Source organism: Lactuca virosa, chromosome 5, assembly GCF_052849685.1.
Source record: "Lactuca virosa cultivar CGN04683 chromosome 5, Lactuca_virosa_CGN04683_v6, whole genome shotgun sequence".
Taxonomy (NCBI): Eukaryota; Viridiplantae; Streptophyta; class Magnoliopsida; order Asterales; family Asteraceae; genus Lactuca; species Lactuca virosa.
The window spans coordinates 374864456-374936544 of NC_136430.1; the positions used below are offsets into that span (position 1 = coordinate 374864456).

Consider the following 72089-nt stretch of genomic DNA (forward strand, 5'->3'; position numbering starts at 1 on the left):
ATAACCCATGTCTTTTCCTCTTCCAAGGATCCATGGGTTAAAAGCTCCATGGATCATCCATGGACTTCCATATAAGCTTAGCCCATTAACAAATGAGCATTAGCCCACACCATATAAATACAATAGCCCATGATTTAATTAGTCTTCTTTTTAATCACTAAATCAATTCATAATTAATTCAAGATTAAAACTAATTAAATAACATGACTTTATATTAATATATTATAACTTATAATATATTAATAAATCGTAAGTATACAATTCTCATACAATTATCCATAAACAGTTTGGGTGAAGTGCAACCCAAATGGACCATGTCGGGTCGGGTCAAGTATATACCAAATAAGTTATGGACTTAGACACCTTATCCAAGAACCCTAAACACATAAAATTTCCTCTTCCAAACCAAGGTCGGTAACATACCTTAAATTTCCTCAAGTAATAGCAATATAGGTAAGCAACCTAAAGCATGCTATATTATTTATCATTTACCACCTATTATCATATAAGGCATCTCTCCTAAAGTATGCTAGTGCACACTGTAGCAAGTAAGGTATTCAATCTAAGGCATGCTATAAAACGATTCTATTAGCACATAATATTAATTAAGGCATATACCCTAAAATATTCTAGTGCTTGTGTCTATTTAATATTAATTTAGGTATTCAACCTATGAAGAGGGATGCCGTAATCATAATCGAATTTTGATAACGCAATATATATAGAATTTCTTTAAGTTGAACCATTCCAACATAAAATACATATATATATATATATATATATATATATATATATATATATATATATATCCTTGACTAAAGATGATTAAAAACTCAATCTAAGCTTTTAGTATTGAAATGAAGTATAATTTCCTCTCCCTTAATTATAGCAAAACAACTTTTCAACCCCTACAACTTTACGAATTGAAACTTTTGGTTTTCTATAATTAACATTGCTAACTTGCAACACTAAACATAATAATCATGCTCCCACTAACATGATGATTATCAGCATAACACTTATGCTCCCACTAGCTCTGACATATTTCCAGAAATCAGCTGGACTCCTGAAATTTAGATTCGTACACCCTTTCTTAGATAGCTCACATGTGTGTCTAAACAATTTCCAGAACTATGAAAAGGGATGCCGTAATCATAATCTTAATTGTTTAGACCTTTGCCATTTCTCACAAGTCCATGTTAGTGTGTCGGTTAACCACACACGCTCCACTAACGACTTTGAGAATGCAAACATCACAATTGTTATCTACTTAAAATCTTCTTAGTGAAAGCATTTCCTCACCATCATTTTCATGAATCGGAGAGAAACCTTATGACACTTAGATTTTATAGTGTATGAGTTTCTATCCATGTGAATTTGTCAAAACCATAATCACAAGACAAGGTTAGTAACAAATTCAACCTTACATGGATTGAACTTGTTCAATCTTAATTTCTTGTCATCTGGTAGCACAAGGCCCACCAATGCTTCCAAGCTGTTATGCACACAGTTTAGAACTAACAGAACTCATATGCATAGACAACTTAATAGGAACAGACACAGAAACAAGAATTATGTCAACTTAATAGGTTTCAAACCTTAAGTCGTGTGCTAGTGATAAAACTCAGGTTTTACTCTTGATTAAATCTTGAAATCCTTTCAGGATCTTTAAGACTCCCACTATCCTCTTGACATATAAGTTTCCCTAGTCAAGAACCATTCCTTGACAAAACAAATATTCAAGGGATAGTGCAGATTCTTATCAAGATAAACACTTCACACAATTGGTCTTAGTTGGTCTTTGTCTTATCCAAGACATCACAACTTACCAATTTCAAATGTACAGGAGTAGAAAACATTTTACACTACATTTGATAAGTGTTTTAAACCTTACTTTATGTCACTCAATGTTACAATCTTGGATTATGACTCTAAGAGTTGTTTTGGAACGAAGTATGATCCATCTTCTTGATTTTAACCATTCCAACAATTCATGACCCCTCATCTTAGTCATAACAATGTACTAAGATGTCCTTAGAGTATGAATTTGTGATATGGTTTCATAATCATTGATCATAAAAACATGTATGATCCATCTTCTTGATTTTAACCATTCCAACAATTCATGACCCCTCATCTTAGTCATAACAATGCACTAAGATGTCCTTAGAGTATGAATTTGTGATATGGTTTCATAATCATTAAGATGATCATAAAAACATGATACTAAAGTACTCTCCCATCTTTTCAGATTTGAGAAAATTTTATCTTTCTGCCAAATTTGATTCTTCTCATCCGTTCTGCCATACATTGAAACTTTTCCAATGTTACAGAATTATACTTAACCTTATAAGTATAACCATATTTACTAATCTTTAGTAAATCATGACGAATTGATCTTTGTGGTGGACCTTGACCAGCACACACCCAGTGTACCTAATTCCTTAGTCCTTCAATTGACTCACATATGCATGTGATCAATGAATTAGTCTCAATTTTACAAAGATGAAAATTCTCATTCATCATACAATACAACTTGTATGATTCCAAGTTTCTGTCTAACTGAAGCTTGGGTGATGAGAACCTTTCCTCATTTGGTAAATTCAGACACTACCACAAATGAGAGAATCAAACTCATATTTCCAATATTGCTAGAAACATACAAACATCAATTTTCCATAAGTGTCATTGTAAGGGGATATAATATAAAATAAACTAAACAAAACTTTTATTTCTTTATTAAAATGCGGAAAAATATTCCTTACAATGCAACTTTAAATGAAAACTATGCTATTACATATTTCTTAGCAATCTATCATAACTTTTAAGTAGTGGCTCAAAAATCCGATCCTCGAACCATGCGATAGAAATCCATCTTCGTGATCAGATTCAACACACTCTTCTTTTAACCTTCCTTTTGCTCGATCCTGCTAAGCATCAAGATGCAACCTAGTCACATCATGTAATAAGAATCAACAATTAGGAACTTTAACAAAGTTAGATAGTGGACTTACCTGAAGCCGAGTCAAACATTTTGTCTCTACTTGCTTTCAAATATTTCAGGTATTCAGGGCAGCTTCGCTTCCAATGTCCCTTCTCATGACAATAAAAACATATAGACTCTTTGGGAATGGTACACGAGACAATCACAGACTTAGCCTTTTCCTTTACCTTTTGGTCAACCGGGTTGACCAAGGCCGATCCCTTTCCATTGGGACGAGAAAGCTTTTCTGGACTTCCAATGTTACCATTGTCCATGTCCATGGAAGTTTGAGAATTAGACCTTCCATCAATATTTGCTTGACCATTGCGCCAAATCATTGCTGATTCAGCAGCAACAAGCAAATAAGAAAGATCTATTAGGGTTATGTCAGGATCTGTCATATGGTAGTCTTTAATAAACTCACCATACGACTCAGGAAGTGACTGAAGAACCCAGTCAACAGCGAACTTCCTTGAAATAACAGCACCCAACATTCTCAACCTGTCAATGTGTGACTTCATTCCTAAGACATGAGTGCACACAGGTCTTCCATCTTTATGTTTCGTTTCTAGTAGAGCTTTAGTGACCTTGAACCTTTCAAGTCTTCGGGCTTGTGGGTCAGGGAGAATAAATGGAGGAGGTGGAGGGAGTGAAGCATGATGTTGAGGGACATCATCTTCAAGAGGAAAGCTTGTTCCAAATGATTTGGGAAGATCATAGTTGTCTGAACCAGACATCTACAATGGGAGAAAATCAAGTTAGTTGATTCAAGTCCTTAATATAACACCCAATATGAAATATTAAGGCTAGGACCCAACACAATATTTTATAACTTGGAAGAGGGATGTCGTAATCCAAGCTATAAAATATTTGAAGGTAGGCGAATGACGATTCACCAATTTCCACCATGAAAAACGAAATAATTTATTAGGTTTTAATTGGATTTGAAACTCCTAGATCTTTTGAGATTCATTGAACTTTTCAATGGCATGTTTCAATCTCGATTGTGCCCTCTCAAGTTTTGTGACTGGGATGCCGAGGATCACAAAACAAGGTGTGAATAACCATGCAAACTCACTTGGTACCCTTAATATTATCACCTAATCGATGTGCCGGTTAACCACACACGCTCCACCGATCTATGACAAACATTAAGTCACCCTTCGTGATCCTTACTAGTCCAAGTTAGTGTGTCGGTTAACCATACACGCTCCACCAACGACTTGGTAAGGTACAAAGTGTGAATTTCATGGGTTAGCACCATATTCACATTTTCCTAAAGTAACTAAGATTGGGAATTTATAAAAGGTTTAGTTACTTTATAATATTCATTATACTTTTAATGAGAATTTAAAGTCATTGTCCTACCCGTTCGGCTAACGACCCTCCACCGATCAAGGAAGCGGTGGGTGAGAATGGACACTCATTAAGTTGCCATTTTATAGGCAACAACCTTATACCCCCCTTATAGACCGGCTTCGTGAATGAGGCCTACTAACGGTAAAACGACTTGATCTTATACATATATATAATAATTAACCATTAATGTTATAGATAGTATAAGTGTTGAATTTTAACTATTAAAACTCTAAGGGTTGGAATTAAAGTTTATTAAAGTGTGTGAAACTTTACAAATTCCAAAACTTGAGGGCAAGTTTTGTAACTATCCAAAACTTTTCATTTCATAACTTATGAATTAAAGGTTCATAAAAATGAAGACTCTTCATTTTATGTAACTTATGTGTTTTAAATGTGTGTTTAAAAGAAGTGACCTTTGGAAATCCATAACTTGAGGACAAATTATGAATTCCATTAAAACACATAAATGATCAAGAATTAATCCTAAACAATTCAGCAAATAATTCCTATCATCTTCTAAATTCATAAGAACATGAACATGATCATCAAAGTTTCAAGAATTATATGAACACATACAAAGCATGAAATTTTGATATAAACTATTGTAAATGGATTAGAACAACCATTACACCAACTAAAACAAGTTTTAAAACACCAAAACAGTTTAGGGTAATGTTTCTAGTCCATTTCCAGCAGCAAAAGTCGAAAATCTGCATTCTGAGGCTCCTACTCGCCGAGTGCACGAACCTACTCGGCGAGTAGGATGAGTTTACACATGAACTCGGCGAGTCCCCCCATGGACTCGGCGAGTTCATCAGTCAGACAACAAAAAATCGACTTTTTATCACTATTTTGCATCAAGTATCAAACAAACAAGCCTAGGCTCTGATACCACTGCTGGGTTTTGAGCATTCTAACACTTCCTAAGTGTACATGCAACCCTAATAACCTTGGATCTATGTTTGTCTAAGGTACATGCAAAATATTAATTTCCAAGGTTTATAACCTATCTAGCATGGCATGGGGTACTTTTAAACATAAAAGAACTAGATGAATTACATACCTCTTGTTGATTGCTGATTCCTTGGAGTTTGAGAGCCAAGCACCAATAATGTGAATGCCTCAAATGGAAATCACAAATCACCACAAACTTGGAAAATGTATGAGAGAGTATACTAACACTTAGAAATCGGCCACCACTATTACACACACACACTCTCTAGGGTGTTTTTCATGCAACATAAGCTTGTTTATATAGTGTGCATGGTTAGGGTGAAACCCTAATAACCCATGTCTTTTCCTCTTCCAAGGATCCATGGGTTAAAAGCTCCATGGATCATCCATGGACTTCCATATAAGCTTAGCCCATTAACAAATGAGCATTAGCCCACACCATATAAATACAATAGCCCATGATTTAATTAGTCTTCCTTTTAATCACTAAATCAATTCATAATTAATTCAAGATTAAAACTAATTAAATAACATGACTTTATATTAATATATTATAACTTATAATATATTAATAAATCGTAAGTATACAATTCTCATAAAATTATCCATAAACAGTTTGGGTGAAGTGCAACCCAAATGGACCATGCCGGGTCGGGTCAAGTATATACCAAATAAGTTATGGACTTAGACACCTTATCCAAGAATCCTAAACACATAAAATTTCCTCTTCCAAACCAAGGTCGGCAACATACCTTAAATTTCCTCAAGTAATAGCAATATAGGTAAGCAACCTAAAGCATGCTATATTATTTATCATTTACCACCTATTATCATATAAGGCATCTCTCCTAAAGTATGCTAGTGCACACTATAGCAAGTAAGGTATTCAATCTAAGGCATGCTATAAAACGATTCTATTAGCACATAATATTAATTAAGGCATATACCCTAAAATATTCTAGTGCTTGTGTCTATTTAATATTAATTTAGGTATTCAACCTAAAGTATACTAGACACACCTCACCATCATCACTTAGCAATCTAAGTTTAAGTCTAGAAATACTCATAATTCCTAGTTCGCTTAAACTAATGCTCTGATACCAACTGTGACATCCCCAATTTCACGGGCAGAAAAGACCGATTTGTTTATGCTTTATTTGAAAATCAAAGTACACGTTTGAAGAAATATGTTGCGGAATTTGTTCCCAAAAGTATGATAAGTAAGTTATCAAAGCATTCCCTAAGGAATGTGTTTTCATTATATTCAAAACGCTAGGATGTCATTGTCAATACAATACATAAGCATAAACAAAAATAGTACATGCCTTACAACATATATTATTCTAATGGCCTATAATCCATTGATCTCTCATCAGATCATCACTCCTGTGCTCTATGGCCACTACCTGTAATACAAGAAACTGAGTGGGTCAGACTTGGGAGCCTGGTGAGCACATAGGGTTTTCAACCCACAATAACTAAGTTTATTAATTTCATCAATCAATCAACCCGGTTACTCGTTCCCGTTATCCTCACTTTCTGTCCCTAAAACATCTAAATTAAGGGACCTAGCCTAAGGAGTTTTCATCGGGGTGACAACACTGCGTAGGGGATTCCTCAGCAATATATATCAAAAAGGAAACCATGAGGGGGATGGAGTACACCTGGTGAACACATAGTTCAAAAACACCTACAGGTTGCGAGCCTGCCAGCGTTCCACTAGACTGTCTAGAATAGTCCGTGGTCGTCATCTATACTCCGCGAGATGACTGGATCATCTTAAACATCGATGCCTCTCATAATTTATTTATCATCTATATCATCTACCAATCTTTACCCATCGTAATTATAGGTATAAAATACATATACAGTTTAAATCAAATAAAACATGTATATTTTGTTCATCGAGCATAACTATCAAGAAAACAAATAATATGCACACATAGCACGTAATTTATATTAAATACTTCATATCTATGTGTAAGATGAAAGTAACTATGCACGCACATGATTAGTCGTGTATCAACTTGACTAATGGAATCCAAAAGATTGCGAGTTTAACATCGATGCTTAGAGTGTTTCTAATAAAAGATTCTCCAATGCTCTAATGCTTCTACGTTTCACTAACGACACTCGAGAACAAGAAACTAATTCACAATGATTGAGATCTCGAGGCACAAAGATTTGAGAGAGAAAGGTGTGACAAAATGATGAGACTTGAGCCCCTATTTTTAGTATTATGATTTCTTAGCCACTAAGTTTACTTAGTCATTAATTCGTTCTTATCCAAATCATTTAATTTGTTCTTATTCAGATTATTTAATTCGTTCTTATCCAAATCATTTAATTTGTTCTTATCCAGATTATTTAATTTGTTCTTATCCAGATTATTTAATTCGTTCTTATCCAAATCATTTAATTCGTTCTTATCCAGATTATTTAATTCGTTCTTATCCAAATCATTTAATTCGTTGTTATCCAGATTAATTCGTTTTTATCCAAATCATTTAATTTGAATAAATCTATCAAGTCCTCCTTTTTTTTATATAAACAAAGAATATCAAAATAATAAAAATCATATTGTATATATATCCATGAATTTAAAATTGTTATTATCTTTATATACGAAATATCATCAAACATAAAATGAATATTATTTTACGAACCATCTAAATTGAATAATTGATAACTAACGTCGTAAAATATACTTTATAGGTATTGAAAAACGGGTGTAAGACAAAAATTACTGTTTCACTACTTGAGTTAACCCTTGAATGTATTTAGCCCAAATACATCTTATATAGTTTGAGATTTTACGATCGTTACAATTTTCGTTAAGATTAAATAATCTTATATTTAAAAAATTTATTTTATCGCTTCTTCGATAATTTTATAAAAAGATTTATACAAATATTATATACCCATAATATTTGTCAACATAACACGTATATAATAAATATGTATTTATATAATCCATAATGCGTATGTAGAACAATTATCCTATTCGATGATTTTAATTGTTTGATAAAACAAATATTTGTTATTATTATTATTATTATTATTATTATTATTATCCCTTAAACGTCTATCTCTAACTCACGAGTGTTACACAAGGAGTCTAGAAGATGCACACCAAAGGAGGAAATGATCATTTGTTGAACCAAACACTAAATCTTCTTATTCTTCCTTCAAAACCACCATAAGATTAATAAAATGAGAACAAGAGCGCCAATGAGGATTAGGTTTAGGGTTTCTGGGTTTGAGAGTGATGGAGGTTGAAGATGGGCAACCCTAGCCTCCTCACTTTCCTTTAAATACCCAAAAATTAAGGTTATCACGACACGTGGTCGCCACGTCGTGGCTAATAGGTGCCACGTCGTGGTGATCATTAAATGATCCGTGAATCTTCCAGCATTGCTACGTCGTGGGATTCCTTCTCCACGATATGGTCACTTCCAAAGTTCAAATGCAAATTAGAATTAAATACCTCCAAGAATCTGGGTGTTACACTTTTGTCCCCATAATCAGGTCCTTGTGATTATGGGTTACTCCATACCACTTGAATGTCTTCTTCTGGTATTTTTGTGTTTATAGAGTCATAAAAACGAGTGCTTGAGCACTCTCATCCATCCATGCATGGGTTTTTAGAAAAAGTTAAATTTATAGACTTAGAGTTTGTATTTATGCTCATTATAGCCATGCAAATGGATAAAGTCTGAGACTTTATCCATTAAGACATTCATTTAGATTAGATCTGGAAGTTTGAGAGTTTAGCTTTCTGTATTAAGAGCTTAATAGATTTTTTGGGCAACAGGGGTTCTACGTTGAGCGTAGCCTTCTGTACACTAAGTGTAGCTCTACGTTGAGCGTAGATCATCGTGCTACGTTGAGCGTAAGTCAATTAAGGGTTGACCGTTTACTTTTTGACCGATTTGGCTTTTAGTCAATCATGCTGGGACTTAGTCTTGGAATGAGCAAAATGGTCTTTTGCCCAAAGGAGGTTTAATGGTGAACATAGACCCTTTGAGAGCTAGTTATTACCTTAATGGTTAATTAAGGTTTTATTATGTATATGTTTAGTATGATGAGACTCGGTATCATCAGCTCGAGTGTGAGGGTTATATTGTCTTCAGATTGAAATGATTCTTCTCACTATACTATGTTATTATGTAGGATGCTAGTTGTCTTTGTGATACTTGCATGGAAGACCATGGGGGTAGCCCATGACACTTGAATATAAGACTATGAGAGTAGCCCATGACATTTTAGGAAATACCATGGGGGTAGCCCATGACATTTCAGAAAAAGACCATGCGGGTAGCCCATGTCAAATGTATATATTGTATATGGTATTTTAGGGAACTCACTAAAATTTGTGATTACAATTTATGTTTATAATGTTTTCAGGTACTTCTGGGTGCAAAGAGAATGGCCCAACTAGATCGCACTGCATCCCCTGGAGATTTATTCCCTATTGATTGTTTTTTATTTTATTATGATGTTTTGATAATATTGTTACTTTGATTGTGTTCGGAACAAATGAATGAATGATTTTGATTGATTTAAAATGAAATTTTTACTTAGTATTTTCGGGACGTTATAACGAGAGTCATAAGAGAGATATTATTATGGTGTAGGCTCGATCACATGGTCTTTTATTAAAGTATAATATTGTGTTTGGGAGTTTGAGTGATAGGTAAGTGAGAGTAAGATAAATTAGGTGATGATATTACATGCATTGTTTCAAATAAAGAAATGGGTCCATGACTTAGGTTATGAACAATATTTGCATGAGATTGTGATACACATGGGTATAAATGGATGAGTTCCAATAATTCTATTTTGCTTCCATAACCCCATGGAATACCATCTCCCCACTGTTAAAAGCCACACCACTATCACACCGCCTCATATAATCCCATATAACCTTTTATTTTAACTTTGTTGGTATTTGTACATACACCAATTACCGTTTTGGTTTCGGTCTCTCTATCTTTCAACATATGACCATATATCCACGATCTTTACCATCTCAAAATAAAAACATTGTCACGTACCAAACATCATACAAATCATTTTTGGTGTCATATGTAGCCGTATAATGATACCATACTAGGGAAAAACGATTTTTGAACTCAATGCTCATTTGGGAAAATTATAGGTTCTATAAAAAAACCTATATATTTGACAATTATTTATTTATTTATTTTTAAAATGTCTGACTTTCCCAAAATTTATATTTTTCACGTTTACCATAACCTGCAAACCAAAACGTTTGTTGATTTTATTTAAGAAAAAAACAAAACTTTTGGTTTAAGTCGGTAAGTGTAAAAATCTTATGTTTTCTTTTATGAAATTAACTTTTATTATTTCTGTGAATAACTAAGATTTCTCTTTTATGTATTAATTACTTTTGGTTTAAACCGATAAATGTAAAAATTTTATGTATTTTTTTATGAAATTAACCTTTTATTATTTTAGCATTTGAATGAATAACTAAGATTTATCTTTTATGTAATAATTGTATTTTTTTTATGAGATTTTTTAATATGTGTCCCAATGACACTTATAAATATTATCATAATTAAATATAAAATATATTTATTATAGTAAATATTTTTTTAATTAAAAGTATAAAATACATTAATTATAAAAAAATATTTCCTATAATTAATAGGGATAATGTCATAAAAAGCCTTAAGTTTGGCAGAAAATGTCGATTTTACCCTTCGGTAGATTTTTTGTTCGTTTATACCGCAAACTTGTCATTTTTTTGCCGGTTTTGCCCTTTTTACCTGCAATAGCAGGTTTCCAGGTTACCATGAATTATTTTTTGCGAAAAAACCCTTAAGTTTACAAATATTTTGCAAAAAAACCCTTAAGATTATAAACATATAAAATATAAATATATATTCAAATTTTGATAAAACTAAATAATTTTTTTTAAAAATTAAATGTCAAAAGTTTATATCAAAACTAATATAAGTTTTATTGAACTTATATTATGAAACTAAAATTGAAACATATTTTTAGCTTTACATGCGGTAAATTTTATATTGGTTTGATATAAACCTTTTATATTTAAATTTTAAAAAAGTTACATAGTTTTATTAAAATTTGAATATATTTCTTAATTAATACTTCAACTTTTCAAAGCAAAATTAAAAAACGTCTGATAGTTAATAATTAAGTATGCTAAAATAGTTAAACATATGAATAATATGACATCAATTACATTCAATTAATTTTTTTAAAAGGAAAAAAAAATATTTTATATGTTTAAAATGTTTGTATTTCAGAAATAATAATGTATCATATTTTTTATATGTTAAAATACATAATAATATTATCATATATTTTTTATAAAAATATTATAAACATTTTAAACATAAAAAATAAACATAATCATTTTAAACATATAAAATATAAATATATTTGTCTAATTTATTATATAAATATATTTACTTTTATAAAAAAATATGATAGTTTATTATTTCTAAAATACAAACATTTTAAACATATAAAATATTTTTATTTTCCTTTTTAAAAAATTAATTGAATGTAACTAATGTCATATTATTCATATGTTTAACTGTTTTAACATAGTTAATTATTAGCTAACAGACGTTTTTTTAATGTTTCTTTGAAAAATTTAAGTATTAATTAATAAATATATTCAAATTTTGATAAAACTAGGTAACTTTTTTAAAATTTAAATATAAAACTTTATATCGAACCAATATAAAATTTACCGTACGTAAAGCTAAAAATATGTTTCAGTAGAAAACTATTTAGTTTTTTATCAAATTTTGAATATATATTTATAATTTATATGTTTATAATCTTAAGGGTTTTTTTGCAAAATATTTGTAAACTTAAGGGTTTTTTCGCAAAAAAATAATTCATGGTAACCTGGAAACCTGCAATAGCAGGTAAAAAGGGCAAAACCGACAAAAAAATGACAAGTTTGCGGTATAAACGAACAAAAAATCTGCCGAAGGGTAAAACCGACATTTTCTGCCAAACTTAAGGCTTTTTATGACATTATCCCTAATTAATATAATTTACATTTGATAACAATCTTTATAATTAATATTTTTCTTATATTTATCCAGGCAAATGTTAGATTTTTTTTTTTTTTTTTTGGTTAATCACGAATATGAATGGAGCAAATAGCAAAGCTTTTCCTTATTTCGTTTTCCCCTTTCCAGCCTCGCCTGTATCGGTTTTGAGTCCCAAAAGCATACTCTTTGTAATATAGACTGCTAGCAAAACTACTGTCGATCAAGATCGGAGACTACGGGTACAGATTGGGGAAAAGTGTGTTTCTGTTGTCTGTGAGTGAGAGTTAGCGATGGTGTCGTATATGAGTTTGGTGATGTATGGAGTGGGCGGAATAGTGGTGGCCGGAATGGCATTATTGGTGGTGTTTCAGGAAAAACTAGTCTATGTACCGGTTTTACCTGGTCTCACCAAGTCCTATCCAATCACACCAGCTCGACTACGCATGATTTACGAAGATGTATGGCTTACTTCTTCCGATGGTTTACGCCTTCACTCCTGGTTCATCAAGTTCTCGCCAGATTGCACAGGTCTCTCTCCATGAATGCTTGCTTGTTTCCATTTTCGTTTTAGTTGCGTGTTGATTCTTTCTTAGTTTTCGCAAATTTCGGCTTTCTGGTGAATTAGGGTTCGTTTTCTATTAGTCAGATTATTTCGATATTGAACAATAAAGGAGGATCTGGAATAGATTGCCCTAAGCAGATTGCTAGGTTGGGGTTACGGAAGGAAGTTGATTACCATAGCTGAGTTTTAGGGTTTAGAAGCTCATTACTGAAGAACTCTGATTTGGAATCAGAACTTATTTAGTCCCAAATTTTGACAATCTACGATTCCTTTCGTTGCAATGCGTACATGCATACATGTTTAGAAGATAAAGAAATCTTGTTTCTGCTCTTAGTTCAGTTTGTAGTTTTTGTTCAAAAGTGTTTGCAGTTTTCTGATAAGGGTGAAGTTCACATGTGATTAAGACATTAAGTCCTTCATATTCTTAACCTCGGAACTGAATGCTTACTTTTCTTTGATTTGCAGGCCCAACTATTCTATTCTTCCAAGAAAATGCTGGAAGTATCCTTTTTTTTTTTTTTCATGTACATAAACTATCATTAATACGTCTCACCAATCTCTTAGTTGTTTAACTTGATATTATCTTTTTATTATCCTAAATCTTGATGAATTCAAATGTTTAGTTATTGGAAGACTTGACCAATGAACCACAGATATTGCACATCGCCTTGAGATGGTGCGAATAATGCTACAAAAGTTGCAGTGTAACATCTTCATGCTATCCTACAGAGGGTATTTTGGTCTTTTTTGTTATTGAATTTAAAGTCTCATGTCTTGATCTTGCTCTCATAATTCTAATTTATATCTTGTTGACAACGAATAGATATGGTGCTAGTGATGGCTATCCATCTCAACAAGGAATCATTAGGGATGCTCAGGTTTCCTTCTACCCATAATTAGTTAAATTAATTTTCTTTTTCTTTTTCTTTTTCTTATTTAATTTATTTGAACTGAATCTCATAAATTTCAACTAGGCTGCTCTAGATCATCTCAGCCAGAGGACAGACATTGACACTTCTCAAATAGTTGTATTTGGAAGGTCTCTTGGTGGAGCAGTTGGTGTTGTAGTTACCAAAAATAACCCTGACAAGGTATCTTATCTCCATCATTTTCATCTTTTATTTTTGATATTGAGAAAAAACCGAATATTTTTTTATATGAACTTTCACTATATCACAGGTTGCTGCACTAATACTGGAGAACACATTTACATCAATTCTAGACATGGCTGGTGTTTTGCTACCCTTTTTAAAATGGTTTATCGGTGGAAGCATCTCAAAAGGCCCAAAAATTCTTAACTTTGTTGTCCGTTCTCCCTGGAATACCCTCGATACAGTCGGCGAGGTAAAACTATAATATATTCACATGTTTCATGCATATTTGTAACACTGTTCTCGCCTAAGCACACTTAACTGTGGAGTTCTTATGGGATCTGCTACCCTCACGGCTTTAAAATGTAACATTACATCCCAGGTGCCATGCAAGGCCGGTCTGTCTGTCTGGCATTTGGGATGGGATGTTACAGGTATTATCGAAATGATTGGTTTGACCGTTTGACTTTTGGACACAGGTGAAGCAACCGATTCTTTTTCTTTCTGGACTACGCGATGAGATGGTTCCGCCACTTCACATGCAGATGCTATATGCGAAAGCAGCTGCACGGAACAAACGGGCAACGTTTGTAGACTTCCCTAATGGCATGCACATGGACACCTGGCTGGCTGGTGGTGATCTTTATTGGAAAACTGTCCAATCATTTTTACAAAAAAATGTTATCCAAAACAATGGTATGTCTTCAACTACCTTTATATCTACTATGGAATTGAATTCCATACAATTTTCAACCAAGGAATGGAATCTTGAATTCCAACCGTAAACTAAACTTATGTGGTGGTTGTTTATTTCTTCAGATACAGAAACACGATGACCAAGTTGGATAAAGGTCTGATTGTGATTGCTAGTAAAGAGGGGTTTCATCATTTCAAATCATTTGTTGAGGAAGAATTGTTTTCGGTTTAAGGAATTTTAGATGGTGCTACATGACTTGGATTAGAAATACATCCAACTTTTTTTTTTTTTTTTTAATTAATTTTGTTCGAAATGATCTTTTATGCTTTGAAATGTATTTGAATTTGTTTACATCTACAAATACGTGTTTTGGGAGAAAATATGAACATTGTTTTGTCATGTTATATAGTTGATGCAACATGATAAGTTTATGTGTCCCTTACCTCTATGTCTTTGATTGTGTGTGTGTGGAAGAAAGATAGATATTTTACAAGAAACTACATGATATATATACGAGAAAAAGACAAACTAGAAGCTTTTGGAGGTGGTATTCTACAAAATAGCATTATTATTATTATTTTTTTGTGTCTTTTTTTAAAAACTATTAATTTTGCAATGGATTATTTGCTGCGAAATGTTTTTTATATATTGTTCCCACAAAAAAAATTATATTAATTTTTTTATATATACTGTGAAATTTTCTTCCTATACACCGGCATTGTTTTTCATATACTGTGAAATTTGTCATATTTTTGGAAAAATCGTAACTTTCTTTTTATTTTTTTTTGGATATTCAAAAATCATTTTAACACCAAAAATAAGTTTGGTAGTGTGAAATTGACGGTAGAAAATTTCAAATTTCTTTTTGGTGTAAAACCAAAGAAAAGGACAGACTTGTGTTTATGTTTGGCGTGGAATTTATGATTTTGCAAAGGACCTGAAATTAGTGGTTATTTGTGAAAAAAAATAAAAAAATATATTTACTTTATGAATAAACTCCAGTAGGGCTATACAAGGTTGTCAAGATCGGGATCCTACGTAGAATCGTTTTTGGGTTTGCAAGATCGGGATCGGGATCCTAAGATCCCACAAAATAAAATATAATTTTAAATTATAATTTTTAATCATGAAAAATAGTTCAAACATTCAATTTTTCGTTCAAAAGTTATAAAAACTTCAAAATATTAATCATAAATCGCAACACAAAATGATAAATGCTAAATTGGTAAGGGTAAAAGACATAAAGTGGTAAAAAAAACTCATTTGCAAAAAAAAAAATAAAAAAAAAATCAAGGGAGGTAGGATCTCGATCCTACGATTCTACTTACGATCCTACCTGCGATCCTACCCCAAATACGATCTTTTTACGATCTGGATCGTTTTTTATACCTAGGATCGTAGGATCGTACGATCCTACGATCAGGATCGCGATTTTGACAACCATGAGGCTATATATATATATATATATATATATATATATATATATATATATATATATATATATATATATATATATATATATCATACTATATTATAAATGAAACATTTTTCCTTTCACCACATTCATTTGAAACTCTCATGCATTTTTCCTTTCACCATATTCATTTGAAACTCCCATGACTCTTTAATTTCTTTCTAATAATAATTATAAGTTGGCTAAAAAGGTTAAATAAATATCAAACCTAAAGTGTAATCATATATAAACTAAATTTCAATATTAAAATAATATCTTTACTTCTACTTATAAAGTTATGTTTTTTAACTTTTAACATACTATACTTAATTTATTAGTTTTAATATATTGTTGGATGTAAACCATTATCATTTTAAAGATACAATTTTGGATCAATTTTCATAAAATATTTAAATTATTAATTTAAATATAACATTACATGGTCAACTTAAATATAAATTTTGGTTTAACTGAAAGAATCTAAAAAATATTTTATTAATAGTTAAAAGTGATAAATTGTAGTGTTTTTATAATAATGATTATAAGTTGGTTAATAACGTTAAATAAATATCAAACCTAAAGTGTAATAATAAATAAACTAAATTTCAATTTTAAAATAATATTTTTACTTCTACTTATAAAGTTATGTCTTTAACTTTTAACATATTATTACTTAATTTATTAGATTTAAAATTTTGTTGTATATAAACCATTATCAGTTTAAAACTACAACTTTTGAACAGTTTGGAAAAAATACTTAAACTGTTAATTTAAATATAACATTACATTTTCATCTTAAATATAAATTTCAGTTCCACTTAAAAACCAAAGAATATTATGTAAATAGTTAAAAGTGATAAATTGTAGTGATAAATGCAAAAACTAAATTGTAATCTCTACTTAACTAAAATATTTGCTAAAGATATTTTTATAATTGTTAAAAGTTTTCAAATAAGTAGCTTAAAATAACTTACAATAACAATAGTTAAAAAACGACTCTATATAAATGATTATATTGTTAACTTTAAAATCAAAAAACAATGTTTGATGTTTTAAATAATTATAATGATATAAATTAAAAAATTAAGCAAATAAATTTAAAAAAATTAATTAACAATAACAACTATAAATAACATTAAACTATATATTATATTTAATTTTATTCATGTGTAACTCGCGGGTAGAAGTCATTCAAACGATTGAGATTATGCAGTTATAATAGATGTATATATTATCATATAATTCAAAATAATCAATATACTATATCAATTTAGTATATGAATTATTATATCAAATTTAACAACAACGTTATTGTTGTATTTAAAAACAAAAACATATATTTGTAAAGACTTCAACTATATAGGTGTTTCTGCGCAACGCGCGGGCATTCGCCTACTATATATATATATATATATATATATATATATATATATATATATATATATATATATATATTTATATACAAAAAGCTTTTTGGTTGAGGTGACTTCGTGCTTTACACGCATAGGTAATTTTTGGCGCGTCTGGATTACTCAATTTTCTTCTTGTGCGCGTAGGATTGGAGATTTCAGAAAGAAAAAGGCAAGATTCTTCCAGGTGAGTCATCTGTGTTTCTTGAAGACACGTAGCACGTTTGATGAATTTAGAGAAGAGCAGATGGCGTCAACATGCCCTGGTTCTGGACACTCTCCTTTCTTTTTCTTTTCCACGTTTTATCTCCACCGCTTTCAATGTTTTCCCAACTCCCAATACACCACCGCACCCTCCCAAAGACATTAAATCATCGTCTAGGTATTATCATTTGGAAGTCCAATTTTTGGGTTTTTCTCTGCTTTTCACCACTCCATCGAAGGGTTGAAGACGAAGAGAAGAGCGACTCCTATTCAAACAGGTCTGGTTTCTATCGCAGCTGTCACCGCCACTCCATCCCCTCTTCTCTTTTTCTTTCCTGTTTCACCAAATCCCCAACTAGAGAGACGATGTTCAAGATCTTCCGCCCTTAATTGGAGGTGCGACTGTAAGCACAACCAGCGCATTCTCTCTCTCTCTCTCTCACACACACACACACACATACACACCATGAAATCATACATTCACCACCATCTGCTTCCGTCTTGAAGGTTTCGTTCTTCTATTGTGACTGGACAAGGGTTGTCATTCTTCCAATTTTAAGGTTGTCTTACCTTCTGGATATGACTTTATATATGTAAATCCCATTGGACACCCACTGAGTAAGTTTCTCAAAGTTACGTATGTTAAATTCTTAACCTTTAACCGATTAATTTGTTTTTTTGGGGATTTTGATTTCAGGATCATCTAATTCTCTACGGAATAGAGTTGGGAGTTGCTCAAATAAGGTTGTCTAAGCATATTCCTTCAAAGGTCAAGTAATCTATTCTCTTATCTTCAAATTAACTTTTGGTAATTAAAATTTGAATGTTTGTGTATATTTCAGTCGTTGATTCTGTGATACTTTTCTCTACAGAACTGTTCTTTGGGTAAAAAGTTATCATAATTTGTTAACCCTAGCTTTTGAATGTAATGTGTAGTTTACTTGTTATTTTTCTATGATACTTTCTGATGTCTGGATAACCCAATCCACCAAACGCATTCACAATAAGGAAATTCAAGAGGCACAATAGTGGTGACTTTTGATCAAAACCCCAACCAAGGCATATCTTTTACATAGGATGGAAATAAAATACTATAAGCTATTAATCGTTTGGAAGAACGTGGTATATATAAGTAATGTCAGAGTCTATAAGCAATTTTAAATGTGACCGAAATAAAACAATTGTTTTTTTTTTTAAGTAAAACGTTCTTGACCAGAAGCAAGCATTGTTTAGATTTTTTTTTTTATTATTATTTTATTTTTTTGTAAAGTTCTAGCATGCTTGATATTTGCTCATTTAGAAATGCCTTTGTTTGGTTGATATATATTTTGATTTCCTGATCCATCTATAGTTTGGAAACGAAGTTACCACTTCCTGGATGTGATCATTACAAGTAATTTTAATTAGGTTCAAGAAACAACAAGAGAAATGCCAATCAACCGTTGAGAGCATTCCAGGTTCTAAATTAACCATTAAGAAAACAATTCTTGTTCCTAGAATCGTGCATGCAAACATCTCGACCAAATTACCTGAATTGGAACTAACTTTGTTGCTTTGCGTTTCATTTTGTTAAGGGTACTGACTATGGAATTTGGTTCTATAAAGAGGTGTAAATAGATAAACAGAAGACAAGTGGTAACTCATCCCCTTTATCTATGACAAAAAAATAAAAAATATATGCCTCATCGTATTTATTATAGACTATTGGCATATTGAATGTGTGTTGACATTGTTTTAATCTAAAAACATTTTGGTTAAACTGTATATTGTATGGTGTCATATTGCTTTTGGAAGATTCAATGACTTCAGATATTGTGTTGTTGGTTCAGGACGTTATAATTTACTTCAAATAAGCTTAATTTGAGAATCTCGGTGTCATGAACCTCATTTCTTCACATTGCTTTTCCAAAATTTCGTAATCTTTAGCCAGTATTGGAATGCTGAATTTGTTTTTCATGTATAGTTGGTTCTCTTGCAGGTATCTGATATTTTGTCAGATCCATCCTTTAAAATCCTCTCAGATGTTATAAGTGATGGGGCAATTATGAAAGTTTTAGGTGTGCCTTCAGGTACCAGATCCTTTTCCTATACTGCCCTAAAGTTGGGTGATGTTTTTCGATAGCAAACATTTTCTACTTTACTAAAACCATTTATATGGTGCGGTCAATTACATAATAATAGAATATTTCTACATCGGTTTAACGGTGATTAATCAAAGAAGTAAGTATTTTAGTGATATCACAGTTTGATCAACTAAGAGTTGTATGCCTCCAAGAAGCTATTAATCGAGCTATTCATAAAAGAAAACAAAACGGGCTCTGAATTTTCTTTTTTAAATAATGCTCTCATTATGAACCAACAAGTTGAGTGATGAGGGACATTCATGCTCAAGTGGTACAAATCAATTGGTTCTTTATGCCACTTGCTCTGCTTACAATCATCAAGATTCAATAAATACGTTGCGTACAATAAATCTACAACATCACCCTGTCCTATCCAAGTGAAGGTTACTATCCTTTTCTTTCCCTTAGACACTTGCCTTTTTATATTTGGTATTTATTTCCTATCAGGATTATGCATGTGAAGCTTTGGGACACTATCAAAGTCATAGAGGGCCGCAATGGTTGAGAAAAAAAAGATTAGCTACAATACACTTTTTTATATTAAGCAATTGTACTTTGGAAAATATACACAAGTATAGCATTTTACTTTCAAATGAATGTTATTTTAATTCATAACTGGTTTGCTTACTGTAGCATCATATTTTCACAGCTATTGCATGTTCTTTAAATGTATCCGTGGGCCGTGCTATATATATAAAACTTCTATCATAAGATCTCTCCATTTGAAATGAGAGGCTTTGTGAGACTGCCATGTCACTGTAAGCCACATAAATCAAAATCCAATGACAAGTAATGAAGGAGGTCTACTTGGATCCCACTATCTGCCCCAATGGCACACCATATATATATATCAGCAGAGCTAAAGACCCGATCCTACTATCCCAGACAGATGGCATGACATATAGAAAAAGAGCCAGTCTCATCCATTTGGATTTTGCTTGACAAGTGAGCAAAACATGTCAACTTTCCACTCATTAGAAAATATCACTATCAGTTCGACTTAAGCAAAAGATGTCAGCTTTCCCTCCTCAGTATGGGACATGTTACTTACACCAGCACCGCCCTTATGGGCCACACATATTGCTCCACGTTTGAGACAATGTAATACCATCGGTGCTGTTCTTCCCTTCCCTAGATGATTTACCTGATTCTTCTCTCTTTCTTGTAGCGCCACCACCATTTCCCTCATATAATCTCCGGAACTCCAATCATTGACCCTCTTTGGACACTGGTTTTTAATCAACTGGTAGCGACAACCCACGTCTTCTTCCTCGAAGATTTTAGGTAATCCCCTCTCTCTGTCGAAACCTCATTCTTTCCGTTTCTTCTCGTTTCTACTTACTGTAATAAATATATGCTTCTTCTTCTCCCCAAAAAGGTATTTAGACTTTTGTTCAAGTGGGTGTGACTTCCACCCGATTCTAAACATTCGGTGCAACCACTTTTGGGTCAAAGAAATTTAGAGAAAGAAGGGCCAATACTACTCTGATCAGGTAATGTTTTTAACAATTTCTTTGTTCTAATTTTTACTAATATTGTCTCTGTTGGTAACACCCTCTCTTTAGCCTCAATTGAAAAACACATAACCACCAACTTATCATCCCTAATATATATTTTTCTTTCATATTTAATAGATTATTTCATACTTGAAGGAGATACAAGGTAGCTAATGTGTATCTTTGAAAAGCTTCTTGAAGTTGATTTCCTTATATTACTTATTTTCTTATTTATCTTTTTTAATAAACACTATTTTTTAGCCATACTTAAAATTTTTGAATGAAAGCCCAATGCTTAGCAATTACCCTTTTAATCTTTATCTATCACTGTATTTTTTTTCATCAGGTACCCTTTTAATCTTTATATATCATTGTATGGGTTTTTTTGTTCTTCAGTTGCGTACTGGAAAATTTGGTTTGAATTACTCAATAGTTCCAGTTGAGAATCAGGTTCATATGTAATCCATGTTAAAAATTTGATTTCTTATTATAATTCTTTCTTTTATTCAGTTGTATAATCTTCCCTTGATTTTCCACTTACAACCTTATATTCTACAGACTGAGATCTAGATAGAATATATGCATGATGAACTCATATGTGAATCATGTTTACATCACTAATCAATCACAAACACATCTTTGTACTCAATTTTTAGTTTTTTTCATGATCGTTAAATGAGAATTCTTTTTTGTTTCTTACAGATCTTCGTTTGGTATCTTCAGGATATCCTACTTCAGATCTCGACTATATCAAATTATGATTATTAAAAGGTAGAGTAATATGTGTTTCTGATTCATTTGAATGTGCTTATGTATCATCTTTTTTGTTAATGTCGATCACTTATCATGCACGTCAACTGTTTATTTTTATGCAAGAATAAACTTGAAAACAATTTATAGCTAAAGATTTGTAAAATGGAGAAGTTAGAGGATTTAGAAGAGATTTCTAATACGAGTTTTGGATTAAAAAGGAGTGTTTTTGTCTTATTTGCAATTATAAAATTGTTCCACTTCTCGATAATGAAATACTCTAGGATATTAATTTTCAGAGATTTGATGTGTTGGAATATTCAATCCAAGTCTTATATAATCTCTATCTGGATGGTTGAAGAACGACCAACAAGTGGTGATGTGCTACTAGCCTACTATGCCTTAATTAATTAAGAAAGCAATGGAATTTACGTAAGTGTTCATATTCTTATGAATTTCTCTTGATTTTTATGAAAATATATTAAACAATGGTTTTTGATGAATAATAATGAAATGAAATTTCTTCTACTGAATAGTAAGGATATTATTTTGAAACCATATTTTATTTGTTACTTTTATTTGTCTAAGAGGTATTGTCCCTTGGCATTATAAGTTTACTTGCCCCTTATTTGAATTCTCTTTTCTTTATTTGATTTATGTATACAAGCTTATGGTTTCCACATCCTTCTCCCTACTGAATCTGGTGTTCATCTCTCAAATCCTAGCTCCTTGTCACCGCTCAGTAGATCGTTGAAATACAAAAGTCTCCGTTTCTTACACCATGATCAACATGCCAAAGATGGTAAGCATCCATTAAAACAAACCATTCATATTTCATTTATTTATTTTTTATGATTCAACATTTTAATAAAAAAAAATCATTTTAGTATGCAAGAGGCTTCAAGAGGATTAGGGCTTGAATTCAAAAAAATTGCAAAGTTCCCTCGCCATTGAAGTCTATCATTAGGGCTATTCTTTTATCAATTGATGTTTTCAACTAATTTGAAGTTTATGTGGACAGAAAATAGAGGGAAGGAAATGAGTAATACTAACTCCATGTTAAGGTGGTGAAATGATTCTAATAAAAACCACAGTTTCATTCGGAGCTCGAATAATAAAGACAAACGGACACCAATATCCAGATTAATTTGAACTTCACTTTGAGGTGACTTTCTTCTATTAATTTACATATTCTATACTACTTACATACATATGTCCATTGAATATTGATCATAGACTAGAAATGGTTTCTTAAAATACAAAAGAACAGTATGATCATACCTATAAAGAACCTAAACATGAAAATAAATTCAAGAAATCCAAGCTAATAGAATGCAACGTAAGCTCATAGTCTCAAGAAAGTGTTGTGGCTTCTGGACACGAATGTCTAAAATACCCTTACATACTAGAATTCGTGTCTACCAGGAAAACGTATTCTTTTTTTTTTCTCTTTACAAGTCACTTTTTATAACATTTTTTCGCGGATAATTTGTTTTATTCTAAAAGATGAACACTTTTTAGTGATGCCCATGCCCCATTCGGTTAAAATTGCAATGTTTAAGTTTTACTTTAGTTTGTAATTTCATTTTGTTTCCGGTCAAACACATGACAAATTACAGTTCCTTCAAATTTCATATCTTTTATTATTTCCATTCCTTACAAAAACATGGTAAACCAAACACCCGCTTATTTACTGATACTCTTACATGATGTAAATGAAAATGGCATAAAGGGGATTTTATTTGCATTCCTAAAGTCAATTGAGTTTAATTTACAAACAATTATTCCAATCTGTTGGCGTTGGTCTATGGGCTAGCCTTATAATTGGATTGGTAATATCAATGCATATAGGTATGTATTCAAAACTATTATGTTCATTTTTATGGCCTTTTTGTAGAAACAGGGATGATGTACTGTCATCATGGAAGAATCATTCGTGCGTGTCATCATGGAAGAAATCATTCGCGCGTTTAACCGCCCTTCCCCAATTCATGTTTTTCCGTAAAGTATGCTTTTGAGCATTATTGGCATATGGGATTCAAGTTGACTTTTTTGTGGTGAAGAAATGATGGAAATCTTTGTTTCCTATGTAGCTTATGTGTATCCTACCAGTGATCTTTTTCCAAAAAAGAAGAACATGTTAAAATGGAGGAGGGTGTTCAGTCTTCGTATGCTCTTTAAATTACTTTAACTTGAACTTTCGTAGCCATAGTAGAGATTTACTTTCAGTGGCTTCTTCCATGATGTCCACTTAAATTTAAAGCTTACACCACGCGTGGGCCGTGCTTAGCACGGCTTGTTCGCATTACTAGTATATATATAGACACATGTTTGTTTTATAAAAGAGAAATTAAATATCCTTCTACTTTTTGTTCCTACATATCCTCCTACCCAATGAAATGGTGACATGTGTAATATTTAATGCTTATTTAATGAGATTTAATGATATTTTAGGATACTCATATGACACATGTCATCATTTAAATGGATAGGAGGATTGGTAGGGTTAAAAGGTAGGAGGATATTTAATTTCTCTTTATAAAAAGTTGAAAAAACGGCAATTTATGTTCAAGGGGAACTTGTAAGGCTTGTTTGTTGAAATATATGGAAAAGGAGGTTATGTTTAACGTGCCAGAACTAAATTAAATTAAATTGATTTATTTTTCGAGCTTTTTTTTAAATTGATATGTTTGACGATTTAAAAAATAGTTTTTAAGGTAGCATTTTAAAAAACTATTTACACTATCTTTTCAGAAGTTTATTTTATTATTATTATTATTATTATTATTTTTACAATCTTTCAAATATATCCTTAATTAATTATAGAAAACATATTCTTCTAAATGTCATTTTATATATTTTAGCAAACTTATCGGCTAGTTTACCAAACACTATTTTTTATCAATTAGTTTTTCAGCTAGCTTTTCACATAACAACTAGTTTTTCAATTAATATGCCAAACATACAAATGGTTTAGGGTTTAGGGTTAAAATAGTACTTTAACCCTAAATGCAGATTTTATGTGTATATAGAAAACAAAAGATAATTAAAATGCATTCTTATTAATCATTTTTTAGCTTTAAATTATTATCAAAGTGCTTCTAAAATATAGCAAATGCTATCAAAATACAAAATATATTTCAAAATCTATATATATATATATATATATATATATATATATATATATATATATATATATATATATATATATTGGGTGAGACTTACATGTGACATACTTGAAAAAAGTAAGTTTTAATAACATATAAAATTAAGAACTTTTAAAAAAATTAAACGAAAAATCTTATAAAAAGAAAACTATAAAAAGTTAAGGAAAATTCGTTAAAAAAAGTTGAACCAAAAATCTTAATAAAAGCTAAAAATTGGCCCAAAATGTAAAGAAAAAAATTATGGGACAAAATTCATAACAAGCATTAAAAATTTGGGGCTAAAACTTCAAAAAAAAATATAAGGTCCATAAAGAAAAATTAAGGGACCAAATTCATAAATACTATTAAAAATCTAGGTCAAAACTGTAAAAAAAATTAAAATAAAAGGCCATAAAGTAAAAATGAAGGACCAATTTTTTTATAAATATTTAAAGGATATTTCAAAATTGAAAAAAGAAAAATAAGATGTGAGGTGTATTATTCGTCAGGTTGTGTTTTAGTATAATATGTTTTATGAAATAAATATAATATGTTTTATAAAATATTTTTGTCAAAGAGGTGGTCATATAACCTTTAAACGAATTGGCTTACATGAAATTAAATCTATCTTTTATAATTTCTGTTGATTTAAGTTAATAAATATTTTGCCTAAAAATGTATAAACATTTTAAAAGACCCTCATTTGAGAAGGTAATATACATTAATGGGAGTTTGAAATTCCTTTTTGAACTCTAAAAGTATTTTTGGATAAAAGTATTTATTGATTTTATAATGGTAGCAAAAAAATGTTTTTATTAAAAAAAGGTATATGAATTAGTTTTTTACGGTGACAAAAACGAATAAGTAAATAAGTTAAAAAATATATGGCTTAATTAAAATCTCACTTTGAAACTATTGTAGTTAAAAAACTATTTTTTCTTTAAAGTCAAGTTTTATATGTTTTTAAAAATCTTATTTTTGAAACTAATGGAAAAAACATTTTGAAAAATGCTTTTGAGCTGCAAAATAGATTTTAATTTTTCAAAATTTATGAATAAATCGGTAAAAATGTCAAATATTAAAATGTATAATTTTTTGGCATAGTAGACAAGGTCGAATAAAAATAAATAGAATATATAAACTATAAGGAAACAAATTAAACTAAGTATGAATTAAAATGTTTTATAATTTTTTTTTCATACCAAATTACTACTATTATTATTCTTGATTGATAAATATATTTTTATCCATTTTTATAAAAATAGTTACTATTGTAAATATATTTTGAGATTTTTTTTTACCTCATTTAACTATTTTATCTTTAGACTTCATTTGTCAGAGTAGCTAAAAAGCTAAAATTAGATGACTAGCCAATTGAAATATATATAATTATATAAAATATTAATTATTTTATATTCAACAAAAAGTATAATTGAAATAATTTAAAACAATAGCTCAATAAATTTGTTGAAATATTAACTTGACAAATAAAAAAAATTATAGTTGATTTTTGATTTACTAAACATAACAACCTAATGTTACTAAAAAAATGTGTTAGCTATAACTTTCTAAATATATCATTATTTAAAATTTCTTTTACGTGTTTATATATATTCTAGGCAAGAAAAAGCATAGCCAAATATCTAAATCAAAATTTCCACCTATACACAAATGTAAAGAACATAACTACATAAAGGAAATTCCTTAGAAAAGTCATACTATTTTGAAAAAATTAACAATTAAGTCTCAAAATTATTTTTTAATAGAAAAGTCCAAGAAACTTGTAAATTTTTTCACTTTAGCCAATTTTGATATGTTCAGCACGTAATGAAACCAAATCGTTATTTTTTCCAAAATAATGATAATTTTCTACAGATTTCTTCAAAATTTGTATATAATATATAACTGTATTTATATATATATTTGAAGCATTTTTATATATTTTTTTAAAAGTTTTTTAAGTTTTTTTTATGTATTTTAAATGTATAAGCATATTTGTACGCATTTATATGATTTTTTTAGTATTTTTACGTACTTTAATGTATGTTGGTATATTTTTCATGTATTTATGTATTTATAAGTTTTATATATACTGTTTTTACACATTTTAAAAATATAAATGTACGCTTTACGTATTTATATATATTTTGGTAATTTTTTTTACGTATTTATATTTTATTTCAAATTTTATTATAAGCTAACTATTAGACTTTGTAAATGAAGAAAAAAACATTAGAGCACTTCAAAACAAACATTTTTCAAAGACAATCATTAACAATCAATGTTATTTTTGCAGGTAAATTCTTCCAATTTTCCCATAAATTCAGTTTGTAGATGAACAGAGTTTACGCATATCTTTATCGTTAATAACGATGTTCGTAAACTTGATTGCTATTGATCGTATTTGAAAAGTATTTATTTTGAAGTACTCTAGTGTTTTTTTAAATAGTTAGTTTACAATGAATCTTGAACTAAAAACATACATATATACGTAAAAAAAATACCAAAATATATAAAAATACTTAAAACTATACATATAAATACGTAAAAAATTTTAAAAATATATAAACACATGATAAATATACCAAAATACAAAAAAAATACTTAAAAATTTATATAAATACATAAAATATACGTTGATACATTTAAAATAGATAAAAAAAATTTAAAAACCTTTTAAAAAAATACGTAAAGATACATAAAAATACATAAATACGTAATAAAATACAAAAAATACATAAAAGTACGTAAAAATACTTAAAAATTCATATAAGTATTTAAAAAGTACGTTTATATATTAAAAATATACAAAAAATATAAAAAAAGCTATATAAAAAAAATTCAAATCTTTAAAAATACCTAAATACGTGAAAAAATATATAAAAATACTAAAAAATACATATAAATACATATACGTTTATATATTATATATAATTTTTGAGGAAATCTGTAGAAAAGTCCAATTATTTTGGAAAAATTAACGATTTAGTCTCATGACTTGCTGAACAAGTCAAAAGAAACTAAAGTCAAGAATTTTGAGGATTTTTTGGACTAGTTTATTCAAAACTATTTTTTTTGAGAATTAATTGTTAAATTTCCAAAAATAATGGGACATTTATGGAGATTTTCCTTACATAAATGATCTTTACTTTTTTCTAGATTATTGATTTTTGCCCATAACCTTTTTAGTCACATCAATGATCCTCATAGTGGTGACGTAGGTGTTGCCGGTGGCACATTTTTCCTTTTACGTAGTGACACAAATGTAGAAAAAACGAAAATTTCGAAATTTTTTACACTGTATCCGAAAAAATAAGGGGTTGTCGGTGCCACTATGGGCACCATAGTGGAACCGTCCCTAACCATCGCCCACCACCGTCACCACCTCCACACCCACCTCCACCTCCATTGCCACTGCCACCGCCGTCACCACTACCACCACAACACCACCCCTCCATGAAAACACTACCTCTACCCTCGCCCCACACCCCCACCTCTCCTACCTCCGCCACCACCACCACCACCACCACTTCCGTCACCTCCACCACCACCAACACCACTACCATGCCGCCATTACTAACACCAACACTACTGGGTTTTTTTATGAAGACTTAAAAAAAGCAAACAATTTTTTTAACGAAGACTAATGACATGAAAAAAGACTTTTGGTGCAGATTTTATTTCGTAGATATGGAAAAAGATGAAAACATTTTATATTTTAAAAACAAATATCACCTAAGTCTTATTGGGGTTTGGGTTAGGTAATACATTTATATAATAAATATTAATTTAAATATAAAATAATTAATAAATAGCAATAAAATTGAAGAGTAAAATAGTAATTTCAACTTAATTTTTGTAGCAAATTATAAACAGGATTAACAATGAAAGATTCTGAAACAATAGGGACCATTTTGTAATTTTTTCAATGTAAAATTTGAAAACCAAAAGGACCATTTTTGTAATTTTGTTGATGTAAAATTTGAAAGACAGTTTCCACGTCCTCCTATTTGAACCAATAAATAAATACCACGTTATCGATCCTCAAGGGAAAGGGGAAGCCTTGTTTATATTTTCCCCCCCTTGAAAATAAACCTCTCCAAAATCCAAATCCTCTCTCTCTCTCTCTCTCTTCTCTCTCTCGATCTCTTTTGTTTTTTGTATTAATTGCTGCTCAAAATCCCTTTTGAAAAGCTGCAATTCATTCTAGTTTTTTTTGTCAGTTGACGCAAAGTCGCATCAGGTGATAGTACCACATCAAATCTTCTCGGAGAACGACGACAATGGACGGTGGAGGCCGTGGTGGTGTGTACAATCCAAGGACTGTTGAAGAAGTTTACAGAGATTACCAAGGTCGTCGTAATGGCTTGATAAAAGCCCTAACCACGGGTACGCCGGTTTTTTTCTTATAGTTATTCGATATTTAACTCTTATTAAGCCGGCGTGTTAGAGTTTTCATAAATTTAGGGTTTCTCTTTAACTTCATTTCTTCAAGTTTCGTTGTACGATGTTTTCGAATTGTAACGATTTTCATTTATTGTGCAGATGTTGAGCGATTTTATCGGCAGTGCGATCCAGGTTTGTATTAGGGTTTCTGTTTTGCGCTGTTTCTCTCCCTTTCTATTCGTGTAGGGTATAAATATAATTTTGTAGAAAATACCTTTCTAAATTAGAGAATTCAATGCGTATTTTGGTATTTCAAATCATGATTGGTAAAGATCGGTGATTATATTTTTGTTTGTTTCTTACTTTTTGTATATCTGTGTGGACTACCGGAGTACAAAATCAAAAGCTGCATTTATGTTCAGTTTTGCATGTATTATCAAATGGTTTGGTTTGATTTTGGCCATGGATTTTGTGCTTTGGTAAAGAATCTTTCTATGTTATAAGTTAGGAGAGATTTGGGTGGGGGAATATCATCCATCAAAATGTTGGTAGTGACAATCAAATCATGATTTCTGGGATTTTGCATAGTATTTGTAAAAAAGAAATGCTGTGAATGTGATGCTATTTTGTTTTCTTGTACACAACATGCTTCTTTCCTTTGAAGTGTTTTCACTTTACTATACTGTTTTGTAAAGGTGTTTGTACAATTATGCTATGTGCCTTTGATATAATTGACCCCTGAACACCTGAATTATGATTTTATCTCTGGTTTGAATATTTAATTTTTATAAATCAACATCTTTCACAAAGGGCACTTTCTTACATCACACTTGGCAATAAACTTGTGCTTGTTGGTTTTCTTTGTGTCAGTTTAATACGACAAGTTATATACATGGATTCTTTATTTCTCTATCAGTCTTTTTAAGTTGTATTTTGATAATTTATATTCTTTTATATTTCAGAAAAGGAAAACCTTTGTCTATATGGATTCCCCAGTGAACAATGGGAGGTTAACCTACCAGCAGAAGAGGTCCCTCCTGAGCTCCCTGAACCTGCATTAGGTATCAATTTTGCACGTGATGGAATGCCAGAAAATGATTGGTTGTCTCTTGTTGCTGTCCATAGTGACGCATGGCTTCTTTCTGTCGCGTATTATTTTGGTGCTAGATTTGGTTTTGACAAGTCAGACAGGTATTCCATTTTGCTTATTCACTAGCTGATGTGGGACACTGACATATAAATCAGAAAACGAAACTGATGGGACATATGAGACTTTGTCTACACTGTCAGTGTCCCACATCAGCTAGACACATTCCCTTATGTACCATTAGTTTCTATAAAAAAATATATTCTTTTTGGTGTTAAAAAAGATTCAAATTTTAATGCAGGAAACGTCTGTTCAATATGATAAACGATCTCCCAACAGTGTTTGAGGTGGTGGCTGTATACGCCAAGAAACAGACAACTGAAAAGTCCTCAATTTCCAATCACAGTAGCAATAAATCCAAGTCAAACACAAAAGGGGTAAGTAAAACAAAATCCTAAACAATATCATTCTTAAATTTATTAATCTTTTTTGAACTATATATACAGAGAGGATCTGAATCCCAGATGAAATACGCAAAAATGCAAGGAAAAGACGATGAAGATGAAATGGAAGATGAAGATGAAGATGAACATGGAGATACTTTATGTGGAGCATGTGGAGAAAACTATGCTTCTGATGAGTTTTGGATCTGTTGTGATATATGTGAGAGGTGGTTTCATGGGAAGTGTGTTAAGATCACTCCTGCAAGAGCTGAACACATTAAGCAGTACAAATGTCCTTCCTGTAGCAGCAACAAAAGAGCTCGCCCATAACCAAGTACAAGTGTTTTCTTTATTGTTAAGTTGTTTGGGATTTCTCTAGTTTCTTGCTATGTTTAGCTTGTTATTGATATGTGAATTTCAGATTTACTTATTAGACTTGTTGATGCGTAAATGTAGAGTTTTCACTTCTGTAGGAGTTAACAAGTTATTATCTTTTTTGTTTGTTTTTTTGCCTAACTGATAAGATTCGTGCAAAAACATACCCAAAGGAATGACGAAAGAAAGGTAATGGAATGAATTATTGTTGTTAGCTATTTCTTAATATTTACTAATAAAATAACATTTTTTTTTGTAACTTATACTTATTTAGTAGATCATAGTAATTGTAATATGGAATTAGTTATTTCTTAACTTTTATAGAATATGGTATATTAAAAAACTTGCTACAGTTATAAGTGAAAATCTTTAAATGTACATTAAAAGTGTTGGATGTTGTATTTGATATTGGATTTGTTTTGAAGCTTTTGTAAGATTCTTGTAACGATATATTTTGTATGGATTGTTTTTAAATTTTTTTACCTTTCTCCATAAAATTGAAAGGCTTAAACTTTTAATCAATGAAATTAAAGAAGCATGAAATGAAGATATAACAACTTGAAGCCATTGGCATCGTTTCATACCTTACGCCTCGTTCCCGAGTTTAACAAAAGAAAATAAGAGAAGAGAAAAGAAAGTTATGAAAAAAAAGAAGCAAAAGGAAAGGAAAACAAAATTTTCTTTTGTGTTTCCGAGTTGGAGAGAAGCGGAAGGAAAATGAATCATTTTGTTCTTTCTTTCCAAATCCTCCCAAATCGGAATGAAAGTTAAGAGGGAAAGTGATCCTCTCATTTCCCTCAACTTCCTTCCACTTCCCTCCTTTAATGAAACTCGGGAACACCAATTTCTTTTATTTTCTTCTCATTTCCACTCATTTTCTTTCCTTTCTTTCGTTAAGTTGAACTCGGAAACGGGGTGTTAGGCTCGAAGTTTCAAGTACAACATCAACAATTGTAACATGTCAGTTTCACTTTCACCCTTTTGACTCCAACAAGATTAGGAAAAGTAAGGTGATTCAGACATTTATAATTTTGTAAAATGCTTTTAACATCTCTCAGAATTTCATGTTTGACCTATTTTATAGGTCTATCTACATGTATAAGATTATCCATATAAATAACTAGGTTTAAACATGTGAAAACCACAGTTGAGAAAGACAAAATACACCATTCATAATTTGAAATCGTAAAGACTAATCAAATATTTGCAAAAAAATTATTAATTTACAATGATAGAAGTTTTGTGAGTAAATTTATAATTTTGTTTTAAAATAAATATATACACCATTATGAATATCCAATTTACGTCTTCTAAGTTTAGATATTTGATAAAATCATAAATTTTAATGATGCAATATACATTAGAGTATACTAAAAAAACACAATAGTTAATGAAAATGCATTGATATATGACAAATTGAACATGAGGATAATGTAACATACATAAATACAACAAAATAAATTATAAGATGAATTCAATGAGAGATCAACATTCTTTTGATTTTCATTAAGAAAAGATATTAGAGAAGTAATAAAATATGGGTCAATGGAATGCCATTTTTCAAGAGAGCCATGACATTTTAACGGTCTAAGTCCGACAATCACATTTCCAGAAAGTATGTTACTATTTTTTCATGTCCTATCAATCAAGGGCAAGACAAATTAAATTTCAATAAGATTTCCAAATCATCTAAATTCTGAATATTAAGGAAATTCCAAATGCTTCCGATAATATTCAACAAACCAAACGATGCTTAGTAAAACTATAAATTTACCACCTTTGATCTAAATGTAATGATATAAATAATATATGATATTATTAAATATTTTAAGAAAATTAAAGTGGACATTGGACAAAAACCAAACATGGTCCTGAACTAGTGCGATCTAAATTCTAAGCAAAGCATGAATGAAACCCATGGTTATCGATAATATTAAAACTGGAAGTCTTTAAACAACCGCTCAAATTGGGGATTTATAAGCCGAAGCCTTTTTATTCGGGGAAAGTAAAAACAACAATTAGCTTTAAAAAGCCAATTAGTATACAAACTGTTAACATCATTCATGAATACTAAAGTCGCGTAAAGCAGGAACATGCTTCACAAGCCATTTATGCGTTGGAGCCCCTTCATATTGAGTCCAAAGGAAGCCGAAGAAGATTAAAGTAGCCACCACTAGCCACCCGACCAAAGCCATCGTGACTATTTTTTGTACAAAAAGCCATGACCTTTCTTAACTGTGAAGGCGTGATGGATTCTAACGCCAGCGCATAACTGTATGTTGTTGCCGTAACTGCTACAAACATGGTGGCTATTGTAAGGATCGTGAAAATCCTTCTTTGTAATGATACGCTACAAAGAAGCAGAAAAATGGCGCTCATAGAAGAAGTAAAGGAAATGGTGTTAGCCAGATAGAAATTCTTATACCCCTGTGTTAAGAAGCTCACAATCACAAATTTCCCAACATCTTCATTTCTTATATCATTTAAGGATAAAGAAACAGAAGGTTTGCAAGAACTTACAAAAAAACCTCACTACAAAAGCCCTAAACTACTCTCAGAACACTCAAACCCTAAACTAACAATACAATCAGAAGATGTAAGAACTAAGAACTACTCACCTGAAACAAATGATCAACAAGAAAAGAACAACAGATATACTGAAACACTAACGATCTAACAATGAGAGACTCTAAACATAGAGAAACCCTAATCGCAGAGAAAAGCTTCAAGTTGAGAGAAACCAGATGAGAGAATGATCGAGAATTGTGATCAGATACACTCTCTCTCTTCTTTTATATGCCAACCACGTAAAATGGATTCAACCTGGATTCAACCCGAAGTCTTCTTGACCCATTTAAGATCCGCGTGCATTTCCTGTAAAATCACTTAAACCCAGAAGAATAACACTTGTACATATCACACCCTCTAGATTATAAATAAATACGAGATTGTAATATTTAACCTTGTTATTTTCAACATCCCCCTCAATCGAAATATTTATTTTTCATTTTTTAAAAACATCAACAAGACCCATTTTGTTAGATAGAAAATCATGTTGCTTTATAGTTAAAGATTTAATAAGAATATCTGCAGTTTGTTCAGAGGAACAAATTTTAACCAATTTTATCACTCCATTAGAAATTTTTTCCCTAACAAAGTGGAGATCAATTTCAAAATGTTTTGTCCTCTCATGAAACACAAGATTTAAAGCCAACTTAATAGTTGACTCATTATCACAAAAAACTGAAACTGTAATTAATTCCTTAATTTCTAACTCAAACAAAATTTTTAAGACCCAAATTATTTCACATGTAACAGAACCAAGAGCCCTATATTCAGCTTCAGTAGAAGATCTAGAAACAGTAGATTGTTTCTTACTCTTCCAGGATATCAAACAATTGTTAAAATAGACCAAATATCCAGACACTGACTTTCTTGTAGTCAAGCACTTAGCCCAGTCAGCATCTACAAACCCTTTCAGTTCAAAACTATCAGATTTTGTTATAGCTACTCCCTTTCCTGGACTATTCTTTAGATATCTTAAAAGTCTAAAAGCAACTTTTAGATGAGACCTGTTAGGTCTATGCATGAATTGACTAAGCACTTGAACAACATAGGAAATATCGGGTCTAGTAACAGTTAAGTATATCAATTTTCCTATAAGTTTTTGAAACTCAGTTTTATTGTCTAATAAAGCATTTTCTTTATCTTTTCCACCAGAATCTATTATAAAATTTGTTTCCAAAGGAGTACTTACAGGTTTACACCCAAGCATACCATATTCATGTAATAACTCTAAACAATATTTTCTTTGATTTAAGCATAAACCATTATTAAACCTTACTACTTCAATTCCCAAAAAATACTTCAAAATTCCAAGATCTTTAATTAAAAACTGAGTTTTCATGAAATTTTTAACTTTCTGTAATTCAAGTTCATAATTTCCAGTCAAAATAATGTCATCTACATATACAAGTAACACAGTCAACGAACCTTCAAACTTTCTCACAAATAAGGAATAGTCACTTATACTTTGCTGAAAACCAAACAAAAATAAGGAAGAACAAAGTTTTTCATTCCACTTTCTAGGGGCTTGTTTTAACCCATATAATGATTTAGTAAGTTTACAAACCCTAGAATCACCAGTAGAATAGTATCCAGGAAGAAGAGACATATAAACATCCTCAGTTAAATCACCATATAAAAAAGCATTATTAATATCAAGTTGATATAAATGCCAAGAATTATGAACAGACAAAGAAATAACAATACGAACAGTCACAATTTTTGCAACTGGAGAAAAAGTTTCTTCAAAGTCTATTCCTTCTCTTTGGTTATACCCTTTAGCTACCAAGCGAGCTTTATACCTTTCTACTTCACCACTAGATTTGTATTTAATTTTGAAAACCCACTTACAACCTATTGTTTTCTATTTTTAGGCAAATTAGTAATTTCCCAAGTATTATTTCGATGAAGAGCTTCCATCTCTTCATTCATTGCTTTAACCCAGTTTGGATCAGTTAAAGCTTCCTTATAATCTTTTGGTTCAACAGTTTTATTTAAATTTGAAATAAAACATTTTGTGTTATTATCTAATAAGGAATAATTGATAGATCTTTCAATGCCATATTTATATTTACCTTCAACAATATAATCAGCAAACTTTACAGGCATATGTGACTCACGTCTAGACCTAGAAGAACCTACAGACTGCTCAACAGAAGGGATTACGGGTAACTGACTACTTTCCTCAGATATATCAGAAGAAGAAGGAACAAAATCAGCAGAAGGAGGCACAACTGCCTCGCCACTACGGTTGACAGTATCATTAGAATTAATATCATCCAGGTGAGTGGCTGCATCAGCACCATCCAACTGTGACTCTATTCTCAACTCATCAGGATTAATAGAATAATTTAAGTATTCATTAGTATCAAAATCATCATAGGAAAATGGATCACTAGGGCCAAAATTATGTAAAGTTTTGTCAACATTTGTTGACTTTAATTTGTAAGGAAACACAGACTCATAAAACTTCACATCCCTGGACATAAAAGAAGTGTTAGTATCCAGACTAAGAAGTTTATAAGCCTTTTTATTAGATGAATATCCTAATAATATACATTTTTCAGCACGCTCAGAAAACTTATCATTAATATTTTGTTTGACAGCAAAGCAAAGGCAACCAAAAATTCTCAGATGATCAAAATTGGGGGCCTTTTTAAAAACAAGTTCATAGGGAGAAGAGCCATTTAAAACTGAAGTAGCATTCTATTTATCAAAAACACTGAGGTTAAAACAGCATCTGCCCAAAACCTTACAGGAACTCCTAATTGAAACAAAAGAGACCGTGCAACATTAAGAATGTGCCTGTGCTTTCTTTCCACAACCCCATTTTGTTGTGGAGTATAAGCACAGGAAGTCTGATGAATGATACCTCATTCTATACAAAAATATCTCATTTGATTATTAACAAATTCAGTACCATTATCAGAGCGCACAACCTTAATATTAACACTAAATTGATTTAATAAAATATTCACAAAAGACTTAAAACAATCAAAAACTTCACTTTTAGACTTTAAGAGAAAAACCCAAGTAGCCCTAGTAAAATCATCCACAATAGTCAAAAAATACTTAAACCCTTCTACAGAAGCAAGTCTATAGGGACCCTAAACATCTAGATGAATTAATTCACCTAACTGAGTTGAACTATGTTGACTAAGAGAAAAGGACTCTCTAGTCTGTTTAGCTCTATGACACACATCACAAGGGGGAAGAGATTCATTTCCTAATTTCAATCTATCTTTTAAGGAGTTTAAGGCTTGGTCAGCAGGATGACCAAGTCTGCTATGCCAAGTTAACTTTGAAACACAACATTTAGAATGATTTAGACTAACTGAATTACCTGAGGGAACATGATTTAGATAATATAGTCCCCCAGACTCTCTACTATTCTCCACCATATTCTTTGATAGTGAATCCTGAATTTTACAATTATGTTCAGAAAAAGTAACCTCACATCCATTATCCTTACACAATTTATGTACAGACAAAAGATTAACATTAAAATCTGGCACAGCAAAAACATCAAATAAAGTAAGATTAGAGGATAAGTGAATATTCCCAATCTTATTTATTGATGCAGAAGAACCATTAGGATGTTTTACAAGAAGATTATGTTTAGACACATCCACAGTGTCTTGGAGCTGTGACTCTGAGGCAATCATATGTTGATTTGCCCCAGAATCAACAATCCAACTTTGAGAATTATTTGAACTAACAAAGGAATTAAAACAATATGTTGATGTACCTGCCATATTTGCAGCAACAGATACATCCTCACTAGCAGAGTTCTCATTTATGAGACGAAGAAATTTAGAATACTGTTCACTTGTGAGATAGTGACATTCACTACTAGGAACAGAATCAGAGGAAACTACAGAATTGTTGTTTGGAACAATAGAAGAAGAATTCACAGAAAAAGACTTATTTTGATTATTATTATTATCATTCTTTAGTTTAAAATCTTTTGGATAACCAATCAATTTATAACATCTTTCTATGGTGTGACCCTTAAGATTACAATGCTTACACTGTAACCCTTGATTTCTAAACCTATTTTGACCTTGACCTCTTTTTGAATCAGTAACCTTACTATTAAAAACAGACAGTTGAGGTTTTGAAGAAGAAACAAAACTCAGAGAACCATTCTTTTGAAGAGACTCCTCTCTAGAAAGAATTGAAAAAGCTGTTTTAACATTAGGTAAAGGTTCCATTAAGAGAATGTGACTTTTAACTTGATTATACACATCATCAAGACCACTCAAAAATTGCATTAATTTCATCATTTTAGAATGATCATTAAGTTTAGTAGCAGCCTCACATACACATTCAGTTAAACTAGTCAAACCATCAAATTCTTTCCATAAAGAGTCAAGTTTATTATAATAGTCTGAAAGAGAAGAACCATTTTGTTTTAAGGTATTTATCTGCTGATGGATATTAAAAATTACAGAACCATCAGCCTTATTATAAGTTTCAAACAATTCATCCCAAATACTTTTAGCATTATCAGAATAAACATGACTAGCATATATAGTTTCGGATATTGATCCTAGCAACCAATTACACACAACAGCATTTACACGTTCCCATTTAGAACTTTTAGTGTCATCAGTTTTTTCACGAGTTATAGTTCCATCTACAAAACCCAATTTATTCCTGGCCTTAAGGCCCCTAGTCATAGCACTACGCCATACTCGAAAGTTTTCATTACCAGTCAATTTAATTGTTATTATAGAAGTAACTGCATTATCAGACGGATGAATGTACAATGGGTCATCAAAATCAACAGGAACATCTTTGGGAGTACCAGTCCCTTCAGGTGTTTCACCAACCATGATTAGTCACAAAAGACACACAAGAAGCAAGCAACAGAGAATAAAAACAACAAGAAAACTTAAAAGAAAACAGACACCTATGTTGACTTAAAGTCCAGATGTTCACCACTGTTTGTCGGGGCCCAAGACAATCAACACAGAGTCTAAATCATAAAAAACGAATCAAGTACAAAAAAAGCACACAAATATGTCACTGATGTACTCAAGACATCAGGAATCCCACATCTAACTACAAAAAGTTGAGAAGGGAACAAGAAATCGCTCACAGTGGTCCTAAGCAGAATTCGCAAGGCAGAAGACCGCTCACCTCCCCTAGGGTTGTTCTCTGCCAAAGTTATTTCAGACACTTGTCCGTTCCTGACAGAGAACTTGAACCTTTTGCAGGGATTAAGTGAGCAGACCAAACGAAGAGAAGCTTTTCTCCAAGATCGAACCACAGATCCTCAAGAGTCGAACAATATCATCAAGCTGCAAAAGACATAACAGCTTCGCAGTAACTTGTTTCTTAAAAAAAAACGATGTAATCAACAAAGAAACGATCAGAAGACGATCGGACCCACAGACACACGAAAAGAAAAAAAACCAGATAACGATGAGAGCAAGACGAACCTGCACGAAATCGTCTTCAAATCACCAAGATCTTCAACAGATACTACACCGTAGCTCTGATACCATGTTAAGAAGCTCACAATCACAAATTTCCCAACATCTTCATTTCTTATATCATTTAAGGATAAAGAAACAGAAGGTTTGCAAGAACTTACAAAAAAACCTCACTACAAAAGCCCTAAACTACTCTCATAACAAAACACTCAAACCCTAAACTAAAAATACAATCAGAGGATGTAAGAACTAAGAACTACTCACCTGAAACAAATGATCAACAAGAAAAGAACAACAGATATACTGAAACACTAACGATCTAACAATGAGAGACTCTAAACATAGAGAAACCCTAATCGTAGAGAAAAGCTTCAAGTTGAAAGAAACCAGATGAGAGAATGATCGAGAATTGTGATCAGATACACTCTCTCTCTTCTTTTATATGCCAACCACGTAAAATGGATTCAACCTGGATTCAACCCGAAGTCTTCTTGACCCATTTAAGATCCGCGTGCATTTCCTGTAAAATCACTTAAACCCAGAAGAATAACACTTGTACATATCACACCCTCTAGATTATAAATAAATACGAGATTGTAATATTTAACCTTGTTATTTTCAACACCCTGTGGATCAAGATGAGCACCAATGGCTTCTCCTGCTTTGTATATCTGATGCTTGAGGTTGTATCTAGTTTCTTGGTAAATGCCACGAGGTGGGCTGATCACTGCTTGGAAGTTCATAGCTGCAATCACTGATGCAACTATTAAGATCGCATCAGTCCTCTTTGCGGCTTTAGGATCGTCAATTTTTGCAGTCAAGTGATGCCAAACCTCGCATAAGTAACCTCTACGTGTTGGTGGTGACGCCGATGGTGCTGGTGGCGAAAATGGTGATGACGTGGACATTAGCATCGCAGCAGGGTGTATATCTGGTATACAATTTAAAATGATATGATATTAGAAGTTGCATGTTGATAAACAACATGAAGCAAGTTGGCATCATTTTCGTACCCTGTGTTGTAAGTTTCTAAGTAAATGTTGATTTCAACTTTTGTAAATAACTTAAATTAAGATTTCTTTTAGTTCAAAAGCTTAGCCTTTAAGGGTTCAAAGTTAACAAATCATGGGTATGTCTCTTAATCGAGGATTCAAAGTTTGGGACAAGTATGGGATGTGTGTTTAACGGTTCAAGAATAATAAAAAATGAAAACCAACCATGGTTTCAACATGTTTCCAAATTTTATTTCTACTGTTATTATATTGCTTGTAATATTCTTCATAATATTAAAATTATTTTTATTATGATTTATATTATTAACATTATACATTAATATTGTAACTAATAAAATTCTATTTATCTAGTACATTTTTATATTATTATGAGTAAATTACACGAATGGTCCCTATGGTTTAGGGTAATTTGCGTGTTTGGTCCCTAACTTATTTTTTAACTCGGAAAGTCCCTATTGTTTATTTTTGTTAAGCGCTTGGTCCTAGTTTTACCTAAAAAAACTATTTTGCTCTTAATTTTTAATTTATTTAAATAAACACACCCCAATCCCACCCCCTCACATTACCTTACCTATCTCATCATTTTTTTCTATTTAAATAATAGTCTTTTTAGGTGAGACAATGACCAAACGAGTAACAAAAACAAATAGCAGGGACCAAAATCTTAACAAAAACAAACAGTAGAGACTTTTCGAGTTAAAAAAAATAAGTTAGAGATCAAATGCGCAAATTACCCCAAACCATAGAGACCATTCGTGTAGTTTACTCTATTATTATTAAAGCATCCATAAAAATATTGTTCAATTAAGTTTTTTTTTTCTTTTTTTGCAAAATAAATGCCATCAAACAAAAGTCTCAAATTATATTCTAATCTAATAAAGTTTAATTTTCAGAAAACTTATTTGCAGTTAATAAAATGCTATTAAATTTTTAAAAACTCTGATAAATAGAGCTTCTAAATTCACATGAAAATTTAAAAATATTTTAAGATGAAAAAGTTTTGACCATAGTTGTTAAAATTAAGATTTTGATCTTAGGATCTTAAAATCCTAGAAACAAAAAAAGACCCCGATCACACTAGGATCTATATGAAGCAAAATCTATATTAGGATCTTAAACCGATCAAATCTCATGTCTTTAGTCTTTTTATATAGTTGAGCTTCAAATATTCACTTATTCAACTTGAAATCAAGCATTACAAGTCACAAAAAGCCTTATAAAATATCACCACTTCTTCGGTTCATCTTAAATTACATAAAATATCATGATACTCATGTTATTCTCTTTGTGATCATATGCATTTTTTTTGTACATGGTCACAATAATCTTGTTAATTTGTTTTCTTCCTAATTTTTGTAGTTTTTAGCAACAAGAACTATGTTCCATGCTTAATAAATTAAATGAAATTTTATCATCGATATCTTAATCAACGTCAAGTTATAATAGGTACTATACAAACAAGATCAAGCAAGCAAACTTGAAAAGTAGTTCTTTTTGGTAGGATATTTTGATCTCGATTCGATTTCATGATCCCGCTTCGATTTTACGATCATAATCTTGCAAAACGTAAACAATCGTAGATATGACACCGATATTAACAATTTTATTTCGACAATAGTGTAACATCCCAAAATTCATGACCAAAAATTTCATTTTTAATTAAGAAATTATAAAACGGTAATCTGAAAACATCGATAATGTCATCTCATATCATACTCAAAACCCATGTCTCAAACATGTCATATAAAAATAATGTCACAATACATCTCCCATAGATCTCATGTGCGGAAAATCGTGTGTGATGCGCTGCTATCATGCAGACTCCTTTCCCTTCGAAGAAGAAGGACCTGAAACCAAAACTGAAAACCGTAAGCACAAAGCTTAGTGAGTTCCCCCATCATATCACATAAACACATACTACTAGGCATATCTGGGTGCCTGGCCTACCCTGTCAGGCACATTTGGGGTGCCCGACCTACCCATGTCAATCATATCTGGGTGCTCGACCTACCCTGTCAGGCATATCTGGGGTGCCCGACCTACCCATGTCAAGCATATTTGGGTGCTCGACCTATCCTGTCAGGCATATCTGGGGTGCCCGACCTACCCATGTCAACCATATCTGGGTGCTCGACCTACCCTGCGGTTTATCTCAACCGGCTACGGGGACTATTTCACCCCTTACCAATACCACATAATACATAGCATAACATACTGTCAGGCATATCTAGGGTGCCCGACCTACCCTCCGGTTTATCTCAACCGGCTACGGGGTCTAACCTACTCCTCCTACCACTATCACATAATAACATAGCATACTAGCACATAAATCATAACAGATAGTGTCATACCAGACAATTATCACAAACACAATCATCTCTACTATAATTAGCTACTAGTGGGCCAACATTAGTGCCTTCGACCCACTTCTACTGGAAGGTAACTCACCTCAAATGTCGTGAAGTAACAAAACTGTCCTCGGCTCTGGAATCAACTCCTCTCAAACTCCTACACATAAAAATATCCTTTAATTACCCTTTCATACTCATAACCCCTTTAAGGGTCAACTCTGGTCAAAGTCAACGTTCTGGTCAAAGTCAACCTTCTGGGTTGACTCAACTTGCCGAGTTGGTCCATCAACTCGCCGAGTTCCATAAATCATAAACCCTGAAATCGCAACCCAACTCGTCGAGTTCTTTCATGAACTCATCGAGTTCCTTCCTATAATAGAATCGCGACATTTTGCTACAACTCGTCGAGTCTTTCCTTGAACTCGTCGAGTTCTTTAATCTTCAAAACTTGGAAAACCTTAACCAACTCGCTGAGTCGTCTCCTAGACTCACTGAGTTTGCTCATGAATCAGAAAAGGTTGGGGATCACGATCCAACTCACCGAGTTGCATGAACAACTCGTCGAGTTCCCTTAGTCTACACCCATTCAGTCGTTTCCAATCGAGTTCAATGCTTCCAAACCATAAATCTGGTCCCCTAGGACTAAGTTACCACGTAAAGTTGCTAACTTTACGTCCATGCATGGTGTCATGCATGAAGCTAGAAACACCAAAACTAAGCTATATAAGAGATCTAGGGCATGAGGAAGGGCCAAGGCTTGATAAAGCTGACAACTTTAAGCCTCATAAGCTCATGAGTGCTTAGATCTGAAGTCACAACTTCATGATATACTCAAATCCCGAAAATGACTTCAATATGGCCCAAAAGTGACAACATACTACTCTAAATGGAGATCTAAGTAATAGAAAGCCAATGTATCAACTTTATACCTCAAATGAGTCAGAAATGCAGCTCAAACTCTGGATCTTCTAGCTTCCTCTTGAATCCCCAAGCTTCTCCTTCCTTCACAAGCTTCAAAATCATAAAGAATGCACAAAATGGCTCAAAACTCTCCAAAAGTGGATTAGGGTTTCTTGGCTAGGGTTTAGGACGATGGAGGCTGTAAATGAGGCCAACCTTTGGAGGTTAAGGTGATTAAATAGGGTGCAAAACCCTTAAAATTAGTGTTTCATTATGCCAGGCCTACTCGTCGAGTTGAGGCTCTCAACTCGTCGAGTAGACTTCATAACTCGCACCCAAATCTATCTCTACTCGACGAGTTTGGGGCCTCCAACTCGTCGAGTTCTTGTACAAAAATGAATAACTTATAACTTTAAATACATACCAGGAACTGGGTGTTACAAATAGTTTATTTTTTCAAAGCGTATTCGACCGAAAAGTCCCCTAATAACTCATATCATAGCTAGGTGATTATAATAATTAGTTAAACACATATTATAAGTTTAAGGACACAATAAAACTTTAGTATATTCTAATAGTTAAAGATTAGCAAACAAAATATACGATAAGGTAAACCCAATTCATGAAATTGAAACGTAATTCAATATTTCGGTTTTAGAAAACTCAAACCCAAACCATTAGTTATTGTCAGATTTTCGGTTTCGGTTTTTTCGGTTTCCAGGTTCGGCTTTACACACCATTGTAACCAATATATACCATAACGACTCTAGACAAAAAGCCAAATGGCGCGAAACCTTTTTGTGCCAAGAAGTTGCAGGTTTGAGACTCATCAACGATACTAATGCATGACTAATCTATACATACTTCTAATTGTTTTGTATACCCCTCCCCCTATATGAGTGGATGAATGTGTATCCCATGATTTAATAATTTATGTGAGTGATTGAGTACATATAATAGCACCATAATACATGCTTTGCTTGGTTTAATAGTTTTTATTTTTTTATTTTTTTTCAAGAATTAAAACTTGAATTAGTATGCGCTTAAAACTAATAATACTTGATAAAATTAAAGCTAAAACAAAACGAATACCTTTTGCTTGCTCCATGACGCAATAACCCTTGTTTAGTGGTAAAAGGACATATGCTTTAGATATAGTTTTATACAAAGCTATCGCTTACATGTGATGATAAAATACTCTATTCTAAGGGAATAAAGAAAGAGTAAATTAAATGAATGGCCTCTCTAATTTAAGATAATATGCATATTCAGTTTCTAACTTATTTTTTTTAATTCGGATTATCTCTATAATTTGATTTCGAACAATCCCTATAATTTGATTTTGTTGCATCGTTGGTCTCTGGTTGATGTAAAAAGATTATTATACCCTTATTTATATATATATATATATATATATATATATATATATATATATATATATTTTATGTTATTTATTAATCATTTTATTTTATTAAAAAAACCAAAAATCCATATTCCCAGACCCATCCCCTCTTCCCCAGACATTGCTGCCCTCCTATACCAAAGGTTGTAGGTGCCGGACGTCGTCGCCGCCATCAAACACATCCTATTATTCACTTCACTGGCTCTATATTTCCGCACCATCCTTTAACATTCCATTTCTTCTCCATCAAATAATGGCTCGATTTCTGTATCTGATTTCCAATTAGATTTCCACCAACACCAAAGATGATCATCATCTCCGGCTTTCCAATCACCAAACGACAAACACGACAAAACAAAACGCCTTTGTTCTAATATCTCAAAAAATCCAACATCATAACCTAAAAAATCCACATATGAACTCAATTTGAAAACCCAATAACTACTGTATTGATCTTTCTCGATCGTTCTTCATTCTCATCTTTCAAAAATCCCCAAAGAACCCACCATCATATCGACCTATGAACTACAATTGAAAATTCAAATTAAGGGAAATAAGCTCAGATTTAATTATCTGGAGAAACAAAATACAAGCCCTAATAGTAGATTAAAGTAGAAGTAACAATGCCAAAAAAGAAAAATGGCTTTTTAAGGTGGGGTTTCATGGCATGTGGCTGCGTTGCTAATAAAGAAGACTATACCGGAGCGACCATCTGAACAGGGGAAGGGGATGGGCGATTGCAACCGAAGATGACTGGACGTATGTAGTGTTTCTGAACCCGATGAAGCTACAACATCTCTGGCGATGAATTTGATGTCTTCGTAAATTTACAGAAAAAGAGAGAGATCGGGGAAGAAGAAGGGAGGCTGATGTGTGTGAGTTTGCTCTTTACCTGAGTTGAAGCATTGGTACCAGATTCTTTTAAAAAGAGATGTGGATGGCGGTGGTGGTGGAGGAGACCGACTGTAAGAAGGGAGGAGACGCAGTGAAGATGAAGAAAGGGGGATAGCAGCGTGAATGGTATGACCCTATGGGTCGAAATTTGGATTACTGTGTTTTCTTTTTTAAAATAAAATAAAATGATTAATAAATTAAATTAAATCAAAAAAGAAGTTCATAAGGCCGTAATAGTCTTTTTACATCAATTAAGTACCAACCATGCAATAAAATCAAACTATAGAGACAATTCGAGTTAGAAAAATAAGTTAGGGACCAAACACACAAATTACCCTAAACCACAGGGATCGAATAAAAAAGATATTAGACAAAATTATATAAATGGTCCTTGCCTTTATATAAAGTCATAGAAACAATCTTTAACTTACTTTGGACTTACATGGTTGTTGTAGTTTCAAAGTCTTGTGTGTTTATCCCTGGCCAATCTATTGGACTTACAATAGAAAAAAATGACTTTTTTTTCCTTATTTTATAACTTTTTTTTTACTTTATAGTTTATATTAATATTAATTTTAGGGCCTATCATACCCACCATGGTTGTTAAGACGGGATCACGTATAGTATCGTTTTTGGGATTACAAGATGTGACATCCCCAATTTCACGGTCAGAAAAGACCGATTTGTTTATGCTTTGTTTTAAAATCAGAGTAATCTTTTAAAGAAAACAGTTGCGGGGTTTGTTCTCAAACAAAATATGATAAAACTTTATCAAAACATTTCTCAAAGAGAATGTACTTTTCATTAAATAATAAAATCTCGGGGTGTCATATTCCGATACAGACCAAAAGCATAAATAGTATCATTTAACCTTACAACAGTTATTTACAACTGCTGGTCTATAATCCAAAATCTCTCGTCAAGTCAACCAACTTATACTCTTGTGCCATTACCTGTAATGTAAAGAAAACTGAGTGGGTCAGGTTTGGGAGCCTGGTGAGCATATAGGGTTTTCGACCCACAATAATATAATTATTATATTCAATCATCAATCAATCAATCAATCAATCAATCCAAATTACCCATCCCCATTATCTCCTTTATTTCTTAAAGATTTACCCTAAGAATCAACTATCCTTTATTCCTAAGGATTGACCTAAGGAATTGACACAAAGTCCACCACTGCCAAGGTCCTCAAATTACAACCGGTAAACACTTAGTTCAACATACTTAACGAACACCTAGTTCTAACACTCCTAGTGAACACTTAATTCAAAACATCTGGTGAATACTTAGTTCTAAAACACTTAGTGAACACACTCAGTTCAACAACACCAAGTGAACACATCTAGTTCAAAAATACTTAATGAACACATTGAGTTCAAAAATACCAAGTGAACACATAGAGTTCAAAAATACCTAACGAACACATAGAGTTCAAATACACCAAGTGAACACATAGAGTTCAAAAATACCTAATGAACACGTTGAGTTCAAAAACACCAAGTGAACACATAGAGTTCAAAAATACCTAATGAACACGTTGAGTTCAAAAACACTTATTATTTCGTCTCACATCAACTATTTCATCTACCCATGTTCTACCCAACATATTTGTAGATTTAAACACATATACAGTTTAAATCTTTTAAAACCTGTATAAACATTAATTCAACATCCATCTCAAGTAAACAAACAATGTATGAACACATAGCACATACTTCATAGCAAATACTTCATATATATGTGTCAGAAGAAAGTAAATACACACTCACATGATAATACGATGATCGGACAGCACTACGGCTCTAAATGTAGTATTCTTCGGTGAAACTGTGATCTCTTCACACACTGGGCTTCTCGCGGGCAGAGTTTCGGCTCGAAACTCTTTTCTTCTCGGGATCTTCGGAGCTTCGGGACTCGCTTCGGGTCTCGGGATGATACCGGGGAATCGGGGGTATTTTAAGAGGGCTAGAGAGGGTATCGGGAGTGAGAGAGGGGGGAATTAGCAACCATGGCCGGCTGCCCTTCAACTTCTATTTATAGGGCTGAAATTCTATGCTCACTTCGTGAGCTCGATGTCATGGCGTTCGTCATCAGGCCACTTGCCCTGGAAGATGTCTACCACCTGCTCACGTCATGAGCTTTGACACAGGGGTTGAAGTTCGTACCCTGAACTTCAGAAATTCATATCTTTCGCATACGAACTCCGTTTTCGACGTTCTTTATATCCACGCGTAGGTGAGATTATGCTCTACAACTCTCGTTTAGACTCCGTCGGCTAATTTTGACTTTAACTTTTATTATATTATTTTTAGTAGGCTGGGACAGGAAAACTCCGTTAGGAATTCACAACTCCTTCATCTGACGTCCGTTTTCGTCTGTCTTTTTACCGTTGGACTACTATCGACGAGATCTTCGATTCTAATTTAGATTGTTTCGGCTAGAAACCACTCGATCTCATATTCGAACTTTGGGCTGCATACCGCTAAGTCGAAACTTCGAAAAATCATAACTTCCTCATACGAAGTCAGATTTAGACGTTCTTTCTATGCACGCTCTCGGTTTAACGTATTCCACGACTTTCGTTTAGATCGCTAAAGCTAAATATCGCTCTATCGTAAATTCACTATTTACGTCGCGCTGTGTCGTGCCGGTTCTGTCGTGAAACTTTGACATGTCATAACTTCTTTGTTATAACTCGGATTTCGGCATTCTTTATATTTTCGGAAACCTTGTGACATATACTACAACTTGGTTAAGATTATTCATTCTAAATAATCTTTTATCAAAAGTCACTTTTGATGCTTATCGTCTCTAAATTGACTAGCCCGGATGTACGGACGTTACACAAGACCGAAAATGTAAGATCGGAATCGAGATCTTAAGATCCCATAAAAACATGATTTTAACTTATAAGTTCAAGACATGAAAAATATCCCTAATATTCAGTTTTCCGTTCAAAACCTAAAAAAAATTCTAAATATTAGTCACAACAAAAAAGGTAAAGAGTAAAAGTGGTAAAATGGTAAATTCAATTTCTTATAATCTTTTTTTTTTCAAAAAAAATCAAGGGATGGTGGGATCAGATCGGATCCTGATTTTACGATCCTACAATCTTACATGTGATCCTACTCCAGATACGATGCAACTCGTTTTTCATACTGTTGAATCATAAAAAGTGACCCTCTTGAACTTCAGCTACCGCAACCTCTTCAGCTATCGCAGCCATCCAGCACCCGCAGTCAAGCTCCTTCATCAGCAATCGAATCCGGAGTCTACCTACCGCAGTCACTTAACTAGATTACTTTACTTGTCTTTATTATGATAGTCTCTATTGTCCAGTATGCCTTGCATGGCTACTCTTAGAGATGTAATCTAGTGTACTTCTTGAGTCTCTATAAATAGAGCTCATTCTCTTGTATCTAAAAAGGATAACTTACGCATCTTTCTATTCTGAATACACTTCTCAAGTTATTCTTTCTATCTCTCTATCTTACTACGCACCACTTCTTACTCTCAAATATTACTAGAATACAACTGATTATAACCTCTCTTCTGAGCAAGTCTTTCGTGACTTAATCACTAAGTTTGATCTTCCTTATTAACTCGGTTTGAATGCATTCCTTGTTATGAATCAACTTATGTGTATACTTGATATAACAATTGTTGTCATTTCTATTTCTTTACTTTCCGCAACTAACTCTCTAACTATCTAATTCTAACTTATTAATATTATTGTTGAGCTTTTAGATCCTTCGAGATTAACTATTCCGCAATACACTTGTTCTAACGTTTGTTCAAGTGTGTCTCTAAGTTTTTCTCTCAACACATACCTAGGACCGTATGATCGTATGATCCTACGATCAAGATCGCGATTTTGACAACTTTGATAGCCACCATAACAACCCATATTACATATCTTCTTCTTCTTTAGGTACCCTCTACCACCACCATCATCGCCACTAACCACCATCTGCTATCGTCATCAACACCGCCATTTAAGGAATAACATTATGCTACTAATCCCTTCATAGGGGTAGGAGACATAAAGGTGCGCTTTTCATACTTACAAGTCTTTGAACTATCAATCACTGTAGGAGTCGAAAAGAATGGTATTGTCGGAATGTGGAAAGATGAAGGTGATGGTCAGAAGAGGAAGAATGAGACATGAATATAATATAGAGTTAGGGGGGGGGGTGGAAGAGGGTTTTACCGATGGATGAAGGAGACGTTATTGAAGCCTCTGAAGATGGTTATAGGTTTTTGGAAATGAAAAGAGGCCGAGGATGATGACTCTTAGCAATTTTATGTTCGTTTAGAGAGAAAGAAGGAGGGTATGTGGTGTATTCGTAGTTGTGGGGTGCAATAGAAGGGGGGGGGGGGTAAGAGTAGTTTTTTCTCTCTTTCTTTTAAATGAAATCAATTACGAAAAATACAAAATAAATTAAACGTGACAAATAAATCATTTTATAGGGCTTAGAAAACAACCACACAAAATTTAAAAACCACCAAGGCCATCACGTCAAAAATAAAAATTAAACATGCGACTTTTGATAAAAACACAAGGACTATTTATGTACTTTTTTTCAAGATATTATTTGCTTAATACAAGTGGACTAGAATCGCAATAATAAGTATAAAATTGGAAAATTTTTGTAAGAAAATAGACTGGTTGGTCAATAGATAAAACCAAATCAGTCGAAACATCACAAAGAGTATGTTAAAATTCATACTATATTTTAAATTCTTAAAATAAATAGATTGTTATTTATAATAACTAGAAAGGTTACCCCTGCTACGCGGGGGCCAGAAGCTTTCAATGTTGTTTCCGAATCGATAAATATGACAGACGTAGAAAGTGCAAGGATGACAAGCCCGGGCTTTGCCCCGGACCGTTTTGTTCATGTTTTTATGAAAAAATGTAAAAGTTTTGACTGCAAGGACCAGAAGTGTCAAAATGGCTAAAGAATTAAAGCGGTAGGAATTAGCAAGTTTTTAGAAAAGGGATCAAAGTTGTCGAACCGTTAAAGTTTTGTGGCCAAACTTTAAATATTAAAAGGTTCCTAAATAGAAAATGGATCAAAGTTGTCAAACCGTTAAAGTTTTGTAGCCAAACTTTAAATATTAAAAGGTTCCTAAAAAATTTAAAAATATCGATTATAAGGACCAAAAGTGTCAAAATGGCTAAAAAATGAGGACCAAAGTTGTCAAACCGTTAAAGTTTTGTGGCCAAACTTTAAATATTAAAAGGTTCCTAAATAGAAAAAGGATCAAAGTTGTCAAACCGTTAAAGTTTTGTGGCCAAACTTTAAATATTAAAAGGTTCCTAAAAAATGTAAAAATATCGATTACAAGGACCAAAAGTGTCAAAATGGCTAAAAAATGAGGACCAAAGTTGTCAAACCGTTAAAGTTTTGTGGCCAAACTTTAAATATTAAAAGGTTCCTAAATAGAAAAGGGATCAAAGTTGTCAAACCGTTAAAGTTTTGTGGCCAAACTTTAAATATTAAAAGGTTCCTAAAAAATGTAAAAATATCGATTACAAGGACCAAAAGTGTCAAAATGGCTAAAAAATGGGGACCAAAGTTGTCAAACCGTTAAAGTTTTGTGGCCAAACTTTAAATATTAAAAGGTTCCTAAATAGAAAATGGATCAAAGTTGTCAAACCGTTAAAGTTTTGTGGCCAAACTTTAAATATTAAAAGGTTCCTAAAAAATGTAAAAATATCGATTACAAGGACCAAAAGTGTCAAAATGGCTAAAAAATGAGGACCAAAGTTGCCAAAGTACAGGGACCAATTCTGCCAAAAAACAACATAAAGTCCAGGGACTAAAATAGACAAAAATTATGGAAGTTCACTATTCATAAGAAACAATTTCCATAATATATATATATATATATATATATATATATATATATATATATATTTATATATAATTACAGTTATGTAATAAACTAAAATATTAAGGGAAAATGACACATACGTTCTATGAACTTTTTAGGGTTACCATTTTAGTCACTTAAAATTTTATATGACTTTATGAGGGAACGAAGTGTGTTGAAACCTAGCAATTTAGTCCCTATTACTTATTATACCCGGTAACCCTGCCACATCATTCCCATTTGACACATCATCCATGAAATGGAAAAACCGTAATTACGTCTAATGACCTAAACGATGTTGTTTTGGAATGTGAAACATAGAGGGCACGTTCGCACTATTCCGATGGATGAAGGAGACGTTATTAACGCTTCTGAAGATGGTTATAGGTTTTTGGCAATGTAGGAGGCCGAGGATGATGGTTCTTGGCAATTTTATGTTCGTTTAGAGAGAAAGAAGGAGGGTATGGGGTGTTTTGGTAGTTGTGGGGTGCGATTGAAGAGGGAGGGGGGGGGGGGGTTGGAGTAGTTTTTTTTACTCTCTTTCTTTAAAATGAAATCAATTAAGACAAATACAAAAGAAATTAAACGTGACAAATAAATCATTTTATACGACTTAGAAAACAACCACACAAGATTTAAAAACCACCAAGACCATCACGTCAAAAATAAAAGTTAAACACGCGACTTTTGATAAAAATACAAGGACTATTTATGTACTTTTTTTTCAAGATGTTATTTGCTTAATACAACTAGACTAGAATCCACCGTACTCAAAGACTGTGCTGACTTCGGAGGACCACTTGCTCTCATAGCACAAGCCCCACCGCAGTCACTCTACTCTCCCTCGTATGACACTCCACCGCAATCATACGAAGCTGACTCAGTGTATGATGATGAAGAAGAATTTCAAAAGGCTATTGCTCTGGTTAGTCAACAGTTCAACCGTCTACCACCTCCTTCCTTCCGCAAGAATCAACAGTTCAACAAACCTCCATTCAACCGTAACTTCGGTTCCCAGAATAACCATTCTCGATATTCCAAAAGTTCTCATCCACCACCGCAATCTCAAATTAATCAACCAAAGGAGGTACCGCAGTCTCCTCAAACCACTGACTTCGGTACTCCCTCAGAAGACAAGACTGATGTTGTAATTTGTCACAAATGCAACAAAGAGAATCACTTTGCAAGAGATTGTAAGGCCAATGTAGTAAAAGACAGAGCATTCTACCTTAGAATGGCTCAAGAGTTGGAAGATAAGGAAAAGGCAAGGGCATACGTAGCCCATGTCAAAAGAGACCATCAAGTTTGGTCATCCGGAGACGAAGATGAAGCCATCAGCAGTGTCAAAGGAAAAGGGAAAATCTGCATGGTGGCAACTGCGGATGATGATGGGTCTACAGAGCTGGAAAAGAACTACTGCTACATGGCAAAGGATGGAACTCTAAGCATCGTCGAACAGGTAAAACTTATGATCCAAACTCTAAACTATAACATGCATGACTGTCAGCCCTACATAGATGATCTTAATGACACTTGTGCTGCCGTCCTTATAGACTATAACAAAGCCTTAGATGAGAAGAACATTGCGTCCCAAGAGATGTTCCACGTGAGAGGACGACTGGATAACAAAAGACTCAAAATGGCTATGTTAGAGAAGGACCTAGAGTTAGAAAAAGATGCAAAAATGTTGAGTGAAACCCAATTAGAGATAGCTTTGAACCAGAGAGATTTAGCTCAGAGTGAAATTGTACGCTTAAATCTCTTAATTGAAAATTTGTTTAATGAAAGTGAAGCTATTGAAAATTTGGTAAACAATGGAACCGTGGACAATACATACAATTGGGATTGGTCGAATGGATATCCTACCGCAATGGATCCCTCACCCCGGTTCAATAAAGACAGACTGTATGTCCCTCCAGACCGAGAATTTCATTTCCCAGTCAATGACAAGACTTTTCCCGAAGACATCAAAACTCACTTCGGTAGACTACATAGTCTAAGCAATGATTGTGTCATTGAGGAAATTGTGCCTGAGGTTTCAGGTCACACATGTGATCAAATTCCTATCTGTGGCACCATTTACCCAAATTCTCAAACCTCATCCGTGGTTGATGAAGAAATTGTCATTGAGGGCCCCGAAGTCTCAAAAGACTTTCCATCTCTGTCCTCAGACCGCAGTGTCTCACACTGTAGTCAAAAGTCCCACAAATGTCCCACTGAAGTCCCAACTAAGACTTACTCTGCAGTAGTCAAATCTTCACTACCGCAGTCCTCAGTAAAAGGAACCGTGACCCTTCAGGTGATTCATCATGAATTACCTATAGAGAACTTTGAAGTGGGTCAATGCTCACAAACCCCAGAATCTTCAAGTTCGGATGACTCATGCCCACGTTTTCAAAATCATTCTAAAAATTCCAAGAAACCGCAGTTGAACAACAATGACTGAGGTTCACCAAAATCTTTGGCCAAAAAGGCCTTCAAAGAAGAAATTATATCTCGAGGCACAACTAGACAAACTTTTTCGAAAAACAAGAAACATGTCAGATTTCCAAAGTCCAAGAGTCCAGAAAAATTTGTTTTCTCACACTACTTTTCAAAAAACTCTCCTTTCAAGAAAACAAACAAAAAGGAAAGTCCAGCTTCGAAAGTCATTCCTACTTCTTCTGACACAACCCAAAAGGGCGTTCAGTCTTTTCGAAACAATGGTTTTCAGGTCTACTCCTCAAATGATCCTAAATGGAAAGGTATTTTACCCACTCCAACACTTTTAAAGTCACGTCAAAATTTCAACAAATGGAAGGGTATCCTACCAAATCCACCAAAAAGGACTCAAAGATTTGCACGTGCTAAACCTTGTTCAAAACAAACTTTTCAGAAACCAAACAACACTCATGTCAGATCTTTTCAACCGCGGACCGGTAACAAGTCCAATTCATCCTATGGACCGCTGACCAAGCATAATGTCAGATCCAATGACAAAAAATCCTTTTGCAAATGTCAGTGTAGTTGCCAAAAAGATTCATCCTATGTCAAATCTAGTCAGAGTCAGAAACGTAGTACTTTTTCAAAAACTCACAACACTCCAAATCTGCACAAACACCCAGGACTAGGAATAAAAGTTGACAAGAGACCCGTCCCTGCAACCTCGGTCCATGCATCTTTCAAAAATTCACCAATTGCCCTAGGCTCCAAACTAGTTTGGATGCCTAAACTAACCGTGTAATTCTCAGGCTTTGTGCAAGGAGGAACAAGAAGAAGAATGGTTAATTGACAGTGCGTGCTCCTTGCACATGACCGGAAGGTTAGAATACCTTCGGGATTTCAGGCCAATATGCAATGGTGGAAATGTTACATTCGGCAACAATGCGAATGGAATCATCCGAGGTTACGGTGTTCTCACTACGGGGAACTTTTCTATTCAGAAGGTTGCTTATGTGGAAAGCCTTAAACACAATCTCATCAGTGTTGGCCAACTATGTAAAGCAGGACATCGAGTTGAATTTGATGATCAATTTTGCTACGTAATGACAAGTGATAGGAACACGTGTCTAATCAAATCCTGATCCGAAGGTACCATGTATCCTTTGGATGTCTCTCTGATCATTGGTAGACCGCAGTTGTGCTTCCTATCCAAAGCCTTATCCGAAGTCAGCTGGCTATGGCACCGCAAGCTAGCTCATCTCAACTTCAGGTACATCAAAAACTTGGTCACATGAGAACTAGTCAGAGGTCTCCCTATTCTCAAATTCAGCAACGATACTCTCTGTCCGGCTTGTGAATGTGGTAAACAGTCCAAAGCAAGTCACCCTCTGGTAATGGATTCTTCAATTTCTGAACCACTGGAGCTATTGCACATTGATCTCTGCGGTCCATCAACCGTAGCCAGTCTCCATCACAAGAAGTACATACTGGTTATAGTAGATGACTTTACACGCTTCACATGGGTCTTCTTCCTCAGACTCAAATCAGAAACACCACAGATTTTCATCAACTTCATCAAAGAGATCGAACTTCAGATCAAGCTTCCAGTAAGACGTATCCGCAGTGATAATGGAACCGAGTTCACTAATCATCTTCTCAACCGTTTCTTGGTGTCCAAGGGCATCTCTCATAACTTCTCAGCTCCCTACACACCGCAACAAAATGGAGTAGTAGAAAGAAGGAACCGCACACTAGTAGAAGCAGCCAGATCCATGCTCAACTTCGCACACCTTCCTCTCTACTTCTGGGCTGAAGCTGTAGCAACCGCATGCTTTGTTCAAAACCGAAGCATTGTGTGCAAACGCCTCAACAAAACACCATATGAGGGCCTTAACAACCGTAAGCCAAATGTACGCTTCTGTCATATCTTTGGGTGTAGATGTTTCGTGATCAACAACCGAGATAAGCTTAACAAGTTTGCACCGAAGTCTGATGAAGGCATCTTCCTTGGTTATTCCACTAACAAGGTTGCTTATCGAGTGCTCATCAGACGAACAAGGCTGATCATTGAAAGCTTCGATGTGAAATTTGATGATTCTCACATCCACAACGCCCCTCCATCCACTGAAACCACCGCAATCATGGAAAGCGATATTCCTGCCTCTTCAGGTCCTTTAAATCTAGTTGAAGTCAATTATGACGATCTTTTCGATCCTGTTGAAACGGCGAAACTATCCGAAGTTCTTGTGTCACCCACAGCTCAACAACAACACGCTGATGTTTCTGGACCATCTCTATCCGAAGTCGCTTCTCTCAATACTTCCACCTCTCCGGTTGAGGGGGAAAGCTCTACTCCGGATCTAGCAACAATCGTCGAGGTTCCAGTACTTGATGTTGCTCAAGTTCCTATCCGGAGAGAATCATTACCATCAAACGTATCTTCGGATTCGGATGATGAACTCATAGAGAACATTGACACGAGAACCGATCCAAAGATTATCACGCTCCCATCCGCAGTCCAGGGGGAACCTTCTCAGGTTCCAGAGGAACTCCCATCAGCAGTCCAGGGGGAACCTCTCCCAACTGTTCAAGAAAACTCCATTCTCGTTCCAAACCAAGATGACTCGGCAGGATGTTCTCAAGTCCAGGGGGAACTGCCATCTCCAACCGCAGACTCTCCTGATATTCAAGATATTCCCTTTACCGCAACTGCTGATCATCTGCAGCCCCGTCTGCACGTATGGACGAAGGACCACCCACCAGGTCAAATCATTGGCAACCCATCCGCAGGTATCCATACTCGATCTTCCAAGGACCTATCTGATCACTGCCACTACGCATCATTTATGTCCTCGGTAGAGCCCAAAACGATCAAAGAAGCATTGCTTGAACCTGACTGGATAGCTGCAATGCAAGAAGAGCAAGAAGAATTTCAAAGAAACAAAGTTTGGCAGCTCGTTCCGAAGCCACGTGGTCACTCTATTGTTGGCACTAGATGGGTGTTCAAAAACAAGCTGGATGAATCTGGTGCGGTAGTCAGAAACAAGGCAAGACTAGTTGCAAAGGGGTATAGTCAACTTGAAGGCATAGACTACGATGAAACGTATGCTCCGGTAGCACGCATGGAAGCTATCCGGATCTTCCTAGCATACGCAGCCCACAAGAACGTCAAGGTACACCAAATGGAAGTTAAGAGTGCATTTCTCAATGGGGAATTAAAAGAAGAGGTTTATCTTCAGCAACCTCCAGGTTTTGAAAATGTTGAATTCCCAGAGCACTGCTACAAGCTTGAAAAAGCAGTCTACGGTCTGAAGCAAGCCCCAAGAGTGTGACAACCGTCAAATTTCGCTCAAGTCAAAGTCAAACAAAGTCAACAAGTCAAACCGGTCAACTCCATTAACCCTTGTATGTTAGGGTTTACATTATACAATTCGCTATTTCAATGAGAAAACATCATTTGAAAAATTCATGTGTTTGATTTTCCTTAGCCTTAACAGTGCTAAACAACAAACCAAAGCGATAAAACACTATTACACAATCATCGGGATTGTGTAAGACACTAAATCATGGCTTAACGGGGTTTATGGACCTTTCGTTGCGAAGCCGGACACTCAAAAAGATCACAAACGAAACCTCTCACAATCTCTTTCACTCAACCTCTCTCTATTAAAATCTCTTCCAAATCTCTCCCGAATCTCTCCCAAATCTCTCTCAAAAGTTCCTTTAATTTTTTGTAATCATTCGGGCCATCCCGACCCTTAACTGGGTCAAAAACCACTTGAAACGGGGTAAAAACGGGTAAAATAGGCTTAAGGACCCAAAACTGAAGCTTCAGGACCGAAGTCCCTGTCATAAAGGAAGACGACACACATTTATCTGTCGTAACCTTACGACTCGCGTGTTGATGACACGCAATGAGTATCAAGGAAGCCCCTGTCATAAAAGAAGACGACATGCATGTTTGCGTGTCATAATTTTTCCGGTTTTTCGACTACGACTTCGTTTTAACTCCGTTTTTCATTATTTTAACGTGGGATTTTCACCCAAAACTTTATTTTATAAACTAAGGCCCCAAAATATATAAATCTCCAGGGTTTTTAGAAAAATGTATTAAAAGAATTGGTGGTTGGACTAATTATTGAGGGAATATTTGTTTTTCCTTATTTTATGACAAAAGCAAGCCACCACCACCTCACTCTATGATCATCCACTCTTTCCCACTACTCCTTGTCACCTTAGTGGACCTTTACACCCAATCTCCAGATCTTCCCATGTTCTAAGAGCTGGAGGATTGATCCTCTCTCCTCATTCTCCATAAAGTTCTTTCATTCTACACTTAGCAACCAAAGGACACTCTCCAAAATTCTCTCATCTTTTCTCTCAATTTCAAGAACTTCAAGGCTTTCTCCAGGGATTTCTTCCTTCAATTAGTAAGTATCTTCATCATTCACATAATTATTAAACTCCATTCTACTCAAATCATTGATATCTTACACAAATTCCATCTTATTCGGTGTTAGATTCTCGAATCATCAAGACATCTTCTTAGTGTTCTTGGGTTGAACACTTCCTCTATCTCACTTTCATCTACTGAAATCACATAAGGTGAGTTCATACCCCTACATTTACATGTTTTTCTTAAGTTTTAAGGGGGGAATACAAGTAAAATCATCAAGAACACAATTAAACTTTTTCTAACAGATTACATCAGAAAAGATGGACGTTAATCACGGACTGTTTTGGTCAACTTAAATATTTTAGTTTTCAAAACTGTTCCAGGTGAAAGTAGTTCAAACTCTTAGCTTTAAAATGGCTACTTGCACATCTCCATATGATTTTTCTACAATTTATGGTGATTTTTACAAAACTGCCTGTCATTTCAGAGGCAAACCCGGACCAGTCTGTGATTATGAACATTTTCACCTCTGTTAGAGATCACTAAAAATCATGGTAAAATTTACGAACAAACTAGACTCATATTCCAAACTCTCAAAATTTGCGGATTTGGATTTAGAGCTTTGATGATTTTTTTATAAATTTTCTAAGAACAGTAACAGAAACTGTTTTTCAACGAAAAGTTGCTGTTAATTTCATTTCACCTTGTAACATGTTGAGCAAGGTGTATATCTTTATGTGATTATATGTTATTGCAATATATGACATTTTATCTTAATATTTAGACACACATCAGTTTACAAATGGATTTGGTCATATAAAATATAAAGAATAACAAGTGATTATAATCAAAGTACAATCGATACATTCAAACATTTAATAAACTATTTTGAATATAGTTTGCATACATTACCACGTACTACCCTTGGTTGATAAACTATAATAGGTATAGTTTATGATACATTACATAACAAATACATTTAAAAAGGGTACATTTATACAAAGGATATTTTCATTAAGCAAGGTACGGCCATACGGTACCAAGTTTTTCATAACACGTAATTCCGTTAATGACTTTGTGAGACATTTACTTCAAATTACCATTAAGTCCTGTATTGTAACCAGAGTCTCCTTGAGGGAGAGCGTGATACTTGTGTATAGATCTATATTGGGTTTGACAAACCCACACCTAAGCTGCATGCAACAGCTAGACCGGCAGGTCTGGGGTGACAAATGTCATAACATTTCCGACGCCTGAAGAACGTCGTTTCAGGCCAACTAGGTCATAGCATGGTTATAATAACTCACATAAAGTATTAATAAACGTTGGAATTTACGGGAACTTCATTAAAATTTAATGAGTTTATGTCGATTTAAACTTGCATTGTTTTACTATAAATATGACAAATTACTTGTACATTTCGGTCTTTGAGTTTTAAGACTACATTTACACATTAAGGAAAATATTGGATTTTCTAACACAAATACTACTTTCACAAACGAAAGGCTTTTAATAATACCAAACAAAAGCTTATGAACTCACCAACCTTTGTGTTGACACTTTTTCAAACAACTTGTATTCTCAAGAAATCATTAAACAGGTAATCAAGTGCTTTTGAGGATGGGACGCTAAGGCGTCTACTATTTCATATTTTGTCAACATATTGTAATTGATTCGTAAACATGTAATTCATACAATGATGTAACTTTTTCAATTATATATATGTTGGTTGTGTTTGCTTGAATTACTATTACAATTGTTGTTATGATACTACACATGAAGTCCTCCACCCCCGGACGTTTCCGCTATCCTTGGTTTGGGGGTGTGACAAAGAGCATGGTATGAGAGGAGTGATTGACCCCACGTTATTTAGAAAAGCAAATGGTAACCACCTTATGCTTGTACAAATATATGTGGATGATATCATCTTCGGATCGACTGATCAAGGAATGGTGGATGAATTTGCTAAGCTCATGACCAACAAGTTCAAAATGAGCATGAATAGAGAGATTAACTTCTTTCTAGGACTTCAAGTGAAACAAGTTTCGCAAGGGATATTCATTCATCAAGAGAAATACACCACTGAACTGTTAAAGAAATATTCTATGGACAACCGTTCTTCGGCTAAGGTCCCCATGGCCTTCGGTTATAAGATCTCTACTGATCCCTCAGGTGAATCTGTGGATCACAAGACTTATAGAGGTATCATAGGCTCTTTGATGTACCTCACCGCAAGCAGGCCAAGCATTGTCTTTGCAACTGGTGTATGTGCAAGGTATCAGGCTGACCCAAAAGTGTCACATATGACCGCAGCCAAACAGATACTACGGTACCTAAAAGGAAGCAAATCTCTTGGTCTATGGTACCCCGTAGGCAACGATTTCAGCCTTCAAGCATTCACAGATGCGGATCATGCCAGATGCAAACTAGATAGAAAAAGCACTTCAGGTGGATGTCAATTTCTGGGTGAAAGACTCGTCAGCTGGTCATCAAGGAAACAAAGCTGTGTATCTCTGTCTACCGCAGAAGCTGAGTATGTGGTCGCAGCCAGCTGTTGTTCTCAAGTCCTTTGGATGAAAACTCAATTATTGGACTACGGATATAGAATGTTGCGGATACCGATCTATTGTGACTCTGAAAGTGCTATTGCTATTTCTCACAATCCAATTCAGCACTCCAAGACTAAGCATATTGAACTATGGTATCACTTCATCAAAGACCACATCTTGAAAGGTAACATTGAACTCATCTTTGTTCATTCTCATGAAGAGATTGCTGATGTGTTCACAAAAGCGCTCGACTCCACAAAACTTAACACCTTCCTGCAAATGTTAGGAATGATGAATCCAGACCCACAATTCTTTTTGAATTGTTAGATACCGCAGACCATCCTTGGTCTCCGTTGCGGTTCTAACTGAAAGTTACTTATGATAGATGGTTCTGGTACCGCAGTCTAGGTACCGCAACCATATATCATACTTATTTTCATGGGTCCTTATTGTTTGTTATTACTAACTTTTGTACAAGTGCTCTTCTCAGTTTCTTCTACTGCAGTCATAAATCTATCCATCCGCAATGACATTTGTTCATCCGCAATGACACCTGGTCATCCGCAATGAAGTTTCCATCCGCAATCACATTGATAATTTCTCAACTGTTTCATCAACCCTTGAATCTTTTGTGTGCTATTTAATGATCCTTCATTAAATAAAACATTAAATAAAAAAAACATTCCCTTGAGAAACTGTCTCATTCTCTTTCTGAATAAGCCTTGTGTCAGACCTATTTTTAGGTATGATGACAAAAAGAACATTTTTCCATAATCACATCCTTAATTTGTCTTTTCCGCTTACCCAGAACGTCCCATCCGTTACAACTTCCTTTCCCCTCACCCCACGATCACCTGACGTGATGATGTCCTTCTGACCTTTTATTTAAATGCAAACCCTCTTTTGGCAAATCTCAAAAATCTTTTTTAAACCGTTTGATTTTATGTGGCTGAGATTTAATCTCCGATTCAAAAGATTCCCTCCAATCGACGTTTTACCTTATCCTTTTTTTTACCTAGGGTAAAAATCTCATCCCTTTATAAACCCGTCTTCTTCCCCAAAATCACTTTACGCTTTCTGAACATTGAACCTTCCCTCTCAAATCCTTCAAGAACTCTGTTTCTTTACTCTTTCTCTCAACCCTCAACAATGGTGAAATCAGGTATTTCAAAGAAACAATCCAAGGCATCTGGATCAGTAAACCCTACTGGTTCAGACTCTCCCACTATTGCTTCAAGCAACTTCAGAGCAGTGTTCGAAGATCATCCATCCTATAATGCTCCAACCAAGCTGATGATTAAGTTTCTGAAGAATCATCCCCTGTTTGGCCCCTTTGATGCTTTCACAGATGTTGTCCCAATCTCAACCCTCTTTAAATGTGCATTCTCAGCTTATCGCCCAATCGAAAACCCTCAAGAAGTTCACCTTAACCTGGTTAATGATTCTTTGGTCATTCTGTCCAAAGAAAAATTTCTTTCTGCCATTAACCTTCTTGTTCATCCCTCCATCAAGATCTTCTCCCCATCCATGGCGGACGTTACTTCAGCCCTTTACCAAATGGGTTATCAGAAAAAGATAAGGGGAATTGGCGAATTCAAGAAAAATCAAGTGCCTGCGGTCTGGCAATTTGTCTGCCACTTCATCATCCGCAGTCTATCCGGCAGAACCGGAGGCACAAACAATATGGGACTGAAGCTTCTAGAGCTGTTATGGAGTATATTCACAGGACACGATGTAAACTACGGGCAGATCTTATGGGACGACTTTATTCAATATATTCCCAAGGAGAAACCAAGGGAGAACCTAACTGAGCTCACCTTTGCAAGGTTCTGGTCACTCTGCATTTCAGATCTTCATGCGGATGCTGGAATCGACATGGGCAGTGACATCGATTTCTTTGTCACCAAGGATCTCAAAAGGTACAATCCTTCTTCTGATCAAACTGTTTTTGGACCAATTCGAAGACTCCCTACCCACATTCTTTCCACACTTGGTCTTGAGACTGCTGATGTCTCAGATCACATTGAGGCTACGGAAGGTATTGCCCCATACCCTCCTACCCCGCCTCTCCAAGACCCATCCGCAACCATTAACCCTGAAGGTACCGCAGTCCCTTCTGCCACTACTCTCTCCAATCTTTCTCAAAGAAGAAAGCAGTTGGCCACCAAGAAGAAACAAAGAACACCCAAGAAGGATGCTCCCAAATGAACCGCACCCACTAAGAAACGTAAAACCAAACCTACCGCAACCACACCTGATAGTGACTCTGATGAGGATAGGCAACCAATTGCTATCCTTAAGAAAAGAAAAACCGATACCTCTGGCCAAATGCGTGACCGGACCAATACTGAAGCCTCTCAAAAGGCTCCGGTAGTCCTTGGGGTGGCCGCAGACCCATTCAACACCACTATCATTTTCCAATCAGACTCAGAAAGTGAGTCTGATTCACGACATCGTGGAGACTCCCACCCAGTTCACTCCCAAGAGGATGACACTGGTGCTCGCCCTAAGGTCTCCAGGGCTTCCCGACTGCATTTCTTTTCACCGGAGGAGTTGCACTCCATCCTTTTGAACGTCACCCAAACACTTCAAACACCTTCCTAACCGCAGGGCACTTCTTCCGCCCATGCCAGAACTGAGTTGAGGCCAAACTTGACCACGGGTCAAGGAGACCAAGGAAGCTCAAGAAATCCTACTCTGCTTACATCCACAGCAGGTGGTTTAGGCACGGTGAGCACAAATGTGCAAGGATCCGTGGACCCGAAGGACACTTCGGTTCGTTTTCAAGGATTTGATGGAGATGAATCAAACAACTCATGGTTACGCTACACTCCGGTAACTGAGTCAGAAATCAAGAAATATCCGCTTTCAAGAGGGCATTTCAAGCCCGCAAGGAACAACAGCTCAAGCAACAACAACAAAAGGAGCAAGATATCCTGTCAGTGGCACGGTATTGGGCAGACGCAATCAATAATGCCAATACCGTAGCCACCATTCAAAAGGTTCAGGACTGGATGACCGAGATTGCTGAAACAGTCCTTAAAGCTCAGGCAGCAGGTGAAGGTGCAAGTACCTCCAGAGTGACTCCAACTCCTACTCCAACTCCTACTCCAATTCCACATCCAACTCCAGCAGTTCATGAATCACAAGACGAAGGAACCACAATAGAAGTCAGTTCTGCTCCCACCTTCGGTCTTGATGATGAAGACATCCAGGAGGTTAACAAGCCCAGTCCTTCTGATGATGACCTCATGATGTTCGATGAGGAAGAGGAATCCAGTGGCTCTCACCATTCGACTTCTAAACCCAAAGAAAAGAAGAAAAAGAAGAAGAATGTTGTCACCAGGAAAGAATTTCTGAGCTTAAAATCCAAAGTCGATCAGATCTTAGCTGCGGTCAAGCCCACTCAACCGCAACCAGAAGACTCTCCCGGGCCGCAGTCACTGATCGAACGTATAGAATGCTTGGAAACAAGGGAACGCTTGGCTGCTAAGAGAATTTCTCTCAAAGTGGAAATGGGGATCCGGTCCCTTGACAACAACCGCAAAGCAGATCACAAGGATTTTATGGCTGCTGCGGAACGCCTCATCACTGAGGTGACCGCAATCAAAACGGATCTCCAAGCAGCCATTGCGGATCAAGCCACTCAGTCTCAGAAACTGATAGCTGAGACTCACACTACGTATGAGTCCACTATCTCAGTTCTTCAAGCAACAATCAATAGACTACAATGCTCCCTTTCCTCCAACTTCCATGGTCCCGAGATCCTCCAGCTCACCAAGGAAATACACAAGCTACTCTTCAGCTCCTCCATTCCCAATAATCAACAGTTGGCCGAAGCCCTCAAAGCTCAATTTCAAGAGGTTTTTGCCAAGGTTGATGGCCTTAAAAAGTGGCTTGAGGAAGCTCCTCCGTTGCATTCCTCAGGAGAGGGAAGTGAAGAAGAAGTCCATCACTCTGATCACTCCATCTCACAACATCAGAGCCCCCCCATCATCATAGAAAAAATTCCCACACCGCAGCCTTCACCGCAACCATCTTATCATACTCCACCTCATAACACTCCACCGCAAGAGAAGGTCACTCCTGAAAAGCCAGAAACTCCCCCTCACTTCAAAAACCTGGCTGAGTACATGTCATCTCCAAGCTCAACTGACTCTCCTGCCACCACCCAAAGGAAACACGATTGGAAGGCAGCCAAACTTGCAGAGCTTATATGGAGAGAATGCGGTTTTGATACTATGATGGACGAATCCTTGATAAACTCTTGGATCAATCCTCACCGTAGACTGCTGGATGAAGATTACAGACCCCACCTCACCTATGCTGAACCCCCTACTGATGGATACTGGGATGTCCCAATTTCTCCAAATGCCAAATACTTCACAGTATTTGAGCATTTCGACCGCAGCTTTCCTGACCACAAAAGACTGCCAATGGAATTTGAGAGACTCAGTCTTTTTCATGCTAAACATGCCTCTTCCATTGAAAATATATGGTCTAACGATAGACCATCCGCAATCAAGAACTACAAAATCCGGAAGTTCATGAAGGCTGACTACATCCAGTATACCCTCACTAGAAGGGAGCATGACTATATCCGCACCCAGGCAGACTTTCCCTGTATGAATCCGGAAGAAATCTTTCTTATTGCCAAGGTGTTCCAAAACAAGTCAGAAAAGCACCGGAAAATGAAGATTGCGCTTGAAAAGGCCATACTTTTCTGAAGGAAACGGTCTGTGATTTTGCCAAGATCGATGCAGATATCTATCCTATCATTGCCAAGAAATTTGATCTGCCACCTCTCAAGCCTGCACCAATGCCTACCGAAGGCTATCAAGAAAGATCCTTAGGCGCAACCAACTTTCCTGAACTTGGAGTCATTTTCAAAAGGAAGATAAATAATGTCAAACATTTCATTCCTATGACTGCCATGCATCGCCTCACCAAGAAGCAACTTGACATCTGCCGAACCGCAGTTGAAAGATCGAAGCACACTACCGCAGAAGTCAAGTTCGAGATCTTAAGGAGAATCACCTGGCTGGAAAACATCAGGAAGTTTTGGTGGATCCTGATCAAGTTCCTCAAACTTGATAGCTGAACAAAAGTTAAAGAGGTCACTTAGGGGGAAATTGTTGAATCATAAAAAGTGACCCTCTTGAACTTCAGCTACCGCAACCTCTTCAGCTACCGCAGCCATCCAGCACCCGCAGTCAAGCTCCTTCATCAGCAACCGAATCCGGAGTCTACCTACCGCAGTCACTTAACTAGATTACTTTACTTGTCTTTATTATGATACTCTCTATTGTCCAGTATGCCTTGCATGGCTACTCTTAGAGATGTAATCTAGTGTACTTCTTGAGTCTCTATAAATAGAGCTCATTCTCTTGTATCTAAAAAGGATAACTTACACATCTATCTATTCTGAATACACTTCTCAAGTTATTCTTTCTATCTCTCTATCTTACTACGCACCACTTCTTACTCTCAAATATTACTAAAATACAACTGATTATAACCTCTCTTCTGAGCAAGTCTTTCGTGACTTAATCACTAAGTTTGATCTTCCTTATTAACTCGGTTTGAATGCATTCCTTGTTATGAATCAACTTATGTGTATACTTGATATAACAATTGTTGTCATTTCTCTTTCTTTACTTTCCGCAACTAACTCTCTAACTATCTAATTCTAACTTATTAATATTATTGTTGAGCTTTTACATCCTTCGAGATTAACTATTCCGCAATACACTTGTTCTAACGTTGTTCAAGTGTGTCTCTAAGTTTTTCTCTCAACACATACCTAGGACCGTATGATCGTATGATCCTACGATCAAGATCGCGATTTTGACAACTTTGATAGCCACCATAACAACCCATATTACATATCTTCTTCGTCTTTAGGTACCCTCTACCACCACCATCATCGCCACTAACCACCATCTGCTATCGTCATCACCACCGCCATTTAAGGAATAACATTATGCTACTAATCCCTTCATAGGGGTAGGAGACATAAAGGTGCGCTTTTCATACTTACAAGTCTTTGAACTATCAATCACTGTAGGAGTCGAAAAGAATGGTATTGTCGGAATGTGGAAAGATGAAGGTGATGGTCAGAAGAGGAAGAATGAGACATGAATATAATATAGAGTTAGGGGGGGTGGAAGAGGGTTTTACCGATGGATGAAGGAGACGTTATTGAAGCCTCTGAAGATGGTTATAGGTTTTTGGCAATGAAAAGAGGCCGAGGATGATGGCTCTTAGCAATTTTATGTTCGTTTAGAGAGAAAGAAGGAGGGTATGTGGTGTATTGGTAGTTGTGGGGTGCGATAGAAGGGGGGGGGGGTAAGAGTAGTTTTTCTCTCTTTCTTTTAAATGAAATCAATTACGAAAAATACAAAATAAATTAAACGTGACAAATAAATCATTTTATAGGGCTTAGAAAACAACCACACAAGATTTAAAAACCACCAAGGCCATCACGTCAAAAATAAAAGTTAAACATGCGACTTTTGATAAAAACACAAGGACTATTTATGTACTTTTTTTCAAGATATTATTTGCTTAATACAAGTGGACTAGAATCGCAATAATAAGTATAAAATTGGAAAATTTTTGTAAGAAAATAGACTGGTTGGTCAATAGATAAAACCAAATCAGTCGAAACATCACAAAGAGTATGTTAAAATTCATACTATATTTTAAATTCTTAAAATAAATAGATTGTTATTTATAATAACTAGAAAGGTTACCCCCGCTACGCGGGGCCAGAAACTTTCAATGTTGTTTCCGAATCGATAAATATGACAGACATAGAAAGTGCAAGGATGACAAGCCCGGGCTTTGCCCCGGACCGTTTTGTTCATGTTTTTATGAAAAAATGTAAAAGTTTTGACTGCAAGGACCAGAAGTGTCAAAATGGCTAAAGAATTAAAGCGGTAGGAATTAGGAAGTTTTTAGAAAATGGATCAAAGTTGTCGAACCGTTAAAGTTTTGTGGCCAAACTTTAAATATTAAAAGGTTCCTAAATAGAAAAGGGATCAAAGTTGTCAAACTGTTAAAGTTTTGTGGCCAAACTTTAAATATTAAAAGGTTCCTAAAAAATGTAAAAATATCGATTAAAAGGACCAAAAGTGCCAAAATGGCTAAAAATGAGGACCAAAGTTGTCAAACCGTTAAAGTTTTGTGGCCAAACTTTAAATATTAAAAGGTTCCTAAATAGAAAAGGGATCAAAGTTGTCAAACCGTTAAAGTTTTGTGGCCAAACTTTAAATATTAAAAGGTTCCTAAAAAATGTAAAAATATCGATTATAAGGACCAAAAGTGTCAAAATGGCTAAAAAATGAGGACCAAAGTTGTCAAACCGTTAAAGTTTTGTGGCCAAACTTTAAATATTAAAAGGTTCCTAAATAGAAAAGGGATCAAAGTTGTCAAACCGTTAAAGTTTTGTGGCCAAACTTTAAATATTAAAAGGTTCCTAAAAAATGTAAAAATATCGATTATAAGGACCAAAAGTGTCAAAATGGCTAAAAAATGAGGACCAAAGTTGCCAAAGTACAAGGACCAATTCTGCCAAAAAAACAACATAAAGTCCAGGGACTAAAATAGACAAAAATTGTGGAAGTTCACTATTCATAAGAAACAATTTCCATAATATATATATATATATATATAATGAAAATGGATCAAAGTTGTCGAACCGTTAAAGTTTTGTGGCCAAATTTTAAATATTAAAAGGTTCCTAAATAGAAAAGGGATCAAAGTTGTCAAACCGTTAAAGTTTTGTGGCCAAACTTTAAATATTAAAAGGTTCCTAAAAAATGTAAAAATATCGATTACAATGACCAAAAGTGTCAAAATGGCTAAAAAATGAGGACCAAAGTTGTCAAACCGTTAAAGTTTTGTGGCCAAACTTTAAATATTAAAAGGTTCCTAAATAGAAAAGGGATCAAAGTTGTCAAACCGTTAAAGTTTTGTGGCCAAACTTTAAATATTAAAAGGTTCTTAAAAAATGTAAAAATATCGATTACAAAGACCAAAAGTGTCAAAATGGCTAAAAAATGAGGACCAAAGTTGTCAAACCGTTAAAGTTTTGTGGCCAAACTTTAAATATTAAAAGGTTCCTAAAAAATGTAAAAATATCGATTACAATGACCAAAAGTGTCAAAATGGCTAAAAAATGAGGACCAAAGTTGCCAAAGTACAAGGACCAATTCTGCCAATAAAACAACATAAAGTCCAGGGACTAAAATAGACAAAAATTATGGAAGTTCACTATTCATAAGAAACAATTTCCATAATATATATATATATATATATATATATATATATATATATATATATAATTACAGTTATATAATAAACTAAAATTTTAAGGGAAAATGACACATACGTTCTATGAACTTTTAAGGGTTTACCATTTTAGTCACTTAAATTTTTATATGACTTTATGAGGGAACGAAGTGTGTTGAAACCTAGCAATTTAGTCCCAATTACTTATTATACCCGGTAACCCTGCCAAATCATTCCCATTTGACACATCATCCATGAAATGGAAAAACCGTAATTACGTCCAATGACCTAAACGATGTTCTTTTGGAATGTGAAACATAGAGGGCACGTTCGCACTATTCTGATGGATGAAGGAGACGTTATTAACGCTTCTGAAGATGGTTGGTTTTTGGCAATGTAGGAGGCCGAGGATGATGGTTCTTGGCAATTTTATGTTCGTTTAGAGAGAAAGAAGGAGGGTATGGGGTGTTTTGGTAGTTGTGGGGTGCGATTGAAGAGGGAGGGGGGGGGGGGGGGTTGGAGTAGTTTTTTTTCTCTCTTTCTTTAAAATGAAATCAATTAAGACAAATACAAAAGAAATTAAACGTGACAAATAAATCATTTTATACGACTTAGAAAACAACCACACAAGATTTAAAAACCACCAAGACCATCACGTCAAAAATAAAAGTTAAACACGCGACTTTTGATAAAAATACAAGGACTATTTATGTACTTTTTTTTCAAGATGTTATTTGCTTAATACAAGTGGACTAGAATCCACCGTACTCAAAGACTGTGCTGACTTCGGAGGACCACTTGCTCTCATAGCACAAGCCCCACCGCAGTCACTCTACTCTCCCTCGTATGACACTCCACCGCAATCATACGAAGCTGACTCAGTGTATGATGATGAAGAAGAATTTCAAAAGGCTATTGCTCTGGTTAGTCAACAGTTCAACCGTCTACCACCTCCTTCCTTCCGCAAGAATCAACAGTTCAACAAACCTCCATTCAACCGTAACTTCGGTTCCCAGAATAACCATTCTCGATATTCCAAAAGTTCTCATCCACCACCGCAATCTCAAATTAATCAACCAAAGGAGGTACCACAGTCTCCTCAAACCACTGACTTCGGTACTCCCTCAGAAGACAAGACTGATGTTGTAATTTGTCACAAATGCAACAAAGAGAATCACTTTGCAAGAGATTGTAAGGCCAATGTAGTAAAAGACAGAACATTCTACCTTAGAATGGCTCAAGAGTTGGAAGATAAGGAAAAGGCAAGGGCATACGTAGCCCATGTCAAAAGAGACCATCAAGTTTGGTCATCCGGAGACGAAGATGAAGCCATCAGCAGTGTCAAAGGAAAAGGGAAAATCTGCATGGTGGCAACTGCGGATGATGATGGGTCTACAGAGCTCGAAAAGAACTACTGCTACATGGCAAAGGATGGAACTCTAAGCATCGTCGAACAGGTAAAACTTATGATCCAAACTCTAAACTATAGCATGCATGACTGTCAGCCCTACATAGATGATCTTAATGACACTGTGCTTCCGTCCTTACAGACTATAACAAAGCCTTAGATGAGAAGAACATTGCGTCCCAAGAGATGTTCCACGTGAGAGGACGACTGGATAACAAAAGACTCAAAATGGCTATGTTAGAGAAGGACCTAGAGTTAGAAAAAGATGCAAAAATGTTGAGTGAAACCCAATTAGAGATAGCTTTGAACCAGAGAGATTTAGCTCAGAGTGAAATTGTACGCTTAAATCTCTTAATTGAAAAATTGTTTAATGAAAGTGAAGCTATTGAAAATTTGGTAAACAATGGAACCGTGGACAATACATACAATTGGGGTTGGTCGAATGGATATCCTACCGCAATGGATCCCTCACCCCGGTTCAATAAAGACAGACTGTATGTCCCTCCAGACCGAGAATTTCATTTCCCAGTCAATGACAAGACTTTTCCCGAAGACATCAAAACTCACTTCGGTAGACTACATAGTCTAAGCAATAATTGTGTCATTGAGGAAATTGTGCCTGAGGTTTCAGGTCACACATGTGATCAAATTCCTATCTGTGGCACCATTTACCCAAATTATCAAACCTCATCCGTGGTTGATGAATAAATTGTCATTGAGGGCCCCGAAGTCTCGAAAGACTTTCCATCTCTGTCCTCAGACCGCAGTGTCTCACACTGTAGTCAAAAGTCCCATAAATGTCCCACTGAAGTCCCAACTAAGACTTACTCTGCAGTAGTCAAATCTTCACTACCGCAGTCCTCAGTAAAAGGAACCGTGACCCTTCAGGTGATTCATCATGAATTACCTATAGAGAACTTTGAAGTGGGTCAATGCTCACAAACCCCAGAATCTTCAAGTTCGGATGACTCATGCCCACGTTTTCA

The 72089-nt window shown here is 34.4% G+C and overlaps 3 protein-coding genes and 1 long non-coding RNA gene across 4 annotated transcripts; 2 read left to right on the plus strand and 2 right to left on the minus strand.

The window, feature by feature from the left end:
* The first annotated feature begins 12472 nt into the window (after positions 1-12472).
* On the plus strand, positions 12473-15109 carry WAV2 (alpha/beta-Hydrolases superfamily protein). The gene is made up of 8 exons (XM_079053780.1): positions 12473-12888; positions 13388-13423; positions 13576-13654; positions 13746-13800; positions 13897-14013; positions 14102-14266; positions 14493-14709; positions 14833-15109. Exons 1-8 carry the CDS (start codon positions 12651-12653, stop codon positions 14847-14849), a joined length of 924 nt encoding a protein of 307 aa, XP_078909906.1. The 5' UTR covers positions 12473-12650; the 3' UTR covers positions 14850-15109.
* Positions 15110-29400: 14291 nt separating this feature from the next.
* Positions 29401-31699, plus strand: LOC145117371 (PHD finger protein ALFIN-LIKE 4-like). Its single transcript, XM_079053668.1, has 5 exons — positions 29401-29680; positions 29837-29869; positions 30640-30868; positions 31066-31201; positions 31271-31699. The coding sequence occupies exons 1-5, from the start codon at positions 29575-29577 to the stop codon at positions 31535-31537; spliced, it is 771 nt and encodes a 256-aa protein (XP_078909794.1). The 5' UTR covers positions 29401-29574; the 3' UTR covers positions 31538-31699.
* A 2887-nt stretch (positions 31700-34586) lies between these two features.
* Positions 34587-38985, minus strand: LOC145113664 (uncharacterized). Its single transcript, XM_079049727.1, has 4 exons — positions 37491-38985; positions 36223-36693; positions 35715-36001; positions 34587-35618 (listed from the first exon to the last, which is right to left on the minus strand). The coding sequence occupies exons 1-4, from the start codon at positions 38983-38985 to the stop codon at positions 34587-34589; spliced, it is 3285 nt and encodes a 1094-aa protein (XP_078905853.1).
* Positions 38986-45606: 6621 nt separating this feature from the next.
* LOC145116772 (uncharacterized) lies at positions 45607-46299 on the minus strand. Its single transcript, XR_013712295.1, has 2 exons — positions 45955-46299; positions 45607-45779 (listed from the first exon to the last, which is right to left on the minus strand). It is a non-coding gene; the product is annotated as an uncharacterized LOC145116772 (long non-coding RNA).
* Between the last annotated feature and the right edge of the window lie 25790 nt (positions 46300-72089).

What these genes read in the sequence shown, in the direction of transcription:
- WAV2 (XM_079053780.1), top strand. Translation starts at nt 12,651, where the DNA reads ATGGTGTCGTATATGAGTTTGGTGATGTATGGAGTGGGCGGAATAGTG. An exon ending in TTCATGCTATCCTACAGAGG is followed by an intron (nt 13,655 to 13,745) that starts GTATTTTGGTCT and finishes GACAACGAATAG; the next exon opens with ATATGGTGCTAGTGATGGCT. An exon ending in GAATCATTAGGGATGCTCAG is followed by an intron (nt 13,801 to 13,896) that starts GTTTCCTTCTAC and finishes AATTTCAACTAG; the next exon opens with GCTGCTCTAGATCATCTCAG.
- LOC145117371 (XM_079053668.1), top strand. Translation starts at nt 29,575, where the DNA reads ATGGACGGTGGAGGCCGTGGTGGTGTGTACAATCCAAGGACTGTTGAA. An exon ending in TTATCGGCAGTGCGATCCAG is followed by an intron (nt 29,870 to 30,639) that starts GTTTGTATTAGG and finishes TTTATATTTCAG; the next exon opens with AAAAGGAAAACCTTTGTCTA. An exon ending in GGTTTTGACAAGTCAGACAG is followed by an intron (nt 30,869 to 31,065) that starts GTATTCCATTTT and finishes ATTTTAATGCAG; the next exon opens with GAAACGTCTGTTCAATATGA.
- LOC145113664 (XM_079049727.1), bottom strand. Translation starts at nt 38,985, where the DNA reads ATGGTTGGTGAAACACCTGAAGGGACTGGTACTCCCAAAGATGTTCCT. An exon ending in TCTAAATCATGTTCCCTCAG is followed by an intron (nt 36,694 to 37,490) that starts GTAATTCAGTTA and finishes GTATATTATTAG; the next exon opens with GATATTCATCTAATAAAAAG. An exon ending in ATTCTACTGGTGATTCTAGG is followed by an intron (nt 35,619 to 35,714) that starts GTTTGTAAACTT and finishes TTTGGTTTTCAG; the next exon opens with CAAAGTATAAGTGACTATTC.